At 44.7% G+C, this 72,089-nt stretch overlaps 1 protein-coding gene and 2 pseudogenes across 2 annotated transcripts; all 3 read left to right on the plus strand.

Moving 5' to 3' along the window:
* The first annotated feature begins 1,043 nt into the window (after positions 1-1,043).
* Positions 1,044-6,633, plus strand: LOC122541994 (immunoglobulin lambda-1 light chain-like; annotated as a pseudogene).
* Positions 6,634-23,461: 16,828 nt separating this feature from the next.
* LOC122542377 (immunoglobulin lambda-1 light chain-like) lies at positions 23,462-29,022 on the plus strand. Of its 2 annotated transcripts, XM_087985168.1 has the most exons (4): positions 23,468-23,589; positions 23,694-24,027; positions 24,424-24,458; positions 28,386-29,022. In XM_087985168.1, the coding sequence occupies exons 1-4, from the start codon at positions 23,541-23,543 to the stop codon at positions 28,706-28,708; spliced, it is 741 nt and encodes a 246-aa protein (XP_087841294.1). In that variant the 5' UTR covers positions 23,468-23,540; the 3' UTR covers positions 28,709-29,022. The 2 variants fall into 2 exon arrangements, 1 of the variants encoding a protein (XP_087841294.1); XR_015755393.1 differs by lacking the exon at positions 23,694-24,027 and having other exon boundaries at positions 23,462-23,589; positions 24,371-24,458; positions 28,386-28,524.
* Positions 29,023-49,102: 20,080 nt separating this feature from the next.
* On the plus strand, positions 49,103-54,580 carry LOC122542060 (immunoglobulin lambda-1 light chain-like; annotated as a pseudogene).
* The last annotated feature ends 17,509 nt before the right edge of the window (positions 54,581-72,089 follow it).

Consider the following 72,089-nt stretch of genomic DNA (forward strand, 5'->3'; position numbering starts at 1 on the left):
TGCAAATTCGTCACATATCTGGAAACTTTGCTTTCTTGTCACTCCCTCTCCCTTTCTGTTTCTGTCACCCTTTCTCTTTCTAACAACACTCTCTCGTCCTGTCTCTTTCCAAACCTCTTTCCTCCCATCATCCAACGTCCCTCTGTATTCTTTCCTTTCACCACCTTTATCATGGCCCTCAACCTCTCAGCCCTCGCTCTCTGCTGCTGTATTCCTGCCCTTACTGCCACCCACTCTGAATCCCGTCTCTGACTCTCTCCCTCACTTTTTTAACACTCTGTCAAAACTTTCCCTCCTTACTCTCTGCCTCCATATCCCTTGATATATCCGACTTGCCATCTCTCTCCAACTGAATCTCTCAATCGAATTCCTCTTTTACTCTCCGACTCAGTCTCCTCTCTACTTCTGTCCCTCTCTGTTACTCCCTTTATTTATAACAACACTCACTCTCATCCTGTTTCTCTCTAATCCTACTCCCCCTTACTTCTCGCTCCCTCTGTAACTTCTCCCTTACCCATGCTCTCGCTCCCATCCTGTCTTTATCTCTCTCTTTCTCTCTCACTCTCTCTCGCCCTCTCCTTCTCACACTCTCTCTCGCATTTTAACTGTTTTACCCTCACACTGCACTTTTTCCAGTACCTGTGTCTTCCTTTCTGTTTCGCACCCCTCCCTGAATCACTTCCTCTCTCACTCTCACTCACAGTTTAACACCCTCCCCATCTCATTTCCTTTCCCTACCTTTTCTTTCTCGCTACGTCTCCCTGTCTTGACGCTATGAAATTGTACTCACTCAGGACCGCATTGGTTTGATTAATTAATACATTCATCAGTAAATGTGGAATCTATTCTGATTCAGAGTGACGGTGACAGCTATCATCGAGTGTCATTAAAAAAAAACTCACCATCGTATTTTCACTAATGGGGGAAGTAATCCAGCATTTGTTACTCTGGTCTGGGCCTCCATGTGACTCCACGCCCACACACCGATGAGAGGGTGGGGCGGCATAAAGCTGCCCTCTGAGAGTTCCGAGGATCAATTAAGGATGGATGGTGGGTGCTGGGCTCAGCGAGACAAAGTCATGTGAAATGGGAGCGGGAATAAATTCTGTCAGCGGGACCTTCCTGCGTTTCTGCCTTCCCTGAGCTCCTTCTGTTTTAGGTGGCCTTGATATACACCCCCTCTCTGTCACATCCTCTCCTGGCCAGTGAATAGGCAGATTTCTTTTAGATACTGAAGGGAACAAGTGAGAAAGAGGACATCTGACGTTGAGGCCATGGTCAGATTTACTAGTGTAGCAGATTGGAGGGTTGAATGGCCTCCTTCTGCTCCTAGCTTCTGAGTCGCCCTCACCCTCGTTTCTCTGCCTCAGAGATGTCGGAGGGGCCTCACAAATAAAAGTTGAATGAAATGCTGTTGGCTTGTGTTTCCCCAGGCAGAACTTCCACTGTTGTGGCAAGAACAGCGTACTATGTCAATTAATTGTGGACCGAAGATGTGAATAAGCCTAAGGAATACTTCAACTGGCTTGTCCCAGAAGATTTTTACCTGGTGGGGGCTGTATGTTACCATTACAGTGATAGCTCTATCAAACTCTCCTGCCACCACATCCCCATTGCAATCCTTTTGACTCAAATGTGCATGTACGCTTCCCCTTAGCATTTCTTTGCCTTCCAAGCACATACATTTTCTCGTTTCCTCACATCCATGACCACACCCTGGACAGAAATGCTATTCAGCTGTGGGCACCATGTCAACGCGACCTGAAGTGGCTCTCTCCCTGCCAGATGTAGCTTAGTGCCATAATTAATGAAATGCCCTTTGTACCTGCGGATTCAAGATGCAATGAAATTAAATTTATGAAATATCCTCACAATTGACCCCCATTGAAACCTAAGTAGACGCTTTTCAATGCGAAGCTCAGACTTGATGAATAAACAATTTTGAACTCTAGTTCGTCTCTTAAACAAAAGATTTAGGAAATTGTCAACAATACACAAACTTCAGTAGAGCAAGATTGAGTACCAAAGGAATTCGACTCTACGTTAAATTTATGCATTCATTCCCATTCACAGAAAAGGCAGGCAGACAAATGAATACAGTTAAGGCATAAACAATAAAAACAAGTCTAGCCAGAAGCTTTCACTGACTTTCATGATATGATGTTCCACAGCTATAGGATAATGTTTTCTTGAATGATTTTCTGAAGGTGTCCATCAGGGTCACTGCTCCAGTTCACTCAGATAAAGGCAGAAGTATTTATAACCGAGTTTTATATTCTCAGAACTTCCAAAATCTGATAAGCGATGTTAGATAGGGAACCTTCAAGCTATCATACTGTAACGTCAAAAGCAAAAATTCATTTTGTTTATAGAACACAGCCTACAATACAATTGAAACTCTGATCACTCCCTGAAAGCATTACCGTCTCCTCCACGAGATGGAATTTGCAATTTGTTTGAAAAGAAGGTCTTTTCCAGACTGTCTGGAACTAGTTACCGAGTATTGACATCATTAATGGAAACTTTTGTCCTCTGTTTAAGCACAATGCTCTTCCCTGTTTATGAAGCAACTTCAGCATCCTCTGATCCGGAACTGGTCTATTCTTTTCAACACAAGCTGATATCCAGAGTCAAAAAGTCAACTTTAGCTCACAGTTCACAGCTCCAAAACAACATTGATAAGAGATTTTAAACAAAAATTATGAACAATCATTGAGGCTCGTAACAGATTGAGCTGACCGGCTCTGGATGCAGAGAGTGAGTTGGGGGAATGGGAAATGGAAGTAAGGGGTGGGCCAATCACCGCACTGTTATTGTTGGAAGATGGGCATTTAGAGAAAAAGTGGTGTGGGGGTGGTTCAAGAGTTATCAGACGTACTTGGTACCAAAATCCAAGAGTCTGCACTCAACAGTACATCCTTTACCTTCATCCAAAACACAGGATCCTGACCCAACTCATTAAACGTGTCCAAAACACATACCAGACCATCCAACGTCAGATGTATGAATTGCACAAGTAGTTACTTTAGGGTCATCAATGGAGCTTGGAATGTGTTTGACTTTTAGATACTTTGGCTGTTCTTGTCCTCAATCAGATACCGTGTCCGACCCAGTCTCCGCTGGTCAGACCGCCCGATTGAAGTGTGCGATGTAGAACGATAATGTGGGCAGCTATTATGTGCACTGGTACTGACAGAGTCCCGGAGGAGCCCCGGGGTGGGTAATCGTGCATTATATCAATGATACAATATCTGGGGTGACGGCTTCACTGATCGTTTCCAACCTTCTCGAGACTCCTCCAGTAGTAGTTTCATCCTAACCATCGGAGACCTGCTCTCTGATGACTCCACTGTCCATTGCTATCAGGTCTATAATAGCTCAGCTGGTTATCACAGTGACTCGGTCAATACAATAACTCAGGGCGCACAACCGCTCAAATTTACAATAGCGTCTGAAATATGATTGGCTGAGGAAATGTCATCACCTCCAACAACATCCTTCAGTGCAATTTCCTTCACAGCCCAGCTGAAATTTGAGGCATTTCCATCCGATCTCCAGGCTTGTTAGAGTCTGGATCAAACCCTGTGTAATGTTAACAGAGATGAGAGGGATTGCGAAATCTCTCTCCAGTCTGTGAATCGGTCCAACCCACACACCCTTCATTTCCACGAGAAAGGCTCAACGTGGAAAAGGACAGATTGCTAATATTTGTTTTCTTCTCCACCCCCCCCCCCCCCCCCCCGCCCTTCAGCCCTCGGTGTAGTTCATGATGAGCCACAGCATTGGAATGCCTCTCTGTGATTCATCTTCGGAGGTGGGACTGCCCTGACTGTTTGCAGTAAGTGATTCGGTTTTCTCTCTATTTTTCATTCAGCTTAGTTCAATTTTTATCCCTTCAGTGTCGATTCTGTTCTTGATATTTCGCCAATTCACCATTTAACACATTTAGCAACAAATTGAACTTTCACATAAAAGTCTGTATTATATAACAATTCACTCATTCACTTATTCACTCACTCATTCACTCACTCACTCAGAGAATCACAGAGGTTAAAGTATGGTTTATATCAATAAGTCTCTTCCATAATCGCACAGGTCAGAGCATGAATAATGTGCTCGCATTCACACACACACACACGTCTAATAGATTATATCAATACACGTAATTCTCTCACACACATAGAGTTCGGTGCTCTTTTCGTAATCACAGTAACACACATATCAGAATATGATTTACAGCAATAAATTCTCTTCCTCTCCCTCTCTGTGACACACACTTGTCAATGTTACATTGATCATTCTCTTTCTCACAGAAGTATGCAGCGATCAGAGTTACTAGTAATTATTATTAAAATTTCTATGTCACTCACACACAGATCAGAGATTATATCAGTCATTCTCACAGACATACTGGTCAGCGTTCCATGAATAATTCACTCCTATGCAGACAGCCACGGGTCAGAACATTATTTATATTAAGCTATCTCTGTCTCCCTCTCTGTCACCTCTCTCTCTTACACGTACAGATGAAGACACACATACACAAGTCAGTGTGTTATTTATATCAATCACTTCTTCTCACAAACACACACGGGTTAGAGATTATATCAGTAATTCGGTCTCACACACAGGTCAGTGATATGTTAATAATTCCTTCGCTCAAAAATGCATACAGGTCAGAGATTCTAACAATAATTCCCTCACACACACGGGTCAGAGATTCGAGCAATAATTCTCTGTCACATATACAACTCAGAGTTCCCCTAATACTTCTCTCTGTCGTTAACACGTTAAATACACACGGGTCAGAGATTATAACAATAAATCCCTCACACGAACACGTCTGGATGTTATCTATATTTTAGTAATTCTGTCTCTCTCATACGCACATAGGTCAAAGCGTTATTTGCATTAATATTTCTCGCACACACGAACTCCGATAGATCTGAGATTACACCAATGATCATCGCACACGTCCAGGTTAGTGTAATATTGATAATTCTATTTCTTACAAACACGGACAGTTCAGAGATTATATGAATAATTCTCTGTTACACACACACCGGTCAGAGTTACGTTAATAGTTGTCTCACATAGTTAAAAATCACACAACACCAGGTTATAGTCCAACAGGTTTCATTGGAAGCACTAGCTTTCGGAGCGCTGCTCCTTCATCAGGTGGTTGTCTGATGAAGGAGCGTCGCTCCGAAAGCTGGTGTGTTTCCAATGAAACCTGTTGGACTATAACCTGGTGTTGTGTGATTTTAAACTTTGTATACCCCAGTCCAAAACTGGCATCTCCAAATCATGTCTCACATAGACACACAAAGGTCAGACTGTTACTTACATCAATCTTTCTCTCTCTTCCTCTCTCTCTCATACGTACAGGTCAAAGTTACACTAATGATCTGTCTCTTTCTCAGACACAGTCACACTGGTCAGGGTGTTTTATTTATGTTAATGATTGTCTCTCCCCATCTCTGTCTCTCGTCTTGCCTCTCTCCCACCTATCCCTACCCATCCAGCCACCACCACAACAGCAGAATGCTCAATGTGGTGATTCTCCCTCTCGCTCATACAAAACGCAGGCACAGCTCCGAGATTTAATCAAGAATTCTCTCTCACGCAAAGAGATCAGCGTGCGATTTGTATTAATAATTCTTTTGCTGTCTCTCTCGATATCCTCTCTGTCTCTCTCTCTCTCACACACACACACACTCACAGAGGACGGCGTGTAATATATATATATATCAATCATTTTCTCAGTCATCCTTCAGAACGTAAAACATAGAAATAAATCTGTCTCCCGTTCTGTGTTTCTCAAATAAACACAGGTAAGAGTCTCAGACATTAATAATGCTGTCTCTCACGAATATGCACACATGAAGTCAAAGTAATATATATTAATAATTTGAAGTCTCAGTCCCTCGCACACATGGTTCACAGTCTTGCGTAATTTTCTCTCTCTCGGTCAGAGCGTTTTTATTAATACACTGAATCGTCTTTTGCTCTCTTTCCCCACACAGGCAGTGATGATCAGAAACCAATGTCCTTCCACTCCCTCCTCCGCCAGAACAAATAGACACGGGGTCAGCCACTCTGTCCTGTCTGGTGAGTCACTTTAAGCCGGGCTTTGCACAGGTCCTCTGGGGCATGGATGGGAAAGAGACAGGCAGCAAGGTGGCCACAAGTGCTGTGCCCCCGGACAGCGATCAAAGCTACAGCCTGAGCAGTTACCTGACAGTACTGGCCACTGACTGGAAGAAAGGCTCAAGATATTCCTGCAGTGTGAGGCACGGTTCACTGAACTCCCCTCTCCTCAACACCATCAGCTCCAGGGACTGTTAGCTCTAAGGTGTACAATGACCCAAATCAGTCACTATGCACGATGTGGCGTTTTGTTGTTTTAGTTTTGCAATGTAATTTCTACAACAATATCATTATTTTGTGAATATTGAAGGGTATCAGGAGTGGGTGAAATGATTATTCCATTTGGTGAGTGGAGATTTCCTGCTCCAATTGTCACCAGCATTTTGTGTGCAAACTCTCGTTCTGGGTAGAATGGGGAGTGATCTCCACTTTTAGACAATGAGCATGCTGTATTTGTGAATTTTGGAAACACAGCTATGAATAAATATGAAATGGTACCACGAAATGACTGTTCCTCATTATTAAACATTAAAAGAGTCACTGAGGAGTTTGGCATTGGATACTGTACACTTGTGACAATATTACACGGCATTATATCAGGTAATGGCATGGAATCGCACATCGATAATTTTAACCTTAACTACTCCATAATGGCGCGAGTCCCCCAATCTCTCCCTACTCCCTGTGAGAGTGATTCCCTATTCTTCCCCACTCCCTGTGGTAGCTAGTCTCTCAATCCTCCTGGCTGTAGGAGTTCCTCTTGGATTTCTGACTGAATTTATTGGGACTGGCCAACTTCGGTATTGTTTGCTGAAGAAACATAACATTCAACTCTACTGGCCCTTAGGAGTTTTAAAGCCTCAATCATGCAATGTTGCTCAACTCTTTATTTTCTAGAGATAAGTGCCCCTGGCTTGTCACTCTGTCCTGTATCTTGGCCTCTATATCTGAGGGCAGTCTAACTAACAAACATAATTCGGGATTGCATTGTGTAAAACACATGTAAAACACATGTAAAACACATGTATCAGGGACAGCACGCTGTTGGGCAGAAACGAGAAACCTGCAGAAAAGTCTGTGTTGCCAGCCTGTTTCCCAGTACAGCTCTGTATGTGTTCACACTCATACTACACACACAAAGAACACACACACGCACACACACACATAAATGCACTGGTCTCTTCACACCGACAACAGTGAGATTTGACCCAATCTCAACGTCTGTAGGATGGATAATGAGATTTCTCTGAGAGTGTGGGGTCTTTGTCCTGTCCCATATCTTCCAAAGTGAACTATCCTTACTTAATCAGGGAAACGTTTGTAAGAGATAGGCTAAGGTAGTCGGGGGAGACTTTCCCCCCAAAAAGAGGGTTGCGAATCGAATTTAGAAGGGGAGGGTAGTTGGAAATGGAGGGTTTTTTGACCCAGTGATGCATTGTAATCACGGATTCAACAGGAACTTTTAACAAGTGGGTGGAGCATAGAGTAGGGCTTTGGCAGAACGAAAGATGGGGGCATGCGGATTGTGGGTGAGCTAAGTTGCGACTTCAGTCATAGTCCCAGCTAACAGCAGGATGAAGATAAGAAATTCTGGCCGGGAATGTTGACACTTACTAAAACATTTAAAAAGGCTTGAAACATTCAAAAGCTTGAAGCTTCATTCCAAGCACAAACCACATCTACATATACATCCATAAATATATATATATATATATATGTGTGTGTGTGCATGAGCACACTTCATCTTTTTGAACACATAAATCTCTCTTTCTCTCTCGCACACACATTCCTTCTGTTAGGCACACTCACTCTCTCACTTGCACAGACATTCACAAACACTCCACCTGTCACACACAGTCACACATTCTCTCACACCTACATGCAGTCTCTCTAATAACCACTCTCGCTCACACACACGCTGTCCTCTTACACAAACCCTCTTTAACTCTTCTTGTCACACGCACACTTTCCCTTTTTAACACACTCACTTACGCATGCATTCGCAATTTCTGCCCCTTTAACACTCTCTCTCTAAATCTCCTTCTCTATCTTTCTCTGGAACTCCGTCACATAGTCTCTCACACACACTCTGCCTGTTTCACATGCTTACTCTCACTCCTCACACAGTCGCACGTTCTATGTTTTACACACTCTCCCTAATTTCCACCCTCAACCTCTCTTACACTCGTCTTTTCTAACTCTCATGCACCCCATCTCTGTCTCACACACACACTTGCAATTTTTCACACGCTCTCATTCTTTCGTATACTCTCACTCCCACACATACACACATTTCTCTGTCTTTTGCTGGAACTCTCTCGAACTCTTCCTCACTCACAAACAGTCATTGACTTTTATGCACTCCTTTTCTCTCAGATTTACAGTCACGCATACGTTCCCTTGCTCGAACACATTTTATCTTTTCACACGGTCTCTTTCACACAAACATAGACATAGAGTAGTACAATTGAAGCTGAGATGAGGGGAAATTTCTTCACTAGGCGGATGGTGATCCTGTGGAATTTTCCACCACAAAACGCTGTGAGGACCAAGTCATTAATCTCTATGTTAGAAAAAAAACGTGTTTTCTAAAGGCTAAAGCTGTTGAGGGATATTGGAAATAACGGCAGAAAACACTGAGATCGAGGTTGAGCTATAATGGCATTGAATGGCAGGTGGTCAAATGGGCTCTATATTTGGCAGGTGGACTGTTCCTGCTCTCTATATTTGGCACAGACAACGGCCTACACATGTAGAGAGGAACATACAAAAACACACACAAATTAATATCTTCTATGTAGATCCAGAGTGGAAAACACATTTAAACATAGTTAGAGATCACTCCACAATTATCCAGGCATTTGTCTCACTCACACATATGCTTGATAAACCTGAAACTAAGTGATGAGGAAGGGAACCCACTGGTGAGAGCTGACATTTGTCTGCTGGGGACAGATTGAGCAGCTTTGGCCTGTACTCACAGGTGTACACAAGAATGAGACCAGAACTAATTGAGGTGGATATCAATGCTAAAACAGATTGACAAAGGAAACGTGGAAAGGATACTTCCTTACGAGGAATAATCTAGCCCGAGAATTTTCGAACCAGTGGTCGTACATTTAAGACAGAGTTGAGAAGGAATTATTTCTCTCAAAGGGTTGTGAATTTGTGAAGTGTGATGGATGCTGTATTACTTAGTAATTTTGAGGAAAAGATAGAGTTTTAATTAAGAATAGATTAAGGGGACCGAGGGCAGAAACGTGGAGTGCAGGACATGACGGAATTGTATGGTGAGACATGACGAATGGTCTATTTCTGTCCTAGATCATGTCTTCTTTTGAGACTCTCTGCAGAGACTGAACAACGGTACAAAGATTGAGTGTCTGCAGCCAGAACAGAAACTGCTGAGATAACATGGTGTATCTGTCACCTCGGCATGAATCCACTAGACTTTAACTAGCCTTATCTGAATGCGGATGACAGTACAGTGTCTGTAGCCTTTGCAAAGGGAAGAAAAATAATGATTACAAACAACAGGTTCCCCGTATAACAAAGCAAGGAAATTGCGGTTGAGGATAATTAAATCAGGCAGGATGTGATTAAATGGTGGAGCTGACTCGATGGGCTGAATAATTTACTTCTCTTCCAACAAGTGAAAGATCCTCCCAGTCAAAACTGTATGAGTCTAATCCAATATAATTCTGTTCATCTGCGATTGGGGGATTGAAGCTGTTCAGTTGAATCAAATTCAATCATGAGACAGCGTGAATTATAGGTGAAAAAAAAAATTACCTGAAGCATTGGAGTCAGTGTTGGTGGCGAGCTGGACTTCAGTCTGTATCAGAAAGTTGCAGAGAAAAGAAGAAGGGATATCTAGATAGTAAAACAACACACTGACTGTGACTGGCCGCGTCATTTCTGCTGGGCTGTGGGAAATTGTGGAAATCGCTTGCTGAGATTCTGACCAACGTGTGTTGGAGGGGCAGATGGGGGTGGTGGGTATTGAGGGGCTCGTCAGTTCACAATATTTTTTTTCTATTAATTTTTGTGGATATTACCAAGGTCGAGTTTCGAAGACGCTGGACTCTCTGGAAAAATGAGAGCAGTGCACATATTCAGGAGAAAGTTTCTTGTTGGTAGACTCGGAGCCCACTTTCAAGTTGGACAGCATCCTCATCCCTGCTGCTGCGACTCATGTATGTCCTCAACAAACCGCTGCGTGGTGCTGTGCCTCATAGGTGTCTTTTTCAGCTATGTGGTGCCGTAGCAGAAATATACCTAACACACACACACAAACACATCCCTACAGCTAGTGAGGGCAATGTGCATTTTTTTTTCCCTCGGATCTCAATACTCCCCTTATATTCCCAACACTTCTGTATACCTTCAGTGATCAGAGCAGTGAATCGTGCAGCACTTCCTTGCAATGTCTTATCTGAGGTAAAAGGCGTGTTCTGAGAACCTGAAACCTTAACTTTGCTGCTCGGCGTGCTGAGATTTTCCAGTAACTTCTGTTTTTGTTCTTTCAGCGTTTTTTGTTATTTTGGGTATTTGAGTTATTCATTTATAAGTCACATGAGATTTGTTTTATTTTGATCTTTTTATTGTCACATGTACTGAGTTACATGGAAAAGGTTTGTTTTACATGCAGTACAGGTAGATCATATCATACCAAGTATACTAGGGTAATAGAACAGAGTGAGGGATGTAATGTTTTAGCTGCAGAAAAGGTGCATAACGAACAATATCATCATTAGATTTGCAATTTGAGAGGTTAATTCAGATGTCTGATAACAGCCGGGAATAAGCTGTTCTTAAATCTGTGTGTAGATACGTGTCAGCTTTTGTATCATCTGCCTGATAGAAGAGATTATAACTGAGGTGGGAAGGTTCTTTAATTATGTTGGCTGCCTTCCCGAGGCTGAGACAAGTATAGATGGAGTCAATGCATGAATGAGAATCCTGATGAATGAAGCCTTCCTGATGAATAGCTTATACCCTAAACATTGCTTATCCTGCTACTCGAATGCTGCCTGTTTTTATTTTTCCATCACCACACTCTAGATTCTGATCTCCAGCATCTGCAGTCCTCACTTTCTCCTCCTCAACGCGTGGAAGGTTGGCTTATGTGATGTACGAGACTGTGTTTGCAACCCTTTGGAGTTGCTTTCGGGTTCTGGGCAGAGCAGTTGACATACCAAGACATGTTGCATGTGGAAAAATTACTTTCCATTTTGACTCTGTAAAAATTGGTAAAAATATTTATGCTCATGCCAAATTTTCTGAGCTTCGTTGTGAAGCAGAGGTGTTGTTATGCTTTCTCTATTTTACCGACAACATTGGTGGACAGGACAGATTGTTGATGATCATGAAGTTTTCAACTATCTCCATCGCAGAACCATTAATATAGAAAGATATATTGTAAAGTATTTTCTCACCACAATACAGCACCATTTTGTGTTGCAAAAAAGAATAAAAAGAAATTAGAGAAATAGTGTTCATCAACTGTACAAGCGTCCTTCGTATTAAAATTCTGGAAGGACCCTGCAAGGTGTGTCTGTCCTCGAGGTTCCTCATATCTGGGTACAGCAATGACAACATTACCAAGTGCCTCTATTCTGGGCATTATTGCCCCAGCAGCCGACGACATGCTATGCACCACCAGAGATGATAACCCACCTTTCCCAGTGTTTGCGTTTCAAATGGGGACCTGAATCCTTTCCCATATTCTCCACAGATCGGCAGGTTCTCGCCATTATAGCACAGTGAGTGATGAATATAGTCAACCTAATAACTGGAGGTGCTGTGACTCATATATGTCCTCATCGCTGCTGCTGACTGGTGCTGTAACTAATATACACTGCATACACACCATCCTCATCCTACGTCTGGGAGGCGTTATGAATGATGCGCAGCATCATTCCAGGTGCTAGGTGACGCTGCAACTGACGTTTCTTTCCCCCCAGACTCATCACTTCCCTCATCACCAGATATCCTAACCTATTCTAGTCTCGTTTACCGGCATTTGGCCCGTTCAAATCCTTCCTATTAAATTACCCATCCACATTAGTTGCAAGTGTTATGATTCTATCAGCCTTTACCACTCCCTCTGGCACCACCCACCCTTCCCTGAAAAATGTTGTGGCCTTTTAAGTCTTTGCCCTTTCATCATACACTTGCGCCCTCTAGCTTTGGACTTCCTATTTTGGTGATTAAAAAATCCTTTACGAGTCACTCTATCCATGTCCTTCATGATTTTCTACACCTCTCCAAATTCATCCCGAAGCCTCAACTATTTGGAGAGGGCCTTCATTTAACCTGGACTGTTACAAATCCAGAGCTGGAAAGTGACATGCTGCCAGGTACCTCTGTGTGGCACCATGCACTCTGCATGCCACCTATTCCCCTAAATCAGCTTTCCCATGGCTGTGTCACCTCAAATTGTAATTATTGCAACGTTTCTGCCACATCCAGACAGTTTAACAAGACCAACGAGCCAGTTTGGTTTATGGATGGTTACTTCAACACCTTTGATGAAGGCATCATTTTATCCTGCCCTTCCGAGTGACTGAATTCTGGGCTGGAAAACCTCCATGTTCCCACGCACAAGGATTAGAAGTAATAAATTTCTTCATCAGATTCCTCCTCCTCGGGACGCCAGGAAATTATTTGCATTCTGACACCCCTTATTTCTGGTCTATCTTACCACCAGCTGGCAATTTGGTACGGTATTTGCCCCTGCCAAACTGATGTGCCCGGATCTAACACTTGCAGTTGCAATCGACTAACATTAGATGGGGTTACTGAGTCTCCAAAACTTGCAGCTCCGTGAGCCTTTTCAAATAACAGCTGTCTCTCTCTCTCTCCCTCTCACCTTCACTAGCACTCGCCCTCCCCTCTTATACACGCCCTTTCCTCAAAATGTTTATTTCAACGTGCCTCCCTCTTTTCTCTCCCTCACTTTTCTATCCCATGCCACCCCCTTGCTCAATCACTACCTCTGTGTTCCACTCCTTCCTCGCTTACTGCTGCCCTCTCTGATTCATCTCTCTTTTGTTGCCTTTGTTATGCTCTGTCCATCCCCTCCCTCCCTTTCTCTCTCTGTCTCACTGTCTCTACATATCTCTGTCTTGTCATCTCACAGAGTCAGAGAGATGTGCGGAATGGAAACAAACCCTTCTGTCCAATTCGTCTATGCAGACCACATATCCTAAAATAATCAACTCCCATTTTCCAGCACTCGATCATATCCCTCTCAACGCTTCCTATTCATATACACATCCAAATGCATTTTAAATGTTGCAATTGCACCAGTCTCCAACACGTCCTCTTGCAATAGAAGTGCAAAGAGACTTGCAAAGCGTCCAGGATTCTCTCAAGCGTCTATAAACACCCCTCAGTCTTCAACATCCAGCGAAAACATACTCAGACTATTTAACCCACCCCCTTCCCTTTCTCCCTTTATCTGTCTCTCACTCTCTCCCAGTCTGTCATTCTAACACTCTCTCACACATTTTCTCTCTCTTACTATTTCACTCCGTTCCCTGTTTTCCTGCATCTGGGCCTTCATTTCTGTCTCTCAGTCTCCTCCCCGAATCACTCCCTCTCTCACTCTCACTCAGTTTAGCACCCTCCTCATCTCACTATCTCTCCCTCACACTTTCTCTCCCGCTATGCCTCCCTGGCTTGATCATACTAAGAAGCTGCTGCCCGATACCACCTTCCTCTCTCTTTTTTTTCCCATGTGTCGAAACTGAGGTACATTGCGCCTAAATTCAACATCAGACTCAGTCACTGCCCTCATGGCATGATCTCTAAAATTGTAGTTGGCAGATCCATGTGGGCCTGACTGAGTGTAGCACGATCAGAGGTGTCATCTGGCTGTTCCCGGCAGTGAAGTTTAAACCCAGGCACTGTCAGTTGGGTGCAAGATTAAAGCGTGAAGCTGAGGGTAGGGGTGTATCTCCAGCAGTGCATTGCATTTCTGAAAATTAGTATCCCTGATTTGACAATGGGGGCTGGAGTTGGCCTCCTGATAATATCACTGGACTAGCAAAGCCGAGGTCAAGGAGTTTTGAACATGCCCTTACTGGTTTAAATCCCACCACAGTTTTAATCAATATATTCATCATTAATTCTAGAATCTCATCTGATTCAGAGTGACAGCTATCGTTGAGTGTCATCATTGGGTTTTTTTTCACTAATGGGGGAATAACTTCGCCTTTTTTACTCTGGTCTGGGCCTTCTTGTGACTGCAAACCCGCACAATTATGGGTAGGAGGGGCGGCTCAGCGCTGTCCTCTGAAATTTCCGATTGGCGATTAGGGATGGATGGTGACTGCTGAGCTCAGCTGGATAAAGTTCTCTGAAAATATGAACTGGGATCGGGAACGCATTCCATCAGTTGGATCTTCCTGCGTTTCTTCCTTCCCTCAGTCCCTGCTGTTTTAGTTGGCCTTGGTATACACCCTCCCTCTCTGTCTTATCCTCCCTCAGCCACTGAAAATGCATTTTTAAAAAAATATAATGAAGGCATCAAGGGAGAAAGAGGGGATCTGACGTTGAGGCCATGGTCAGATTAAATAGGTGCAGTCTCGAATGGTCAAATAGCCTCCTCCTGCTCCCAACTTCTGAAGCCCTCAACCTCGCTCTTTGGCTGTTCCTCTGCCATAGGGACATCGAGGGGGGCCTGACAAATGGGGCTCAATGAAGTGCAGTTGGTTTGAGTTTAATCCCCAGGTAGAACTTCCACTGCTGTGGCAAGTACACTATACTACATCAACTACTTGTGGACCGACGTTGTGAATAAAATGAAGGAATATTTCATTTGGCTTCTCCCCGGAGGGATTTTACCTGGTGTGGCCTGTACGTTACCATTACAATGATAGCTCTCTCAAGCTCTACTCCCACCACATCCTCATTGCGATCCTTTTGACTCAAATGTGCACGTACATCTCCCCTCAGCATCACTTTTCCTTCCAGGTACACGCACTCTCTCATTTCCCACACCCATGACCAAACACGGGACAGTAATGTTATTCAACTGTGGGCGCCATGACAACGCAACCTGAAGTGATTCTCTCCCTGCCATGACGTGTTACATCATGGGGACAGAACCAATTACCCTTAGTACATGCGGATTCAAAAACAATGAAATTAACATCATGCAATGTCCTCAAAATTGACCCCAATGTATCCTAACCAGCCGTTTTTCAATGCGAATCTCAGACGCGAGGAATAAGCAATTTTCAATTGTAGTTCGTATCTTAAACAAAAGATCCGGGAAATTATTAACAATGCATAAGCTTCAGTAGATCAAAATTGAATACCAAAGGAATTGGTCTAGGTGATAAAGCTTATGCTTTCATACCCATTTCCAGAAGAGACAGACAGACAAAGGAAAACAGTTCAGGCTCATACCCATTTCCAGAAGAGACAGACAGACAAAGGAAAACAGTTCAGACTCATACCCATTTCCAGAAGAGACAGACAGACAAAGGAAAACAGTTCAGGCTCATACCCATTTCCAGAAGAGACAGACAGACAAAGGAAAACAGTTCAGGCTCATACCCATTTCCAGAAGAGACAGACAGACAAAGGAAAACAGTTCAGGCATAATGAATAAAAACAAATCGAGCCAGAAGACTTCACTGGCTTTCATGACGTTATATTCCACAGACATAGGATAATTTTCTGAAGATTCTGAAGATTTTCTGAAGATTCCATCAGGGTCACTTTTCTCGTTCACTCTGATAAATGCAGGAGTATTTATGACTTAGTTTTAAATTCTCTGAATTTCCAAAATCTGATAAAAGAGGTAAGACAAGGAACCTGCAAACCCTTTTGCTGTAACATCAAAAGCAAAATTCCTTTTGTTCATAGAAAACACAGTCTAAAATTGAAACTCTTACCACTCTCTGAAAGCATGAGCATCTCCTCCACGAGGTCCCAACATAATACCATCTGCTTGAGCAGAAGGTCTTTTCCAGACTTGCTGGAACCAATTACCAGGTATGAACATCGTTAATGGGAAATCTCTGCCCTCTATTTAAGCACAATGCTCTTCCCTGTTTATGAAGCAACTTCAGAATCATTTGATCAGGAACCTGGCTTCACAAATGAACAAAAGCTTGCTTGGTCTTTTTTACTTTCAACACAAGATGGTACTCAGAGTCTAAAAGTTAACTTTAGCTCACAGTCCACAGTTCCAAAACGACATTGATAAGAGATTTTAAATAAAAATGATTAAAAATGATTAAGATTTGGTGGATGGGTGATGGACGTAAGGGTGAGGATAGGCCGATTGGGGCGCTGTATTGGTGGAAGATGGGCAATCAGAGAACTGTGCATCTGAACTCCCAGGTCCCCTGTTTATTTGATTCCTTAAGGCCTTACCATTCATCATGATCGAATCCATCTGGATAGGAGGCGTCTGTTCATCCCCTCAAACCTCTTCGCCCCTACAACCAAAGAGTGAGGCTGAGTTGCGTCGAAACACCCTCAAACCACATCTATATTTCCTGAAGTATTTAATCTTCAAACCCAACACAATCATTGCAATGAGTTGGGTTGGGGTAGATTGTGGGGAGATCATGTTGCTCAGATACTAAACAGGATCAGCCACATAATTAGTGCATTTCAAGAGAAGGGCAGAAGCTGTGAACTCTTCAGCGAGTAACTCACCTCACAGCTCGCCAAAGACTTACCAAATTCAACAAGGCACAAGTCAGGAATATGATGGAATATTCCCTAGTTGCCTCGCTGGGTGCAGTCCAAATGCACGTCAGTTCAGGATCATCCAGGATAAAGCAGACGGCTTGATTGTCACTGCATCTGCAAGTATCCATTCCCTCCACCACTGACGCACAGTAGCAGCAGTCAGTCCCATCCTCATGACAAACCTCAGCAACTTTTCAAGGCTCCCGAGACAGCATCTTCTAAACCTACAGCCTCTCCACACCAAGACGACATGTGAGCAACACTACTCACTACTTGCAAGTTCCCCTCCAAGCCACGCATTCTAACTTGGAAGTCTATCCGCCATTCCTTCAGTGTATCTGTGTCAAAATCCTGGAAGTATATCGCTAACTGCACTGTGAGTGTCCCTGCACCAACCAGGGGCTGTGGCATTTCAAGAGGTTGGCTCACAACCGTGGTCTCAAGGGGGAGATAACATTAGATAATAACATGTTGCCCTGAGAGCAGCGTCCACATCTCCTGAAAAAATAATGCGAAAAAAGTATTGAGCTTATGAAAGCTTGGTGTGCACAAATAAGGGGCCATTTTAGCGACATCACAAAGTGAGCACATTACTAAAAGTAATTACTTGATTGTAAAATACGCTGGGACATGCCGAGGTCGTGAAAGGTGCTATATGAACGCAACTATCTCACTTGTTTTGAGTGAGCAGCCTGCAACTCATCAGGCATTACTTCTTTAAGGACTGCAAGTGGAACTGAAAATCAGAGGGAGACAAAGGAAGTGCAGCTGACAGCTTCCGACCAACACTGATTTTAGAAGTTTTTTTTCTTTCAGTCACAAGAGTAATTGGGGTCTAATAAGTATAGCCCCTGTCAAGGGCACGGAGGGTGATTGACTAGACTGGGACCAGGGATGAGGGGCTTCAGTTTAAATTTCGCCTTTACCCTCTTCGCTCACAAACCCATCACGAAACTAACGTTGCACGTTTCAATCTCCTTCAACAGACGCAGATGCTTTAGCAAGAGGTCATTAGTTCCAGAAGCGAAAACAAACATGATTTCTCCTGAGCTTTTCAAGGGTTCTTCAAAAACACTTTACATCAAGTCATGACGTCTTCAAGACTGGAGTAGAGTGCATCAATGGGGAAGGGTGTATGGTCTTGGGGAGGTGAAAGAGGTATTGAGGGACGAAGGGACGAGAGGAGGTAAAAGATATAGAGAGTCTGCAAGAGGTTGCAGGCAAATAGAGCAGTGTAGGAGCTACAAAAGCTCACAGAGATATGGAGCGATGTCGGAACTGGAGAAAGGGTTCAGAGATCAGAAAGACTGTTGGTGCTGGAGGATGGTACGAATAAGCAGAGTGCGCAGATGTTGGAGGAAGCTATCTATAAAGAGAGGATGTAGGGGCTGGGAAAGGTTTTAGAGACAGTGAAGAGTTTTGAGTCTGGAGGGGGTACAGAGATAGACTCATGGAGTTATGCAAACCGGATACAGACCGTTTCGTCCAAATCATGCAGATTTGCTGATTTAATCTAGTCCTATTTGCCAGAATTTGGCCCATATCCCTCTAAACCATTCTTATTCATTGAAATTCCTTGTAAGTATTGTAATTGTACCCACCTCTGCAACTTGTTCTGACAGTTTATTGCATACGCACACTACCCTCTGTGTGAAAATGTTGCTCCTCAGTTCACTTTTAAATCTTCTCCTTCCACCATAAAGCTATGCCCCCGAGGTTTGGACTACCCTCTCCGGGGAAAAACGTCTTAGCTATTCACTTGACCCATACTTTTCATGATTTTCTAAAACTCAACAAGCTGCCAGAAGAAGTGGTGGAGGCTGGTACAATTACGGCGTTTAAAAGGCATCTGGATGGGTATATGAATAGGAAGGGTTTGGAGGGATATGGGCCGGGTGCTGGCAGGTGGGACTAGATTGGGTTGGGATATCTGGTCGCCATGGACGGGTTGGACCGAAGGGTCTGTTTCTGTACTGTACATCTCTATGACTGTATGACCTCTCTGCCTCCCATGCTGTAGTTTCAATTGTCCCAGTCTATTCAGCCTCTCCATCCAGCTCAAAGCCTCCACCCCGGCAACATACTTGTGATTTTTTTCTGAACTCTTTCAAATTTAACATCATTCATGTGGCAGACTTCAACATATTATTCCACAAGTGGTCCAATCAATGTCCTGTATAGCTGCAACGTGAGCTCCCAACTCCTATAGTCAATCCACTAATCATGAAAGCAGGCATGCCGGAGGCCTTCTTCACCACCATGTCTACATGTGACTCCACTTTCAAGGATCTGTGCACCTGTACCCTCAGGTCTCTTTATTTAACAGCACTCCCCAGGGTTTCCCACAAACTGTAAATCCTGTCCTGATTTGCCTGACCAAAATGTAATGCCTTAGTCGATGTAGTGGCTGGAGGAGTTTATACATTTAGGGAAGGTGTTGTGACTAGAGGTGTTGAGAGAGAGAGTTAGTCTGTATGAGCTAGAGCAGGTTACAGTGGTAGGGAGGCGTGTAGGGCTTTAAAGATGTTTCAGTGTTAGGGAGGGGGTGACAGGACTGCAGGAGGGCTTAGAGATAGAGTGATAATAAGGCCCTGGAGAAGACTACAGTAATAGGTAGATGTTTTTGCTGCTGGAAGGGTTTACAGAGAGAGGAAAATTTGTTGGGGCTGGAGGAGTTAGATATGGATAGGCGCAAGGGCTCGATGAAAAGTGGTGTAGGGGTTGGAGGAGGTAAGAGAGATGATGTAGCGACAATGAGGAAGAGACGTGCGGAGGATGGAGAATATGAAATAGGTAGGGGGTATAGGAGTTGGAGGAGGTTACACGGGTGGGGAGGTATTCAGAGTTGGAGTTAGTTCCAGAGGTAGGGAGAGGCATTGAGTTTGGAAAGTGTGACGGAGATAGGGAGGGATAAAGGATCTGGATTTGATTCAAGAAATAAGGAGTGGTGTTAGGTCAGTGGGAGTTGGACGAGGTAGGGAGTGGCGTAGTGTCTAAAGGATTTTATAGCGATGGGCAGGAGTGTTGTGCAGAGATGCAGAGGTTATACGGGCTAGTAGAGATAACAAGGGACGATTATGAAAACCTGAGGCACTCAACGTGATTGGGAGGTGTGTAAGTGCTGGAGTGATTGACAGAAATATGAAGGAATCTCGGGGCTGGAGGAGATGTCAGATATAGAGAAGGGCATACAAAGTCGAGGAGTGTATGGAGGTATGGTAGGATATCAAAGCTGAAGGAGGTGACAGAGATGAGAAGGTATGTAGGAACTAGAGGTCTGCCAGTAGATAGAGATGGGTGCAGCAACTGGGGGAGGTGACAGAGATTGAGAATGGTGATGCAGTTGGAATTATTAACAGAGCTAGGGAGGTGTATGGGGGCGATTGGAGATATCTAGGGAACCGTATTGGGGACGGAGGTGGGTACAAAGATAGGGATGGGGGCAGGCACTGGAGATTTTGTTTAAAATAACGAAGAACTCAAGGTCTGGATGAAGTCGCAGAGATATTGAGGCACGTAGGGTCTGGAGAAGGTAACAGAGCTAAAGAGTGGTATAGAGACTTCGGGATCTAATAGGGATATGGAGGAATGTAGGGACTCCTGTACGTTGCAGAGATATGGAGAGATGTATGAGCTTGAGAAGGTCACAGGGAGAAGAACGGTTACAGGTGCTTCAGGAGGTGACAGCGATAGGGAGGGATTTAGCGACTGGAGGAGTTTACAGAAATATACAAGGGACTAGGGTCTGCAGCAGGTGGCAGAGATAAGGGAGGGTGTAGTGACACTGGCTGGTTACTGAAATAAGGACAGTATTGAATCTGTATGAGATAACAGAGATAGGAAGTGGTATAGTGTCCAGAGGATGTTAGAGAGACGGAGGAGTGTTGTGCGTGGAGTGGATTGTACAGATATGGAGGGTTGTAGGGGCTAATGCAAAAAGAAGGGAGGCGTTTAGGGACGTGAGGTGGTCACTGCTAAAGGCAAGGGTCTGGGCAGTGATATAATTAGTGAGGAATCGAGGGTCTGGAAGAAGTGGAAGAGACTGGGAAAGGAATGGAAAACTGAAGGAGAGTATGGAGATAGGGTGACACTGAAGGGCTGGATGAGGTAAAAGAGATAGAAAGCGGTTCAGGTGCTGAAGAATATTACTGAGATAGGAATGATTGGAGGACCACATCGTGAAAGAGTGAGATGTATAGCCTGGAAATATTACAGACATAGGAAGTGGTGTAGGGTCTGGAGTAATTTACAGGGACGGGGAGGGGTTCAGGGGAGAGAGGTGTTTCTGGAGTTAGGGAGACACAAAGGGCCTGACGAAGGTTTTAGAGATATTCAGGCATGTAGGGCCTGGAGGAGGTAACAGAGGTGGGGATGAGCACAGGAACTTGAGGAGGCGATAGGGATAAAGAAGAATTTAGTGGTTGGAGGTGTTTATAGAGATAGCGAGGTGTGCCAGGGCTTGAGGTGGCTACAGAAAGCCGAATGTGTAGAGGTGCTTGTGAGGTGACAGAGAGAGGAAAATGTGTATTGGCTGATAAGGCAACAGATATAGGGAGGCGTGCAGGAGTTGGAGAATGTTACAGAGATAAGGAGGTGTGCAGAAGATGGAAGGTGTTAAAGGGATAGGGAGAGGTATACGTGCTGATTGAGTGAAAGCTGGTGTGAGATCAGGTGCATGAGTCATACAGAAGTGAACTGGAGACTGTGAGACCCCAGAGGGTGAAAAGCGGGGGTCCACTTTGATTATTTCGAGTGACCCGGTCTATCATAGTCTGGTTTGTGCAAATGTGTGACATTTCTGAGAAGGTGAGGGTCTGATAGAGTCTCTGCATTTGCCCTCCAACTCGTGGGTGAAGCGACGGCCGCCTTTCTGATGTTTTAGGACTAACGGGTGCTGCTGCTGCTAATCGCTCAGTGATCAGAGTGGTTTCAGTTCCTCCACCGACATGACCCACCCCTTCCCCTTCCCCTCCATCTGGAGCAAGTGACCACGCCACCTGCAGCCCCTCCACAAAACAGGCCAAAAACAACAGAGCTTTGCCTCTCGGGAGCTAAATTGAGGCACTTGAAATACCATCCAGGTCACCCCAGATCGAGGTTTGTGCACTGCATTGAACTCAGATGCAGAGGCAGCCTTGAAATCGGCTGTTCAACTCTGTGAAGCATCATTGAGATGGCTTTAACCAGACTGCTAAAGGGTTGATGCTGTATAGCATCATTCAAAGCAACAAGTCTTAAAATAAAACCGAAAACACAATTTAAGAAACAGGAGGCCATTCGGCCCTTCGGCCGTTCCCTGCCATCATTACAATGAAGGATGATTATTTCACAACTGCACTTTCCTATCCCATATCCCTCAAAGTACTTAGAGTACTAATTTCTGCCCATTAGAGTATCCCATAGGCATGGAGAATGCAATAGATTTCCCAGGCTCTGAGCGAAAGAATGTTTCTTCATCTCAGTCCAAATTAGCTGCTCGCTATCCCAGCCCTTCAGAAATATCCTATGTTTCTATTCCGCCAACCTAAGCATATAATTCCACATTTTCCCACATCAAAGTACATTTACCAATTCCTTCCCTAATTCCTTACGCAGACTGTATCCCGTTTCAGACTTTCTATTCGCCTCAACATTACTCCCCCGTAGAGTTTCGTAGTTTCAGTTCCTCACTCTGTGAGTTCTCGTCCCTGATGGTTGCAACATCCCAGATTAAAAATCATTGTAATACAAATGCCAGCAGTGCATCTCCTCTACCAAGGATGCTGACTCAAAGCTGTTCTGTGAATACGTTTTTTGAAAGGGGTATAATTAATATTTTGAAAACAATTGGAAAGGTCAGTCAAAACGTAGTGGCTCAGTCATAAAGGTCTCCAACGCAGAAAAATGTCGTTCAGCTCGTCATGTCTGCCCTGGTCAAAAATGATCCCTTAGCTACTCCTATCACATTTTCCAGCACTTGTGTAGTTAAATACCTCTTCAATGCTATGGGGGGCTTCACCCTCTACCACCCTTACAGGCAGTGTTTTCCTCACACCCAACACCCTGTGGCTGAAACAGCTTTTCTCAATGTTCCTGAAACGTCCTGCTCCTTAACTTAAATCTATGAGCCCTGCCGGCATGAATGGATGGGGCCAAATGGCTTATTTCTGTGCGATAGCTTATGCGACTCTGTGACTTTGTGACACCGTGGAAGCTCAGAGAAAGAAAGGCGAAATGTAAGCTTTCTTTTAGAAGTCCATGTTTTCAGAAGGAGAGGATATAGCTGTTCAGGCTAAAGGGATCCAAGGTATTGAGGGACAAAATGAACATTTGAATGTTCGAACATGATCTTACTCAATGGCAGAGTAGGCTCGATGAGTTGAATAACCTACATCTGCCCTTGTTTACTATGTGAACTAAATCCAATCGCATGTTAAACACCATAAACCCTAAAGTTCGGATGATGGACAATGATGTGAGAAGCCAGAAATAGATGGGTGAAAACCCCGAAATGTCGATTTGCCTGGTCTCTGTCTCTTCATTTGCATTGCACTGAATAAATAGAGGTGGGAGAAGCCGACTCCGATTTACTGACACTGGGTGCGAAGGGTCTCCGGGGAGTTCAGAACAAACACCTCGATTAAAGGGACCAGCCACGACAGCTGACTGTTTCCGCCCATTCTCCAGCAGGAATGTTTCCCATGCTGCGACTGCTGTGTGTGCTGCTGCTCCATGTAACAGGTCAGAACTTGCTCTGGATTAATGTCTGACCGTTAAATGCCACTTCGTTTTGTTTCACACCCGCTGGCAACGTCTCTCAATGTATTCTGTTCCTTTAATTGTAGGTACTTTGGCTGTCCCTGTCCTCAATCAGAGTCCAGTGTCTGACCCACTCTCTGCCGGTCAGACTGCCCAATTGAAGTGTGTGATGCAGAACGGTAAAATAGGCAGCTACGATGTGCTCTGGTACCGACAGAGTCCCGGAGAAGCCCCGGTCTGGGTGATCAGGCATGAGAACGATAATGACATTTTCAGGGGCACTGGTTTCACTAACCGTTTCAAACCTTCTCGAGACTCCCCCAGTAACACTTCCATCCTAACCATCGGAAATCTGGTCTCCGGTGACTCTGCCGTCTATTACTGTGCTGTGTGGGATAGCTCAGCCGGTTATCACAGTGAGACAAGCCAATACAATAATCCAGTTTGCAGAACCGCTCAAATTTTCAACAGCGCCTGAAACATCACTACCTGAAGACAAATCACTACCTCCAGCAATATCTTTCTGTGTAGTTGCGTGTAGAGCCCAGCTGAAATTTGAGGGGTTTCTGTCAGATCTCCAGAGATGTTGGTCTCTGGATCAAACCCTGCACTGCCAGGGTCCTCTGGGTGATAGGGATTACTGAAACGCTCTCTCATCTGTGAATCAGTCTGACCCACATGCCCCTCATCTCGCCGAGAAAGGCGCAATGTGGAAAAGCACAAATTACTAATACTTTTTTTTTTCCTGTTCACCCCACACCAGCTCTTATTTTGGTTTCTGGGTGAGCCACAGCATTGGAATGCCTCTCTGTGATTCATCTTCGGAGGTGGGACCACCCTGTATGTTCGCAGTAAGTGATTCTGTTTTCTCTCTCTTTATCATTCTGATTAATTTCATTTTTATTCCTTCAGTGTCGATTCAGTTCTCCAAATTTCGCCAAATCATGATTTAACATATTTCGCAATAAATCGAGCTTACACAACAAGTCAGTATTGTATAACAATTCTCTCACTCGCTCAATCACGAAGGTTAAAGTATGGTTTATATCAATAATTCTCTCACATAATCGGACAGGTCAGGACATTTTACATGTATTAGTATTTTGATCGCATTCACACACACGGGGCAGATAGAGTATAATGCTCTCTCACACATGCAGCTTGGTGTTCTTGCCATAATTCTGTCTGTCTCACAGGCACACACAGATCGGAATGTCATTTACGTCAATGATTCTGTCTTCCTCTCCCCCTCTGTGTGACACACTCATCAATGTTAAATTAATAATTCATTCTCTCACCAGAATACCCAGCATCCGAGTGCTATGTATTTATTACTAATTATTAGTGCTCTTTAAAACTCTCTGTCATTCACACACACAGGTCAGGGATTATATCAGTAATTCTCTCACACTTACCGGTCAGTGTTATATTAATGATTCCCTCTCATGCAGACAGACACAGGTCAGTGCGTTATTTTCTAAATCTATCTCTTTGTCTCTCCCTCTCTCTCTCTCTCACAGATGAACATGCACATATGCGTGCGCACGTGCAAATGTCCACACACAACTCAGTGTGTTATTTATATTAATCATTCTTATTCTCACATACACATGCAGGTTAGACATTATATAAGAAATTCAGTCTCATACACTCACAGGTCAGCGATATATTAATATTTCTAACGCCCTACATATGTAGGTCAGAGATTCTACCAAAAATTCTCTGTCGCATTCACAAGTTAGAGTTCATTTAATAATTTTCTCTCTCCCTCTCTCTCTCACTCACACATAAAACACACACGGGTGAGAGATTATATCAAGAATCTACCTTCATACAAACAAGTTATCTATATTTTAGTAATTCTGTCTCTCTCAGACACACATAGGTCAAAGTGTTACTTCCATTACTAATTCTCTCTCACACACAAAAATAGATAGATCTGAGATTATATCAATAATCATCCCAAACATTCCAGTAAGTGTTCTCTTTCTCGCAACACAGGCAGTTCAGAGATTGTATCAATAATTCTCTCTTACACACACCAGTCAGAGTTTCGTTCATAGTTGTCTCACTCACGGACGCACCCAGGTCATAAGGTTATTTACATCAATCTTTCTCTCTCTTCCTCTCTGTCTCTCATACACACAGGTCAATGTAACTAAAGTTCTGTCTCTCGCATAAAACACAGTCACACAGGGGTTTTATGTATGTGATAAATTCGCTCTCTCCATCTCTCTCACTCCCTCTTGCCCTTCTCCCACCTTCCCCTCTGCACCCCTCCCCATCCCAACGCGTAGAATGCTCAGCGTGATATTAATATTAGTAATTCTCTCTCACGCAAATTTACATACATCAGAGATTATATCAATAATTCTCTCTCGGACACACAGATCATGATCGTGTTCCCAAACTCTTTCTCAAACAAAGATATAGCAATCATACTTCTCTCTCTCTCTCTCTTTCTTTCTCTCTCTCTTTCTGTCTGACACACATATACACACCAAGGCTGGTTTGCTATATCTGTGTATAATTCTCTATCTCTCACAAACACGCAGTTCAGAGGTTGTAACAATATTTCTACCAAGAGTTGTCTCTCACACACAGGGCATTGTTACAATGTAATACTTGTTCACTAATACATACAGGTCAGATAGTTTTTCTCAATAACACTGACATAGGTCAGTGTTATGCTTGTAATTCTCTCTGTCTCTCTATCACACACACACACACACACACACACAAACACAAACACACACGCACACACACACACACACACACACCACACACACACACACCACACACACACACACACCCCACACACACACACACACATACACACACCACACACACACACACACACACACACACACACACACACACACACACACACACACACACACACACCAACACACCAACACACCCACCAGTCAGAGTGTTATATATCTTCGTAATTCTTTCTTTCTCTCTTCCTTTGTCCCTCGATCATATCAGATGTGTATACACAGATGAGAGTATGCATTATTAATTCTCTCTCTCACGTACGTCAGAAAGTTCATCGTTATATTTCTCTTGCACACAGGTCAGAGTATTGTTTATATATATATTATTATTTATCTCTCACATGCAGGTCAGACAGTTATATTACTAACTCTTAGCCTTTTCCTCTCTCATACGCAGGTCAGTGTTACATTAATAGTTAACTCTCACACAAACATTTCGTAGTCAATGTTATTTATATCAACAATTCTCTCTCCCTGTCTGTCTCCAACACACATGAACGTGCACTGCTTTATATATGTTAATAATTTGCTCTCACAGCCAAGCACAAACAAGTCAGACGTTCTAACAACATTTCTTTCTTCCTTAATAGTTCTCCCTTTCACAAAAAAAATCCACGGCAGAATGTTAAGTATTTTCCCTCTTGCTTACACACAACTCACACATTGCCTCAAGATTTAATCAAGAATTCTCTTACACACAAATAGATCAGCGTGCAATTGACGTTAATAATTCTCTCTCTCTCTCCGCCCCCCCATCTCTCTCTCTCCCTTTCTCTCACGTACCCACAAGGAGACAGATCAGGGATTGCATCAATAATTCTATCTCAACTACGCAAGTCAGTGTTACAGTAATAATTCTCTCTCACAGATACACAGGCCAGTGAGTTATTTGTATTTACATTTCTCTCTCTCGCTCTCTTTCTCTTTCTCTCTCTCCCCCCGCATTCTATCTCGCCTCCCCGCCCCCCCCCCCCCCCCCACACACACACGCACACTCAGACGTCAGTTTAACAGTTCTATCTCATAGCGAGCTAATTATATTAATAATTCTCTCCTTTACAAAAGCACAAGTCAGTGACTTATTTCTGTTAATAGTTGGCCGTCTCCCTCTCTCTCACGCGCACACAAAAACACATTAGAATTTGCAACAGCAATAATTCTTTGTCGGCACATACAGATCAGATAGTGTAAATTCAATAATTGACTTAGGCAAACTGGTCAGAGTTATATTAATATTTCTCTGTCTCACTCAATCACAACGATCAGAGTGTTATTTACATAAGTAATTCTCTGTCTCTCATATTCACGCAAATAACACACAGATCAGAGTTTACATCAATAATTATCTGCCTCACACACAGGTCAAATTGTTCATGTTAATCAAAAACATAAATTGCGAGGAAGTGTCAGCAGGTCTAACAGCATCTGTGGAGAGAAATCAGAGATAATGTTTTGGGTCCAGTGACCCTTCTGCAGAATCCATTATAATAGGTCTGTCACACCCTGGTCAGAATGTTATATATATTAATAACCATTTCTCACGCGCCGTTTAGATGGCTATATTAATCACTCTTGTCCTATCTGTCTCCCTAACACACACAAATACACAGAGGTCAGAATGACATTTTAATCATTCTCTCTCACACACACTCACACATACAGGACAGCCTGTAACATGCCAATAATTCTCTCTGTCCTCTCTCTCTCTCATTCATAAAAACAAGCACAGAAGTCAGAGCCTTATACACAGGAATAAATCTGTCTCCCGCTCTGCATTTCTCGAACACACACAGGTCAGACTGCCGGATATTAATTATACTGTTTCTGAGGCATACTCACACATGAAGTCAGAGTCTTATATACTAATAATTTAAAGTTTCTGTCCCTTCACACGGAGTTCAGACTCTTACATATTTCCTAACTTTCCTTTCACGCATCGGTGAGTATTTTTTTATTTCATACATTTAAACATCTTTTATTCTCTTTCCCCACACACAGGTAGTGATGATCGGAAACCATCTGTCCTTTTGCTCCCTCCTTCGCCAGATCAAATAGACATGGGGTCAGCGACGCTGTCCTGTCTGGTGAGTCACTTTAAGCCGGGCTTTGTGCAGGTCCTATGGAGCGTGGATGGGAAGGAAACAGACAGTGGGGTGACAACAAGTGCTGTATCCCTGGACAGTGATCAAAGCTACAGCCTGAGCAGTTACCTGACAGTCTCAGCCACCGACTGGAAGAAAGGGTCCAGGTATTCCTGCAGTGTGAGGCACGGTTCACTTAACTCGCCTCTCCTCAACACCATCAGTTCTAGTGACTGTTAGTCTGAGGAAAATAATGATTCAGATCAGTCGCTGTGAGACATTCCGCATTTTGTTGTTTGTTTTAGTTTTGCCATGTAATTTCTGCAGCAATGTCATTATTTAGTGAATAATCTGACTATTGAAGGGTATCAGGAGCGGGTGAAATGATTATTCCATTTGGTGTGTGGAGATTTCCTGTTGCAATTGTCCCCAGAAGTTTGTGTGTAAACTTTAATTCTGGGTAGAATAGGGAGTACTCTCCCCTCTTTCGACATTTACCATTTTGCATTTGTGAACGTTGTAACCACAGCTCTGAATAAATATGAAATGATACCAGGAAATGAGTGTGCCTCATTATTGAACATTGAAAGAGGCACTGAGAGGGTTGGCAGTGGATAGTTTACACGTGTGACAATATTATACTGAACTATATCAATGTGATCGTACATCCACAATTTTCATCTCAACCACTCCTCAAGGAACACACGCACACTTTCCTTCTCTGACACACACTCTCTTTAACTCTTTCTGTCACATGCACACTTTCCCTTTTCAACACAATCACATATGCATTCACAATTTCTACCACTTTAACAATCTCTCTCACTCTCCCTCTCTGTCTTGCACATTCTCTCTGAGAATCTGTTATATACTCACACACACGCTGCCTGTTTCACATGCCCACTTTCACTCCCTCACACACTCATACTTTCTATCTTTTGCACACACTCCCTCACTTCTTCCCACCATCTCTCTCACACTTCTCCTCTCTAAGCCTCTCATTCACACCGTTTCTGTCTCACACACACACTTGCAATTTTTCACACGCTCTCATTCTTTTATATAGTCTCACTCCCAAACATACACATACTTTCTCTGTCTTGCATGCACTCTCACATACACCCATTTGCTCTTTTACGCAATCATTCGCTTGAACATTTCTTCTCTCACATGTACAGTCACACACACTTTCCCTTGCTGAAAGACATTTTCCCTTTTCACACGCTCTCCTTCAAACACGTAGATACTGAGTAGCACATTTGAGGCTGAGATGAGGAGAACGTAGATACTGAGTAGCACATTTGAGGCTGAGATGAGGAGAAATTTCTTCACTCAGGGGATGGTGAACCTTTGGAATTTTCCAGCACAGAACCGATCAAGTCATTGGTGTCGATATTAGAAAAAAATCGTTTCCTCAAGACTAAAGCTGTTAAGGGGTTTGAGAGATAACGACAGAATACATTGAGTCGTGGTTGAGCCATAATGGCATTGAAAAGCAGGGCAGACTGGATGGGCCAAATGGTCTCAGACTGTTCCTATACTCTGTGTTTTTGGCACAGACAATGGGCATACACATGGAGAGAAGGACACACAAAAAAACCCCCATAAATTAATATCTTATATGTCGATCTAGAGTGGGAAATAAAATTCAACATAGTGAGAGATCACTCCACAATTATCCAGGTATTTGTCTCACTTATACAGGTGCTTAATAATCCTGAAACTAAGTGATGAGCATGGGGAACTGGTGAGAGTTGACATTTGCCTTCTCAGGAGAGATTCAGCAGTTTTAGCCTGCATTCACTCGTGTTCAGATGAATGAGACGAGAACTAATTGAGTTGGATATCATGCTGAAGCGGGTTGACAAAGTAAACGTAGAGTGGATCTTTCCTCACGAGGGGTATTCTAACCGAGAGTTTTCGAATCAGTGGTAGATGATTTGAAACAGAGATGAGGAGGAATGATTTTCCAGCACTACTCTAATCTCACCTTCAGAAAATGGCAAGCCTGGGCTCCAAATTCACCAACAAGAAGCGTTTCCCTGAATATTTGCAATGCTCTGTTTTTTTTCCAGAGAGTCCAGTGTCTTTTAAACTTGAGTTAGGTAATATCCACAAAAAAAAATAGAGCAAGCATTCTGAAACGACTCACACCCCTACCATCTGCCCTCCAACACACGCATTGAGTCTGCACCACCATTTAATGAGATCATGCCTGATTTAATTATCCTCACCAATAATTTCCTTGCTTTGTTATACGGGGCATTTTTTATTTGTAATCATCAATTTTGCTCCCTTACTAAAGGATGCAGGCACTGTTCTGTCAAACGCATTTAGAAAATGCGAGGTAAACCCTTGTGGGCTCAGGCCGTGGTGACACATATATGTCCGCCATGTTACCTCGAGAGGTTCTGTTGTCATTGCAGAGACTCAGCATTTATGCGGTTGTTCAGTCTCTGCAGACAAGATCGAGGACAGAAGTTGCTGCATTTGTTGTACCCGGTGTGGTCTCCTCTACATCGGGGAGACAGGACACTTTCTGGTGGATCGTTTCAGAGAACATCTCTGGGTCATCTGCACCCACCAACCCCACTGCCCCGTGGCTGAACACTTCAACTCCCCCTCACACTCCATCAAGGATGTGCAGGTCCTGGACCTTCTTCATCACTAAACTATTACCACCCGATACCTGGAGGAGGAATCCTTCATTTGGGACCCTGCAACCACACGGGATAAATGTGGATTTCAACAGCTTCCTCATTTCCCCTCCCCCCACATTACCCCAGTCCCAAACCTCCAACTTGGCACCGCCCTCTGGAACCGTCCATCACTGCCTCCTCTGACCTATCACCTTCTCCCTCACTGTCATCCACCTACTGCTTCCCAGCAACCTCTCTCAACTTCAACCCCTCCAACTTATCTCTCAGCCCCAATCCACACGCCTCACTCCTGATGAAGGGGTTATGCCCGAAACGTCAATGCTCCCTGCTCCTCGGATGCTGCCTGACCTGCTGTGCTTTTCCAGCACCACACTCTCGAAAAGGACAGAAGTATACCATTCATCCTGTTCCACCATACAATGCCATCATGTCATTAACTCCACTTTCCTGCCCATTAGCCACTTAACCCATTCTTTATTAAGTTTCTACATTTTCCTCAAAGTTACTTAGTAATACAGCATCCATCCAGACAATTTAATGACAATACTAACGAGCAAGTCTGGGACTTTCCCTGTAAGACCAACATTAGAGAGATCATCAACTGCAGTTGGACGGATTACAGCAACACCTTTGATTAAAGCATCATCTTCTCCTGCCCTTCGTGTTTCCACGCACATGGACCTTAAGTGATATCCGTCTACATTATATCCCTCTCCCTTGCTTTGCCAAGAAATCATTTCCATTCTGCCACTCCTTATTGCTGGTCATTCGTACCACTAGGTGGCACTTTGGTACGGTATTTTCCCGGCGCAAGCTGATCTGCCTGGCTCTAACACTTGCAGCTGCATTCGACTGCCATTAAATGGAGTTGCTGGGTCCTCAAAGCTTGTGAATCCTTGAACCTTTTCAAATAACAGCTCGGGTCTCTGTTCTGCTGCGATAGCATCGGCGACAACCTTCAGTCTGTCTCTCTCTCTCGTTGTCACTCACGCTCGTCCCCCCTCACCCACGCTGTCTCCTCAAACTCTGTATTTGAGCATGCCACCTTCTGTACTCGCTGTCACTCACTCTTCCGACGCACACCCCCCGTGTTCAATCACAGTCCCTCTGCTCCACTGCTCCCTCCCTTACTGCTGCCCTCACTGATTCCACTCTCTTTCATTGTCTTTGTTGTACTCTGTCAATTCCCTCCCCCTTGCTCTCTCTCTCTCTCTCTCCCCTCACCCCCCACATCCCCTCCCCCACGACCCCCGTCTCTATATATCACTGCCTTGCCATGTCATTGAGTCAGGAAGATGTATGGAATGAAAACAAACCCTTTAGCCAACTCGTCTATGCAGAGCAGATATCTTAAACGAGTCTAGTCCCATTTGCTTGCACCTGACCCATATCCCTCTCAGTTGAAACTTTATTGCTGGAACAGCACAGCAGGTCAGGCAGCATCCAGGGAACAGGAGACTCAATGTTTCGGGCACAGGCCCTTCTTCAGGAATGAGCAGAGAGTGTTCAGCAGGAGAAGATAAAAGGTAGGGAGGAGGGATTTGGAGGAGGGGCGTTGGAAATGTGATAGGTGGAAAGAGGTCAAGGTGAGGGTGATAGGTCGGAGTAGGATGGAGGCGGAGAGGTCAAGAAGAAGACTGCAGGTCAGGAAGGCGGTGCCGGGCTGGAGGGATTCGGCTGAGACAAGGTGGGGGGAGGGGGGATGAAGAAACTGGTGAAGTCCAAGTTCATCCCCTGTGGTTGGAGGGTTCCCAGTCGGAAGATAAGACGCTCCTCCTCCGACCGTCGCGTTGTTGTGGTTTGGCGGTGGATGAGTCCAATGACCTGCATATCCTCGGTGGAGTGGGAGGGGGAGTTGAAATGCTGTGCTACAGGGTGGTTGGGTTGGTTCGTCCGGGTGGCCCAGAGGTGCTCTCTGAATCGCTCCGCAAGTAGGCGGCCTGTCTCCCCAATATAGAGGAGGCCACACTGGCTGCAGCGGATGCAGTAGATGATGTGGGTGGAGGTGCAGGTGAATCTGTGGCGGATATGGAGGTTTCCTTTGGGGCCTTGGAGAGAAGTGAGGGGGGAGGTGTGGGCGCAAGTGTTGCACCTCCTGCGGTTGCAAGGGAAGGTGCCGGGAGTGGAGGTTGGGTCGGTGGGGGGTGTGGATCTGACAAGGGAGTCGCGGAGGGAGTGGTCTCTACGGAAAGCTGATAGGGGAGGGGAGGGAAATATATCCTTGGTGCTGGGGTCTGTTTGGAGGTGGCGGAAGTGACGGCGGATGATGCGCTGTACATGGAGATTGGTGGGGTGGTAGGTGAGGACCAGTGGGGTTCTGTCCTGGTGGCGGTTGGAGGGGCGGGGCTCAAGGGTGGAGGAGCGGGAAGTGGAGGAGATGCAGTGGAGGGCACTGTCGACCACGTCGGGGGGGAAATTGCGGTCCTTGAAGAAGGAGGCCATCTGTGTTGTACGTAATTTGAACTGGTCCTCCTGGGAGCAGATGCGGCGGAGACGAAGGAATTGGGAGAATGGGATGGCATTTTTACAGGGGGCAGGATGGGAGGAGGTGTAGTCCAGGTAGCTGTGGGAGTTGGTTGGTTTGTAGTAGATGTCCGTGTTGATTCGGTCGCCTGAGATAGAAACAGAAAGGTCTAGGAAGGGGAGGGAGGAGTCCGAGACTGTCCAGGTGAATTTGAGGTCGGGGTGGAAGGTGTTAGTGTAGTGGATGAACTGTTCAACCTCCTCGTGGGAGCACGAGGTAGCACCGATACAGTCATCAATGTAGCGAAGGAAAAGATAGGGGGTGGGGCCAGTGTAGGTGCGGAAGATGGATTGTTCCACATACCCTACGAAGAGGCAGGCATAGCTGGGGCCCATAAAGGTGCCCATGGCTACTCCTTTTGTTTGGAGAAAGTGGGAGGATTGGAAAGAAAAGTTGTTCAGGGTGAGGACCAGTTCGGTCAGTCGAAGGAGGGTGTCGGTGGAAGGGTACTGGGTGGTACGGCGGGAAAGGAAGAAGCGGAGTGCTTTGAGTCCTTCGTGATGGGGGATGGAGGTGTACAGGGACTGGATGTCCATGGTGAAGATGAGGCATTGGGGACCGGGGAAGCGGAAATCCTGGAGGAGGTGGAGGGCGTGGGTGGTGTCACGAACGTAGGTGGGGAGTTCTTGGACTAATGGGGACAGGACCGTGTCGAGGTATGCTGAGATGAGTTCGGTTGGGCACGAGCAGGCTGAGACGATGGGTCGTCCGGGGCAGTCAGGTTTGTCGATTTTGGGCAGGAGGTAGAAACGGGCGGTGCGGGGTTGTGGGACTATGAGGTTGGAGGCGGTGGATGGGAGGTCCCCTGAGGTGATGAGGTTATGGATGGTCTGGGAGATGATGGTTTGGTGGTGGGGGGTGGGGTCATGGTCAAGGGGACGGTAGGAGGAGGCATCTGCGAGCTGGCGTTTGGCCTCAGCGGTGTAAAGGTCAGTGCGCCAAACTACTACTGCGCCTCCCTTGTCAGCTGGTTTGATGGTGAGGTTGGGGTTGGAACGGAGGGAGTGGAGGGCTGCGCGTTCCGAGGGTGAGAGGTTGGAGTGGGTGGGAGGGGTGGGGGAGTTCAGGTAGCGGTTAATATCGCGGCGGCAGTTTGCTATGAAGAGGTCGAGGGCAGGTAGGAGGCCAGCACGGGGTGTCCAGGTGGACGGGGTGTGTTGGAGGTGGGAGAAGGGGTCGTCAGAGGGTGGGCGGGAGTCTTGATTGAAGAAGAAGGCACGGAGGCGAAGCTTGATTGAAGAAGAAGGCACGGTGCTGGCTTCCTACCTGCCCTCGACCTCTTCATAGCAAACTGCCGCCGCGATATTAACCGCTACCTGAACTCCCACACCCCTCCCACCCACTCCAACCTCTCACCCTCGGAACGCGCAGCCCTCCACTCCCTCCGTTCCAACCCCAACCTCACCATCAAACCAGCTGACAAGGGAGGCGCAGTAGTAGTTTGGCGCACCGACCTTTACACCGCTGAGGCCAAACGCCAGCTCGCAGATACCTCCTCCTACCGTCCCCTTGACCATGACCCCACCCCCCACCACCAAACCATCATCTCCCAGACCATCCATAATCTCATCACCTCAGGGGACCTCCCATCCACCGCCTCCAACCTCATAGTCCCACAACCCCGCACCTCCCGCTTCTACCTCCTGCCCAAAATCCACAAACCTGACTGCCCCGGACGACCCATCGTCTCAGCCTGCTCGTGCCCAACCGAACTCATCTCGGCATACCTCGACACGGTCCTGTCCCCATTAGTCCAAGAACTCCCCACCTACGTTCGTGACACCACCCACGCCCTCCACCTCCTCCAGGATTTCCGCTTCCCCGGTCCCCAACACCTCATCTTCACCATGGACATCCAGTCCCTGTACACCTCCATCCCCCATCACGAAGGACTCAAAGCACTCCGCTTCTTCCTTTCCCGCCATACCACCCAGTACCCTTCCACCGACACCCTCCTTCGACTGACCGAACTGGTCCTCACCCTGAACAACTTTTCTTTCCAATCCTCCCACTTTCTCCAAACAAAAGGAGTAGCCATGGGCACCCGCAAGGGCCCCAGCTATGCCTGCCTCTTCGTAGGGTATGTGGAACAATCCATCTTCCGCACCTACACTGGCCCCACCCCCCATCTTTTCCTTCGCTACATTGATGACTGTATCGGCGCTACCTCGTGCTCCCACGAGGAGGTTGAACAGTTCATCCACTACACTAACACCTTCCACCCCGACCTCAAATTCACCTGGACAGTCTTGTACTCCTCCCTCCCCTTCCTAGACCTTTCTGTTTCTATCTCAGACGACCGAATCAACACGGACATCTACTACAAACCAACCAACTCCCACAGCTACCTGGACTACACCTCCTCCCATCCTGCCCCCTGTAAAAACGCCATCCCATTCTCCCAATTCCTTCGTCTCCGCCGCATCTGCTCCCAGGAGGACCAGTTCAAAATACGTACAACACAGATGGCCTCCTTCTTCAAGGACCGCAATTTCCCCCCCGACGTGGTCGACGGTGCCCTCCACCGCATCTCCTCCACTTCCCGCTCCTCCGCCCTTGAGCCCCGCCCCTCCAACCGCCACCAGGACAGAACCCCACTGGTCCTCACCTACCACCCCACCAATCTCCATGTACAGCGCATCATCCGCCGTCACTTCCGCCACCTCCAAACAGACCCCAGCACCAAGGATATATTTCCCTCCCCTCCCCTATCAGCTTTCCGTAGAGACCACTCCCTCCGCGACTCCCTTGTCAGATCCACACCCCCCACCGACCCAACCTCCACTCCCGGCACCTTCCCTTGCAACTGCAGGAGGTGCAACACTTGCGCCCACACCTCCCCCCTCACTTCTCTCCAAGGCCCCAAAGGAAACTTCCATATCCGCCACAGATTCACCTGCACCTCCACCCACATCATCTACTGCATCCGCTGCAGCCGGTGTGGTCTCCTCTATATTGGGGAGACAGGCCGCCTACTTGCGGAGCGATTCAGAGAGCACCTCTGGGCCACCCGGACGAACCAACCCAACCACCCTGTAGCACAGCATTTCAACTCCCCCTCCCACTTCACCGAGGATATGCAGGTCATTGGACTCATCCACCGCCAAACCACAACAACGCGACGGTCGGAGGAGGAGCGTCTTATCTTCCGACTGGGAACCTTCCAACCACAGGGGATGAACTTGGACTTCACCAGTTTCTTCATTCCCCCTCCCCCCACCTTGTCTCAGCTGGATCCCTCCAGCCCGGCACCGCCTTCCTGACCTGCAGTCTTCTTCTTGACCTCTCCGCCTCCATCCTACTCCGACCTATCACCCTCACCTTGACCTCTTTCCACCTATCACATTTCCAACGCCCCTCCTCCAAATCCCTCCTCCCTACCTTTTATCTTCTCCTGCTGAACACTCTCTGCTCATTCCTGAAGAAGGGCATGTGCCCGAAACGTCGAGTCTCCTGTTCCCTGGATGCTGCCTGACCTGCTGTGCTGTTCCAGCAATAAAGTTTCAACTTTGATCTCCAGCATCTGCAGACCTCACTTTCTCCCCATATCCCTCTCAACCTTCCTATTCATATACCTATTCAAATGCCTTTTAAATGTTGTAATTGCGCCAGCCTCCAACACTTCATCTTGAATCAAAAGTGCAAAGAGACTTGTGAAGAGTCCAGGATTCTCTCAAGAGTCTCGAAGGCACCCCTCAGCCTCCAACACTCCAGAGATAACAGCCTCAGTCTACTAAGTCTTTCCCACAATCTCAAACCCTCCAACCCAGGCAACATCCATTACAAAACCTTTCAAAACTATTTCAAGTTTCACTATCTCTCTCTTATTGTCTCGCTCAATGCCCTTCCAGTCTTTTTTTCTCCCACTCACTCTTGTCTGAATTTCCCTCCCTCCTCTGTCTCTGTCACCCTCTCTCTTTCTAACCACACTCTGTCTCATCCTGTCTCATTTTATGCCTCTTGCCCACAACTTTGTCACTCCCTCCATATCTTTCCCTTCTCCACTTTTTCAAAGCCCTCACTCTCCCACCTCCTTCCTGGCCCCTCGCTCTCCGCTGCACTCCTCTCGCCCTTACTGCTGCCCACTATGACTCCCGTCTCTTGCTCTCTCCCTCACTCTTTGTTACACTCTGTCAAACCCATCCCTCCCTTACTCTTGCTGTCCTTCTCTGTCGACATATCTCTGACTTGCAATCTCTCTCTTACTGTATCTCTCAATCCAATTCCTCTTTCACTCTTCGACTGAATCTCCTTTCCCTCTCCTCTTCTGTACATGTCACGCCCTTTGTTTATAACAACACTCACTCTCATCCTGTTTCTCTTTAATCCTATTTCCACTACCTTCTCGCTCCCTCCATCACCTCTCCCTTATCCATCATTTTACAGCCCTCCCCCTCTCTCTCTCCCCCTTTCTATCTTTATCTCTCTCTTTCTCTCTCTCAATCTCTCCCACCCCCTCCTTCTCCTATTCTCTCTCATTCTCTCACTTCACTCCCTGATTTGCAGTGGATTGAGGGTAGTGTTGTATCTCCAGCACGGGCAAGGTATTTCCGAAAACCATTGACCCTGATTTGACATTCTGGTCTGGGGTTGCCCTCCTGGTAATATCACTGGACCAGCAAAGCCGAGGTCAAGGAATTTTGAACATGCCCAGATTGGTTTAATCCCACCACAGGATTACTCACTTCACTCCCTGTGTCTTCCTTTCTATCTCTCGCTCTCCTCCCTGAATCCCTCTCTCTCCCCCATCTCTCTCTCTCCTCTCTCTCTCTCTCACAGTTTAATAACGTCCCAATCACACTTTTTCTCTCGCCACGTCTCCCTGGCTTGATCTTACTAAGAAGCTGTTGCCCGATGTCACCTTCCTCCTCTCTTTCTTCCCCATATGTCGAAACTGAAGCACATTGCACCCAGTCTCACCTTCAAATTCAGTCACTGCCTTCATGTTTTGAGCTCTGAAATTTTAGCTAGCAGACCCATGTGGCCCTGAGTGAGTGCAGCACGACCAGATGTGTCATCCAGCTGCGCCCACCAGTGAAGTTTAAACAAAGTCACTGCCACTTGGGTGCAAGATGAAAACGTGGAGTTGAGGGTAGTGTTGTATCTCCAGCGTGGGCAAGGTATTTCCGAAAACCTATGATCCTGATTTGACATTCTGGTCTGGGGTTGCCCTCCTGGTAATATCACTGGACTCGCAAAGCCGAGGTCAAGGAATTTTGAACATGCCCAGATTGGTTTTAATCCCATCACAGGATTACTCAATATATTCGTCAGTAAATCTAGAACCTAATCTGATTCAGAGTGATGGTGACAGCTATTGTCGAGTGTCATTTGTTTAAAAAGTCCTCACCATTGGGTTTTAACTAATTAGGGAGACAATTCCATATTTCTTACTCCAGTCTGCCGGGCTCAGCTCGACAAAGTCCTGTGAAAGAATGAAGTGGGAGTGGGAATACATTCCGTCAGTTGGATCTCCCTGAGCCTCGATTAACTGAGCTCTTTCTGTTTAAGTTGGCCTCCCTCCCTGTCCTTTCCTCGCTCGGCCCGTGAAAAGACAGATTTTTATTAGATAATGAAGTCATCAAGGGAGAAAAGGGTTATTAGACCTTGAGGCCATGATCAGATTGAATAGCAGAGCAGGGTCAAAGGGCTGAATGGTCTCCTCCTGCTCCTAGCTTCTGAGTCGCCCTTACCCTCGCTCTGTGGCTGTTCGTCTGCCTCAGGAATGTCGAAGGGGCCTGACAAATGAGGCTCAATGAAATATTGTTGGCTTGTGTAGCAAATACAATGTGCACTACATCAACGCCCAAGGAGTACTGCACTTGGCTTGTCAAGAAGGGTTTTTACCTGGTGGAGGCTGTACGTTATCATTACAGTGATAGCTCTAATAAACTCTACTCCCCCCACATCCCCCAATGGAGTCCTTTTGACTCAAATGTGCAAGTATGCCTCTCCTTAACATCTTGTTTTCTTCCAAACACACACACTTTCACTTTTCCTCACACCCATGACGGTACACTAGATAGAAAAGGTATTCAACTGTGGGCACCATGGCAACGTGACCTGAAATGGCTCTATCCCTGCTGGATGTATCTTGGTGGCATAGCGTGTTACAGCATGGGGGCAGAACCAATTAGCCTTTGTACCTGCGGATTCAAAATGCAATGAAATTAATCTCATTAAAGATCGTCAAAATTGACCCCAATGAATTCTAACCAGAAGTTTTTCAATGCGAATCTCAGACTTGATGAATAAGCAATTTTCAACACTAGTTCATTTCTTAAACAAAAGATTTAGGAAATTATTTGAAATGTCCAAAATTCAGTCGGACAAGACTGAGTAGTAAAGAGATTGGTCTATGCGATAGCACTTATGTTTTCATTCCCATTCACAGAAGAGAAGGCAGACAAATGAATACAGTTAAGGCATAAACAATTAAAAAATCCAGCCAGAAGACTTCACTGGCTTTCATGATGTAATGTTCCACAAGCATAGGATAATGTTTTCTTGACTTATATGTTGACTGTGTCGATCAGGGTCACCTCTCCAACTCACTCAGATAAAGGCACAAGTATTTATGACTTAGTTTTACTTTTTCTGTACTTCCAAAATCTGATAAACGATGTTAGACGGAGAACCTCCAAACCCTCATATTGTAACAGTAAAAGCAAACATTCCTTTTTTCTCATAGAAGACACTGTCTAAAACACAAATGAAACTCTGAGCACTCCTTGAAAGCATGACCATCTGCTTCACGAAGTCCCAACATATGCCATCTGCTTGAGCAGGTCTTTTCCAGAATTGCTCGAATCAATGACCAGGTATTCACGTCATTAATGGAAAACTTCTGATCTCTGTTTAAGCTCTCCCCTGTTTATGAAGCAACTTCAGAACCTTCTGTTCAGGAACCTGGCCTCACAAATAAACAAAAGCATGTATCGTCTGTTTTCCTTTCAACACAAACTGGCATCCAGAGACGAAAAATCAACTTTAGTTCAGAGTTCACGCTCGAAACCAACATTGAGAAGAGATTTTACATTAAAATGATGAAAAAAATCATTGTAGTTTGTTCCAGATGGAGCTGACGGGATCTGGATGCAGCATGTGAGGTAGTGTGTGACTGTGTTGGGCAATGGGGACGGAAGTCAGGGTGAGGATAGGCCGATCGGGGCATTGTTATTGATGGGAGATGGACAATTAGAGAAAAAGTAATGTGGCGACGGTTCAGGAATTATCAGACGTACTTGGTATAAAAATTCAAGAGTCTGCACCCAACAGGACATCCCTTTGCCTTTAATCAAGACACAGGATACTGGCCCAACTCAATAAACGCATGCAAAACACAGAAAAGAATACCTAACGTCAGATGTCATTTCACAGTTTGACAGAATTTACTCAGTAATCGCACGTGATCTACGAATTGCACAAGCAGCTAATTTAGGTTACTTATTGGAGCTTGGAATGTGGTTGACTTATGCATGCTAGCTCCACACATGTAGATAGGAAGGGATATGTCCTCTCCAGCCAAAATGAACACCTCCGACTACTCTTGGACCAGCATCCACTGCCTCCTTTTCGCTCCCTACAGAAAGGCAGCTCGAGATGATTGTATCAATATCAGCGCACTGGACCTTGTTGTAATCCAAATAGCCTCATTTTCTCTTGTGATATACATTATTGCTCCCTTTGAAATGTTGTATCCTTGTGTCTTGTCCTGATGAATTCAAACTATCTTTGACACCTTTGGTAAGACAAAATACAAGGTTGATACAAGGCAGAGAAAGAGGCCATTCAGCCCATACCAGATCATACCAGTGCTGATGCACCATTCCTGCCTCCTTGCATCTTCTCACATATTTCTCATTATGAGCCTTTATCCCCTCTTCCCTTCCACTTCTCCAGATTCCCCAGAAGTGCATCGATTTAATGCACTTCGCTACAGTTCACTCTCTGGAAGAGCAAGCTCAACTTCTCAAATTCCTTGCCTGACCTAATCATAGAATCGTGAAGAGTCATGGAGTCCCACAGCATGAAGACAGGCCCTTTGGCACAATCTGGCCCATGCGAATAAAATGTCCACGCTGACCCCCATTGCCCTGCACTTGGCCCGTATCCTTCTCAACCTTTTCTATCCATGTATTTGTCAAAATGTCTTTGAAATTTTGTTAATGTGCCCTCCTCAACCACTGACACCAGCTGCTCATTCAACGTGTGTACTGCTCATTGTCTAAAAACGTTTTTGCTCGAGTTCCCTTTTATTCCTTCCCCTCTCGTCCTAAACGGATGCCCTCTAGTGCTCAATTCCCATACCCTGAGAAAAACTCTGACAGCATTCACCCTATCCAGGCCTCTCATAACCTTATGCACTTCGATAAGTTCCCTCCTCAGTCTCTTATGCTCTAAAGGAAAAAAAAACCCCAGCTTTTCCACCTTCTACCTATAACTCAGACCGTTGAGTTCTGGCAACATTCTTGTCAATTTGTTCTGCACCGTTTCCAGTTTAATAGCATTCTTCTGATAGCAAGGTGGAGAGAACTGAACACAATACTCCAAGCTAGCGTGACCAACGTCCTGTGCAAATGCAAAATAGTTTCCCAATTTCTATACTCAGTGCCGTGACAAACAAAGGCCAATGTGCCAAAGGCCTTCTTTACTGACCTGTGTCACTGCAACACATCTTTCGGAGAAGCGTCCATTTGAACTCCAAGGTTCCTCTGAACCACGAGATCCCTAAGGACCTCCCATTCATCATAATCGAATCCATTGGGCCAGGAGGAGACAGTTCATCCCCTTCAATCAAGACGTGAGACTGAGTTGCATCTCAACTCCCTTAAAGCACATGTATAATTACTGAAGTATTTAATCTCCTTTACCAACGCAATCATTACAATGAGTCGGGTTGGAGTGAGGTGTGTGGAAATCGTGTTGCTGGGAAACAAAACAGGATCAGCCACATAAATAGTCTAGCTTCAAAAGATGGGCAGAATCTGCGAACTCTGGGGTGGGCAACGTACCTCTTAACTTGCCAAACACTTTCCAACTTCAACAAGGTACAAGTCAGGAATGTGATGGAATATTCCCTGGTTGCCTCTCTGGGTGCAGTCCAACTGCACTCGAGAAGCTTGACATCATCCAGAATAAAGAAGCCGGCTTGATTGGCACTGCATCCACAACTGTCCATTCCCTTCATCACCGACACTCAGAAGCAGTAGAGTACCAACTACAAGACAAATTGCAGCAACTCTTCGAGGCTCCTGAAACAGCATCCTCAAATCCTACAGCCTCGACCCGCTAAGATGACAAGGGTAGCTTATACATGTGAGCACTACCACTTGCAAGTTCCCCTGAAGCCACACATTCTAACTTGGACATCTCTCCTCCATTCCTCCAGTGTGGCCGTGTCAAGATGCTGGAATTATATCGCTAACTGCACTGTGGGTTTCTCTGTACCACCCAGGAACTGTGGCAGTTCAAGAAGGTGGCTCACCACTGCGGTCGCAAGTTGGAGCCAGGATTCGATAATAAAAGGTTGGCCAAAGATCAGTGCTCACATCCCCTGAAAGAATGAAAATAATAAAAAGTGTTGACGTTGTGGAAGCTTGGTGTGCACAAAAAGGCTGCCGTGTCAGCGTCATCACAAAATGACCACCGTACAAAAATTAATTGCAAAACACGCAGGAACACGCTGAGGATGTGAACGGTGCTATATGAATGCAACTTTCTCGCTTATTCTGAGTGAGCAGCCTGCAACTAATCAGGCATGGCATGTTGAAGGACTGCGAGTGGAGCTCAAAGTCAGAGGAAGATAAAAAAAAAGTGCTGCAGGCATTTCCTGGCCAACATTGATTTGGAAATTCTATTTCTTAAAAACAAAAGTAATTCGGTTCTGTTAAATGCAGCCCCTGGCTAGGTCGCAGAGGGCGAATGGAACCATAGATGAGGGGTTTCAGTTTAAATTTCGCCCTCCCCCTCCTCGCTCATGATCCTCTTGCGGAAGTAACGTTTCAATATCCATCAACAAACACCGATACTGAGCAAGAGGCTATTAGTTCTATAAGTGAAAATAAACATGATTTCTCCGAAGCATTTCAAGGATTTCTTAAAAACGCTTTACATCAAGTCAAGATTTCTTCAAGACTGGAGGAGAGTACATAAATGGGGAGGGGCGAATGGGCTTGAAGAGGTGAAAGAGGTAGTGAGGGACGAAGGGACTAGAGCAGGTAAAAGATTGGGAGAGTCTATAAGAGGTTGCATACATAGGGAGCAGCGTCGCAGCTACAGACAGGGAGGTATGTCGAATGTGGCCAAGGCTTCAGAGATAGGGAACACAGTAGGTGCTGGAGGATGTGCCAGATATGGAGAGGCGTACAGATCCTGGAGGAGGTTACATACAAAGGGAGGATGTTGGAGCTGGAGGAGGTAACAGAGACAGTGATGGGTTTTGAGTCTGGAAGGGGGTACAGAGATAGACTCATGGAGTTATGCAAACCGGATATAGATCCTTTTGTCCAAATCATACAGATATGTTGATTTTATGTCGTCCCATTTGCCAGAATTTGACCCTTATCCTTCTAAACCCTTCTTATTCAAGTACCCATTTAAATGCCTTCTAAGCATTGTAATTGTACACACTTCTGCCATTTGTTCTGGCAGCTTATTGCATACACACACTATCCTGTGTCTGAAAACGCTGCCCCTCAGGGCCCTTTTAAATCTCCTCCTCCCACCATAAAGCTATGCCCTCGAGGTTTTAACTACCCTTTCCTGGGAAAAAGACCTTGGCTACTCACCCTATCCATACTTCTCATGAATTTATGAAGCTCTATAGTGTTTATAAGCCTCTCAGCCTCTTACGCTCTAGTTTCAATTGCCTCAACCTATTCAGCCTCTTCATTCAGCTCAAAGCTGCCAAACCTGGCAAATGATTGCGAATCTTTTCTGAACCCTTTCAAATTTAACAACATCATTCATGTAGCAGAATTCAACGCAGTAGTCTAAAAGTGGCCAACCAAAATTCTGTACGCCTGCAACATGAGCTCCCAACTTCTATACTCAACGTACTGATTAATGACGGCAGGCATGCCAGAGGCTTTCTTCACCACCCTGTCACATGCGACTGGACATTGAAGAATCTGTGCACCTCTACGCCAGGTCTCTTTATTTGGCAACAATCCACACGGCTTCCCAGAAACCCGAAGTCCCATCTTGATTTGCATAGCCAAAATAAAAGATCTTATTGGAATGTAGGGGCGAGGGACGTTCATACAATTAGGGAAAGATTTGTAACTGGCGGAAGTGAGAGAAAGAGGCCGACTGTTGGAGATAGAGGAGATTACGGTGATAGGGAATCCCATAAGGTTTCAAAGACGTTTCAGTGTTAGAGACGGGGTGTCAGGGCTGCAGGAGGCCTTTGAGATAAAGTGATAATAAGACCCTGGAGGAGATTGCAGCGATATGTAGATGATTTCGCGCTGGAGAGGTTTGCAGAAAGAGGGAGATTTGTCGGAGCGGGTGGAGGTTAGAGAGATAAGGATAGGTGCAAAGGCTGGAGAAGGTTACAGAGAGGAGAAGGGGGTAAGAGAGTTTGTCAGAATGTAGTGACAATGAAGCAGAGACGTGCAGAGGATGAAGGAGGTGAAACATTTAGGTAGGGGTTGTAGGAGGTGGGGGAGGTTACGAAGATGGGGAGAGGTGAGGAGTTTGGAAGATGTGGCAGAGATAGGGAGGGATATCGGGTCTGGAATCGCTCCCAGAAATAAGGGGAAGTGTGGGGTTGGTAGGATTTAAACGAGGTACAGTATGATGTAGTATCTAAAGGATTTTATAGAGATAGGGAGGAATTTTGTGGAGGGGATTGCAGAGATATAGAGGGTTGTAGGGCTGGTGGAGATAACAAGGGAATATTATAAGTACTTGAGGTGCTCAACGTCATGGGGATGTGTGTCGGCACTGGATGTGTTGACACATCAAGGAGGAATCTAAGGGATGGATGAAATATCAGAGATAGAGAAGTGTGTCAGAACGGGATGGGGAGGGGGTGTAGGAACTGGAGGGCTGCCAGAAGATAGAGACAGGGGCAGCAGCGGGTGGAGGTGACAGAGATTGGTAATAGTGCTAGTGTTGGAAGTAGATGCAGAGGTAAGTAAGGGTGTAGGGGCGATTGGAGATATATGGTGAATCGTATTGGGACCTGAGGTGTTTACAAAGATAGGGATGGGTGTAGGCACTGGAAGGTTTGTTTGAAATAGCGATGAACCAAAGTTTGGATGAAGTCATGGAGATAAATAGACATGTATGATCGGGAGCAGATAACAGAGCTAAGGAGTGATGTAGGGACTTGGTGAGCTGACAGGGATAGGGAGGAACATAGGGATGGTCGTAAGTAACACAGGTGGGGAGAGATGTATGAGCTTAAGAAGGACACAGAGATAAGAACGTGTCTCGGTGCATTAGGAGGTGACAGTGATAGAGAGGGGTGTAGGGCCTGGAGGAGTTTACAGAAATGGGGAGGGGACTAGGGGCTAGAGCACGTGGCAGAGATAAGGACGAGTGTAGTGACAATAGTTGGTTACAGAAATAAAAACAATGTTGAGTCCGGATGAGATAACAGAGATAGGAAGAGTTTTAGTGTACAGAGGATCTTATAGAGATAGGGAGGAATGTTGTGAGTGGAGGGGATTGCACAGATATGGAGGGTAGTAGGGGCTGGTGGAAGTAAGAGTGAAAGAGCATAGGGATCTGACATGATTACTACAAAAGTCAAGGGTGTGGGCAGAGATAGAAATAATGAGGAATCGAGGATCGGGGGAAAGTGGTGAAGACAGGAAAAGGAATGGAAAATTGAAGGAGAGTATGGAGATAGTGCAGCATTTCAGTGCTGAGGGAGGTAAAAGAAATTGGAAGCGGTTCAGGCGCTGAAGAAGATTACTGAGATAGGAGAAATTGGAGGAGCACATAGTGATAGAGTGATGCATAGACTGGAGAATGTTACAGAGATATAAAGTGGTGTAGGGTCTGGAGTAATTTACAGAGAAATGGAGGGGTTCAAGGGCTGGAGGTGTTTTCAGAGTTCCAGAGGCAAAGGGCCTGAATAAGGCTTTAGAGATGTTGAGGTGGGTAGGTTTTGAGGAGGTAACAGAGATAGGGAATAACAGAGGAACTTGAGGAGGTAATAGGGATAAAGAAGGATTTAGTGGCTGGAAGTGTTCAAAGAGATAGAGAGACGGGTAAAGGCTTGAGGTGGTTACAGAAAGACGAATAGGTATAGGTCTTTGTTGAGTTGGCAGAGAGGAAAACGTGTGTTGATTGATAAGGCAGCAGATATGGGGAGGCGTGTAGGAGCGGGGGAATGTTACAGAAATAAGAAGGTGTGCAGGGAGAGGTATTGGTGCTGGATAAGTGAAAGCTGGTGTGAGATCTGGGGATTGAGTGATGGGAACAGGAGTAAACTGGAGACTATGAGAGTCCAGAGGGTGAAAAGCTCATCTCCACTTTGATTACTCAGAGTGACCGGTCTATCGTGGCCCCATTTGTGTAAATGTGTGACATGTCTAAGAAGGTAAGGGTTTGATGGAGCCTCTGCATTTTCCCTCCAGCTCGTGGGCGAAGCCACAGCCGCTTGTGTGATGTTTTGGGGCCGACGACTGATGGTGCCACGAGTGTTGCTGCTGCTAATTGCTCAGCGATCAGAGAGATTTCAATTCCTCCAACGACATAACCCTTCCTTTCCCCTCCATCTGGAGCGAGGGACCAAACCACCTGCAGCCCCTCCACAAACAGGTCAAAAACAGCATCGTTTTGCCTCTTGGGAGCTAGATTGAGGCACGTGAAACGCCTTCCAGGTGCCCCGAGGTCGAGTCGTGTACTGCATTGAACGCAGATGCAGAGTCAACCTTGAAACCCCCTATTCGACTCTGTGAAGCATCATTCAGATGGCTTTAATCAGATTGCTAAAAGGGTGATGTTGTACAGCAGCTTTGAAAGCAAAAAGCCTTAAAATCAAACTGAGGACTCCATTTAAGAAACAGGAGGCCATTCAGCACTTTGACCTTTCTCTTCCATTCACTACAATGAAAGATAATTATTTCACAACTGCACTTTCCTATCCCATATCCATCAATTCACTTAGTGCACAAATTTCTGCCCATTAGAATCTCTGACAGGCATCGAGAATGCCATAGATTCACCGGGCTCTGAGCGAAAGAATTTCTCTTCATCTCAGTCCAAATTAACTACTCGCTATCCCAGCCCTTTCAGAAATATCCTGTATTCCATTCCGGCAACCTCAGCATATAACTCCACATTCTCCCACATCAAAGTGCATTTACCACTTCCTTCCCCAATTGTTGACTCAGTCTACATCCCGTTTCAGACTTTCTATTCCTCCTCAAAGTCAACTCTACCAAAGAGGTTCATTTCCTCCTTCTGCGAGTTCACGTCACTGATGGTTGCACCATTCCAGATTAAAAATTATTGTGAGACAAATGCTAGCAGTGCATCTCCTCTGCCAAGGGTGCTGACTCAGAGCAGCTTTGCGAATATGTTTTTGAAAGTGATATGATTAATATTTCGAAAATATTTGAAGAGATCAGTCAAAACTTGTGTCTCAGAGTCCTAAAGGTCTTCAACACAGGAAAAGGCCATTCAGCCCAACATGTCTGCGCTGATGTAAGATGATCGCCTAACTAATCCAATCCCATTTTCTAGCACTTGCGTAACTAAATACATCTTCAATGTTATGGGGAATTCTCCGTTTACCACCCTTACAGGCAGTGCGTTCCACATACCCACCACACTGTGGATGAAAACAGTTTTCCTCAAATGTTTTCGAAACGTCCTGCTCCTTACTTTAAATCTATGAAACAGGTCAGCATGAATGCATTGAGCTGAACGGCTTATTTCTGTGTGATAGCTTGTATGACTCTGTGGCTTTGTGATACCGTGGAAGTTCAGAGAACGAAAAAGGGAAGTGTGAACCATTTTTAGAAGTCCATGTGTTCAGAAGGAAATGGACATAGGGTTCGGGCTAAAGGGATCAAAAGGTATTGGGGGACAAAGTGAAACAGGGGACTGATTTTTATGTTTAACCATGATCCTACTGAATGGCAGAGGCAGGTCTGATGGGCCGAATAGCCTATGTTTGCACTTACAAACTGTACTCCTATGAGAACCAAATCCAATCACATGTTAAGCACCACAAACATGGAAGCTCAGATTATGGACGTTGACTGAAAAGCCAGAAGGAGATCGGTGAAAACTTCTAGTGTCCAGTTGCCTGGTCGCTGGGCCTTCACTTACATTCCACTGAATCAATAGAGGCGGGAAAGCCCTCTCCGATTTACTGACACTAGGTGCAGAGGGGCTGTTGGGAGTTCACAACAAATGTTTCGATTAAAGGCAACACTCAGTCAGCTGACCGTTTCCGTGTATTCGCCAGCAGAAATGCTTACGATGCTGTATCTGCTGCTCGGCTCGGCTGCTCCATGTAACAGGTCAGAAATTGCTCTGGATTAATGTCTGACCGTTAAATACCCACGCCGTACTGTTTCACACCTGCTGGCAAAATCTCTCAATCTGCGTGTTTTACTACTGCAGTTGTAGGCACTTTGGCTGTTCCTGTCCTCAATCCGAGGCCATCACCTGACCCAGTCTCTGCCGGTCAGACCACCCGATTGAAGTGTGCGATGCAGAACGGTTTTGTTGGCAGCTGCGATTTGCTCTGGTACCGACAGAGTCCCGGAGAAGCCCCGGTCTGGGTGATCAGGTATGAGCACGATAATGACATTTTCAGAGGCTTCACTGACAATTTCCAACCTTCTCGAGACACCTCCAGTAACATTTACATCCTCACCATCGGAAACCTGGTCTCCGGTGACTTTTCCATCAATTACTGTCCTGTGTGGGATAGCTCAGTTGGTTATCACAGTGAGACAGACCAATACAATAACTCAGGGTTCAGAACCGTTCAAATTGACAGCAGCGTCTGAAACATCACTACATGAGGACATAGCGCTATCTTCAGCAATCCTCACTGTGCAATTTTCTGCAGAGCCCAGCTGAAATGTGAGGGCTTTCAGTCAGATCTCCAGAGATGTTAGTGTCTGGATTAAACCCTGCGCTGTCAGGGTCCTCAGAGGTGAGAGGGATTACTGAATCGCTATCTAGTCTGCGCATACGTCTTACCCACATACCTCTCATTTCCCCGAGAAAGGTGCAATGTGGAAAAAGACAAATTATTAATACTTTTCCTCTTCGCCGCCTGCAGTTCTTGGTTGGGTCCTTGGTGGGACACAGCATTGGAACGCTCCTCTGTGGTTCATCCTCGGAGGTGGGACCGCTCTGTCTGTTCACAGTAAATGATTCTGCTTTGTCTCTCTTTATCATTCAGATTAAATCAATTTTTATCCCTTCAGTGTCGATTCAGTTCTCCAAATTTCGCTAATTCACAATTTGACACATTTCACAACAAATTGAACTTGCACACACAATTCAGTATTGTAAAACAATTCTCTCACTCTCTCATTCAATCACAGAGGTAAAAGTACGGTATATATCAATAATTCTCTCACACATACAGTTCGGCATTCTTTTCATAATTCTGTGCGTCTCACAGACACACGTAGATCGGAGTATTATTTACATCAATTATCCTCTCTCTTCCTCTCCTGTGTGTGACACACTGGTCAGTTTTACATTAACAATTCGCTCTCTCACAGGAATACCCAGCATCATATTATATTTATTACTAATTGTTGTTATTTTTATTTTAAAATTCTCTGTCGTGCACACACATGAGTCAGAGATTATATCAGTAATTGTCTCACACGTACCGGTCAGTGTTGCATGAATAATTCACTCTCATGCAGACAGTCGCAGGGTCAGAATGTTATTTATATTAATCTATCTGTTAGTCTCTCTCTCTGTCCCCTTCTCCCTCACACACACTGATGGACATGCACATGTGCGTGCACGCGTGTACACACACACACACGCACACACAAGTCAATGTGTTATTTATATTAATCATTCTTATTATCACAAACACACAGATTAGAAATTATATCAGTAATTCGGCCTCGCACACTCACAGGTCAGTGATATATTTATATTCCCATCTCTCAAAAATGCATCCAGGTCAGTGATTACAACAATAATCCCCTCTCACACGCACATCTCAGAGATTCTAATAATAATTCTGTCACATTTACAAGTCAGGGCTTCTAATAATTCTCTCTCTCCCTATCTGTCGTTCAAATGTAAAACACACGCGGGTCTGAGATTATAACAAAAATCCCCTCTCACACAAGCGGGTCAGGATATTATCTATATTTTAGTAATTCTGTCTCTCTCAGACACACATAGGTCAAAGCGTTATTCACATTACCATTAATATAGTCTCTGATGTTTGCATTTGCGTGAGAGATAATTACTGATGGCTCACTGGCCTGGATGTGGGAGAAAATTATTGATAAGCTCTGATGTGTGTATATTTGCATGACAGAATTATTAATATAAATGTCACACTGAACATTCTATGCATTGGGGTGGGGAGGGGACCAGACAGAGAGGTGGGAGAGAGGTAAGAGGGAGAGAGAGAGATGGAGAGAGCGAAGTATTAACATCCATGAAACACTTGTGAGACTGTATGCGTGTGAGAGACAGAACATTCGTGTAACGCTGACCTTTGTATGAGAGACGGAGAGGCACAGAGAGAAAGATTGAAGCAATTAAAAGTCTGACCTGTGCGTGTTTCTAAGTGAGACAACTATTAACGTAACTCTGAGTGGTGTGTGTAAGAGAGAATTACTGATACAGTCTCTGAACTGCTTTTGTTTGTGAGAAAGAGAATTATCAATGTAACACTTACTGGATACAATCTCAGACCTATCTATTTACATTACCACTCTGAATGGTCCCCTCCCCACCCCAATGCATAGAATGTTCAGTGTGACATTTATATTAATAATTCTGTCATGCAAATATACACACATCAGAGTTTATCAATAATTCTCTCCCACATCCAGGTCGGTGAGCCATTAGTAATTATCTCTCACGCAAATGCAAACATCAGAGACTATATTAATAACTCTCTCTCACACAAACACAGGTCAAGATTATATCAATAACTCTCTCTTAGACACGCAGATCAGTATTGTATACCCAATCTCTCTCTCAAACAAAGACATAACGATCATACTTTCTCCCCCTCTCTCTCTCTCTGACGTACATACACACACAAAGGTCAGTGTGTTATATATGTGAATAATTCCCAATCTCTAACAAACACGCAGTTCAGAGGTTGTAAAACATTTCTCTCACACACAATGCAGGTCACAGTTACATTAATAATTCCCTCTCACACGCAAACTCATAGATATTTTAGTTCTCTTTACATTAATAACTCTCCTACTCTCTCTGAAAAACTCACACATACATATGCATAAAGACAGGTCAGATACTCTACCAAAAATTCTCTCACACACAATCATAATACTCTCACTCACAAATGCACACAGGTCAAATGGTTCATATCAATAATTCTCCCCCCCCCCCCCCCCCAACACACACACACATAGACAATGTTATACTTGTAATTGGCTGTCTCATATGCGCGCACACACCAGTCAGAATGCTACATATCTTCGTAATTCATTCTCTTTCTCTCTTCCTCTCTCTTTCTCATACTGACATATGCACACAGAACAAAGCGTACATCATTAATTCTCTCTGTCACGCACGTCAGATAGATCATCTTAATATTTGTCACACATAGGTCAGAGTATACATAACACTGTTTATTCTCACAGCAGATCATATAGCTATATTACTAACTCTTGCCCTCTTTCTCATACACAGGTCAGTGTTACATTAATCATTAGAACATAGAACACAGAACATAGAAAAGTACAGCACAGAACAGGCCCTTTGACCCTCGATGTTGTGCCGAGATTTAGTCCTAATGTAAAAAAAGTTACAACCTACGCACCCTTCAAGTCATTGCTATCCGTGTGCATGTCCAGCAGTCGCCTAAATGTTCTCTCTCACATAAATATTTAGCAGCCAGTGTTATTTATATCAACAATTCTCTCTCTCTATCTCTCCCCCCCACCCCCAACACAGATGAACACGCTCACACGCAAGGACAAACACGTCAGACATTGTTAGATTTCTCTCTGACAAGCAGGTCAGTGATATATTAATAGTTCTTCCTTTCACAAAAACACCCAGGTCAGTGTGTTAAGCAGATTAACAATTCTCCCTCTCACTCATACACATCTCACACGTAGCTCCGAGATTTAATCAAAAATTCTCTCACACTCAAATAGACCAGCGTGCAATTTATATTCTCTCTCTCTCCCTGTCTCCCTAGCTCTCTCTCACTCTCTCTCTATCACGCACACACAAGGACACAGATCAGCACTAACGTCAAAATTCTCTTTAAACTACACAGGTCAATCTTACATTAATACTTCTCTCACACAGACGCACACGCCAGTGTGCTAATTGTCCTTATGATTCTCTCTCTCTCTCTCTTTCTCTCTCTCTCTCTATCTCTATTTCACCTCACTCCCTTCATACATGCACACACAGAGGTCTCCTTTATATTAATAGTTCTCCCTCATAAAAAGGCACAGGTTAGAGTCATACTTATATTAATAATTCTCTGTTTTACAAAAACACAGAGGTCAGTGTGTTATTTAGGTTCGTAACTGTTTGTCTCCCTCTCTCTGACATATACACTAATACTCATTAGAAATTACGACAACAATAATTCATTGTCACAATACAGGTCAGATGGATTATATCAAGTATTTACTCACAGAGAGAGGTCGGAGTTATATTAATATTTCACTGTCTCACTCAATCACACTGATTAGAGTGTTATGGATATAAGTAATTCTCTGTCTCTCATATTCACACACATAACACCTAGATCAGATTTTACATCAATAATTATATCTCTCACACGCAAGTCTTATCGTATGTCTTAATAAAAAACATAAATTGCTAGAAAGGCTCAGCAGATCTAGCAGCATCTGTGTAGAGAAATCAGAGTTAAAGCTTCGGGTCCAGTGGCCCTTCTGCGGGAACCATTATAAGATTTCTGTCACATACTAGTCAAAGTGTTTTATATATACTAATAATCATTTCTCACACGCAGATCAGATAGTTATGTTAATAACTCTCATCCTCTCCCTGTCTCTCTAACACACGCAAATACACAGAGATCAGATTTTCCTATTAAGTATTCTCTCTCAAACACACACTCACACATACAGGACAGCGTGTAATATGCCACTAATTCTCTCTTGCCTCGTTCTCATACACAAACCTAAGCACATATGTCAGAGCGTTATAGATAGGAATAAACCCGTCTCCTGTTCTGTGTCTCTCAAACACACATAGGTCAGAATGTCAGGCATTAAGTATGCTGTCTTTCATGCGTACTAATACATGAAGTCAGAGTATTATATATTAATAATTTAGAGTTTCTATCCCGATGCACACAGTTCAGACTCTTACATGTTTCGTAATTTTCCCTCTCATGCATTGGTCAAAGTGTTTTTTTTGTTCGTACATTTAATCATCTTTTGCTCTCTTTCCCCACACGTCGGTAGTAATGATCAGAAACCTTCTGTCCTTCTGCTTCCTCCTTCGCCAGATCAAATACACACGGGGTCAGCGAATCTATCCTGTCTGGTGAGTCATTTTAAGCCAGATCCTCTGGAACGTAGGAGGGAAAAAAAGACAGACGGCGGGGTGACCACAAGTCCCGTGTCCCCGGACAGCGATCAAAGCTACAGGCTGAGCAGTTACCTGACAGACCCGGTCACTGACTGGAGGAAAGGCTACAGGTATTCCTACACTGTGAGACATAGTTGACTGAACTCGCCTCTTCTCAACACCATCAGCGCCAGCGACTGTTAGCTCTGAGGCAAACGATGACCCGGATCAGTCGCTGTCAGTCATGCGGCATTTTGTTGTTTGTTTTAGTTTTGCAATGTAATTTCTGCAGCAAAACAGTATTTAGAAACAACATGAATATTAAAGGGCATCAGGAGCGAGTGAAATGCTTGTTCAGTTTGGTGAGTGGGGGGTTTCTGCTGCAATTGGCCCCAGTATTTTGTGTGTAAACTCGAGATCTGGGTAGAATGTGGACCAACATCCCTTTTAGACAATGACCATGTTGCATTTGTGAACTATATAACGCAGTTCTGAATAAACATGAAATGGCATCATGAAATGACTGTCCTCATTATTGAACATTGAAAAGGGAGTCTTAGCAGTGGATAGTTTTCACCTGTGAAAGAATCACAAAGAATTACATTAAATGATGGCGTGGGATCGCACATCAATAACATTCACCTCAACCAATGCCGATACGAGCGTGAGCCTATTCACCCCCTACTCCCTATGGGTGTGTGGCTCATTCGCCCCACTCCCAGTGGTAGCGATTATCTTAATTTCCCTGCCTGAGGAAGTTCATTTTAGATTACTGCCTGAATTTATTATGACTGGGTGATGCTGATCAACTTTGACATTGTTTTATTTTCAAGAAATAAAACATTCCACTCCATCATATCCTTAGCACTTTAAGAGTCTCAAACAAGTTAGACACTCTCTCCTGATTCTTCTAACCCCCCAGTTCTAGAATAAACCTTTCAACGAAACCCACTTTCCGAGTGCCTCTGTAATTTTTTTAAAGAATAGATTCTCTACAGTATAGAAACAGGCTATTTTGCCCAACAAGTCTACACCGAGCCTCTGAAGAGTAACCCACCCAGACCCATTCCCTTACCCTGCATTTACCCCTAACTAATGCACCTAAAACTATGGGCAATCTGCCATGGTCAATTCATGTAACCTGCACATCTTTGAACTGTAGGAGGAAACTCACGCAGACACGGGGAGAAGATGCAGACTCCACACAGACAGTTGCCTGAGGCAAGAATCAAATCCGGGTCACTGGTGCTGTGAGACATCATTGCCAACCACTGAGGCAGCATGCTGTCCCAGAATTTGAGCTTCAATTAAGCACAGTAAGCTGACGTGATTCTGTAATAGAACTAGGTGACTTGGACTCTATACCTTAGTGTAGTCTAACTGACAAATATAATTAGTGGCTGCACTGTGTAAGACACATGCTGTGCCGGGGAAAGCATACTTTTGTTCACAAACAGGAAACTTGCAGAGAGGTGTCCATCACTGCCCTGTTTCCCAGTACAGGTCTCTCGCTCTCTCTCACTCTGTGCCTCTGTCTCTGTCTCTGTCTGTCTCTCTCTCTTTCCCTCTCTCTGTCTTTGTCTCTCCCTCTCTCTCACACACGAAACTCATGCCATCCAGCTTACAACATTCCTAATATCGACAAGTTTTCAGTCAGCCTTGACTACCCCGTCTCCAAATCTCAACGTCTGCCTGATGGACAGTCAGCTTATTCTGAGAATGTGGAGTCTTTGTCCTTTCCCATGTCATCCAAAATGAACTATCTCTACTTCCTCAAGGAAACGTTTGTAAGATACCAGCAGAGGCAGTCAGGGGAGCCTTTGGCAGAAAGAACGGTGAGTGCATGTGGGCTGTGGGTGAGCATAGTCACTACTTAAGTTCACGGTCCCAGCTAACAGCAGGCTGAGGTGAGAAAGTCTCGCCAGCATTGGTGGCACTTACTAATATATTTGAAAAGGCTTTTCCAATCTAAAGCTGCAGGCTTTATTTGAGGCACAACCCTTATCTACACATACATTCACGTACACATATATACTTACATACACACATGCACACTTTGTCTTTATGCACACCTAACTCTCTCTCTTGCACACGCACTTTCCATCTTTTAGGAACACACCCTCATTATACCTACATACATTAACAAACTTTTCATCTGTCTCACACACACGTTAATGCACACACGCATACTTTCTTGCACGTACTCTTGCTAATCCCCCCTCACACACATGCACACTCTCGCTCATATGCACACTCTTTCTCTCTTTTTCACGGAGCCTCTTTAATTCTTTGTCTCATACACACAATTTCCCTTTTCACATACTCTCACTCATGCACGCATTCACAATCCCTTTAACATTCTCTTTAACTCGCCCTCAGCTTCTGGCGCATTCTCTCTGTAACTATCTCACATACTCTCTCACTCAGCCACTTACACTCTTTCACACACACCTTGTTTCTCTCATACACAGACATTTTCACTTTTTCACACACTCATTCTTTACATTCTGTCACTCTCTCTCACACACGCACAAACACACATATACATGCACATTTTCTCTCTCTTACATGCACCCTCTGCATCTCCTTCCGTATCACGTACACATTTCTCTTTTAGACATGAATTCACTCCCACACGTTTTCTCCCACACACATGCCCTTGCTCTTACACAATTTCTCTTTTCACACATTCTCTGTCATGCGCCCATAGATACAGAGTAGCACATTTGGGACTGAGATTAAGAGAAATTCTTACTTTTGGCGGATGGAAGGCTGTGCACGCCAGGTCAAAGATGTCTTTTTTTTAGAAAGAAATCGCTTTTTTTTTTAGGAATAAACATGATGAGGGGTATGGAGAGAAGAGTAGCAAAATGGCATTAAGATCGAGTTTGAGCAAGACTGGAATTTAATGACAGAGCTGACCTGATGGGCCAAATCTTCTCAAACTGCTCTTCTGCCTTGTGTTTTTTGACACAGACATTGGACTCACACATGGAGAGAGGGAATCACAAATGCACAAATTAATATCTTCTACCACGATCTAGAGTGGGAACCAAATCTCAACATACTTAGCATTCACTCTGCGATTATCCAGATATTTTTCTCTCTTATTTCATGTGCTTCATAATCCTGAAGCTAAGTAATTAACAAGGGAAACCCACTGGGGAGACCTCAGAATTATCTTATGCAGAGAAATTGGGTAGACTCGACCTATACTCCCTAGTGTTTTAAAAATGAGAGGAGAACAAATCGAGGTGGATAATATGCTAAATGGGATTCACAAAGTAGACGTGGAGAGTATGTTTCCTTGTGTGAATTATCTAATCCGAGAGGTCCTGGTTTTCGGATATGTGGTAGTCATTTAAAATTTAGATGAGGATGAATGATTTCTCTTAGAGAGAGTTGTGAATTTATGGAATTTATGGAATGCTGGATCACTGAGTAACGTGGAGGAAAAGATAGATGTTATTTGAAAATGGGTTCAGGGGCTCATGGGGCATGAGCAGGCAAGTTAAGGCTGTGACGAGATCAATCACGATCGTATTATATCATGTAACAGGCTGAATGGCCTCCTTCCGTCCAAGATCTTATCTTCTGATGAGACTCTCCCTGCAGAGACGAGACAATAGAGCAAACCCTGACTGTCTGTAACCAGAACAGAAACTGCTGAGATAACATGGTGGAGAACCAAATGCCACCAAGGTATGAGCCTACAATACTTTAACTAGACCTTTCTGAATGTGGATGACAGTACAGCATTTGCGTCCTTTGGAGTGGAAGAAAAGTAGTGACAACAACTACAACTGCCTCTATAACAAGACAAGGAAAGTTCGGTTGAGAATGATCAAATCAGTCAGGATCTCATTAAATTGTGGAGCAAACTGAAAGGGATGAGTGGCTCACTCCTCTTCCTTCGTCTGAAAATCCTTCCAAGTCAGAATTGTATGAGTCCAAACCGAAAAAGTCCTGGTAAACAATGAATGGACATCACAATTGGTCAGTTCAGTCAGAATCAATCCTGACACCCGCATGAATGATAGATTGAAGAAGAAATAGAAATAATGAACTGCAGCATTGGACTCTGTTCAGATGAACTGGATTTCACTCTGTGTCAGGACGCTGCAGAGAAAAGAGGAAGCGATATCTACACAACAAAACAGCGCATTGACTGTGACGTTAGCTGTCTCATTTTGGCTCGGTGTTGGGGAAATGGTGGATCTCGCTGGTTGAGATTGTGACCAGCATGACCAGTGTCTGGGAAGGCCAGTCAGAGCATCTGAGCGGTTTTGCATCGTTTGGTTCCCACTGAAACTGTTCGTACAAGATGATTTGTTACTCAGATGGGGGTGTGGTGGAGGAAAGATAGTGCAGGAGTCGGTTCATAGAAGCATAATATCCCTACAGTGTTGAAACAGACCATTCCACGCAAGAAGTTCACATTGACCGTTCAAAGAGCAACTCAATCAGACACATTATCTTTCCCTAATAGCTTACATTTACCGTTGACTAATGCACCTAACCTACATATCGCTGAATATTATGGGCAATTTAGCATAGCCAGTTCACCTGACCTCCACGTCTTTGTAGTGTGACAGGATACCAGAAAACTTGGAAGAAACCCGAGCAGACACGGGGTAAATATGCAAAAATCCAGACAGGCAGTCTCCTGAGGTGGGAATCTAACACTGATCCCTGGCACTGTGAGGCAACGGTGATAACCACTGAGTCACTGTGTTGCCCAGAATGGTTCAGAACGCTTGTTCTACCTATTCTTGTGAATATTACCTGGCCCGAGTTTGAAAGGCAGTACACTGTCTGGAAGCCATCAGCACAGAACAAAAATTTAGGAGAAAGTTTCCTGCTCATGGATTAGAAGTCTCGCCTTGGCATTTTTCTGGAGGTGGACAGCACCCTTATTCATGCCGCAGGGTGGCGCTGTGACTAATGTGTGCCCTCAACAAAACTGCTGTGTGGTGCTTGACTGATTGTTTCTTTTTTTTCTTTATTCTTGAACAGAATGAGAGCGTCACTGGCTAGGCAGTGACACACATACACACACACGCACACACGAACACTCATCCCTGCTGCTAGGTGGTGCTCCAACTGCAGGTGATGCTCGAACATCAACACGTACTCATCCCAGCTGTTAGCTCCTGTTCTAGCTACTGTATATACAGAGGAACCTGGATTAGCTGAACGTGACGGACGGACAGTATTTCGTTTGAATACATAATTATGCAGATAATCAATTTGACCTAAAACAAAGGAAACCATACTAATCTGATGCTTTACTCTACCGGAGAGTTTAATTAAATGCAGTACGTTGATGAGGCTGCTATTCAAATGAACAAATTTTTGCATTCTGCAAATTGCAGGTTAAACTGAGAAGGACTGAACCCTTACTGCCACGTAAGTATATGAAATCTCAGCATTAAGCAATGTCCTCAAAAACTTCTAAATTCCGGTATGAAGATGTGGGTGTACTTTAAGAGAGTTAAAAGCAGTAGAACAACTGGACACAGCACCAAGTGTTCTTATTAAGACAACAATGTCACATTTGCTTGAACAACTCGATTAGCTCGTTGCCTGGAGACAAAATCAAATTCGAATTCTGCTAATCAGTTTAAAATATATCTAAAAAAATTCAAACTGCCATCCTGCTTGAATTGAGTACGTTGACAATCTAAAAAGCCAATGATACAATCCGATGTGTTAAGACCCAGGAAAGTTGAACAGTTGACAGGAGAACTGACAAGCAAAGCATGTAAACAGATTGCCTGAAAATAGCTCTCTTAAACGTACCTTTTCGATCAGTAACTTGTGACGCAGAAATTCCTAAGACGAAGGAAAGAAGACACAGAAAGATCCAAATAGATGAACGAAAGCTGCCTGGTTTTGAGATAAGGTGGTTTTGTAAATCTTAATTGGGAGTTTTATCAGACGAATATTATAAAAGGGAAAGTAACAGATAGGTTAGAGTAAGGAATTGCAAGTAATTGTTACTTAATTATTCTCTGTTATACTTGAAGAAATAAAGTTGTTAATGTTTACTTTGAATAGTTCTTGGCCACTTGAATGTTTACAGACTACTGCACGGGGTAAATCGTTTCTGTGTTGCTGGTTTTAAATTAAGCAGAGGTGTTTACCCCATGTCATAACAATTCTCAAGAGCATTTATTAGTTTCTGCTGAACTCAGTGTCACAACAGAATGGCAGAAGCACTGCCTCACACATGTGTTTACTTTCTCTGCCATTCTTTCCATGAATGGCCGATAAAGTGACGGGAATAAAGCACTTCCTTTTGTAAAGGGCTGTGTAACTAACCCTTACATTAAAAAGCACTACAAATGTATGGTACTCACATACACAAAAGTTGCATCACCATCGCTAGGTGGCGCTCTACCTGGACTATACGCTTGGTAACCACGTGCATGCAGAAGCACGTGCATATACACATACACACATTCTCTACCCTGCCGCTGAATTGTGTAGTAACTGAAACACACATATAGGGCATGCTCACGCACACACAATCGCATCCCTGCCGCTGTTTGCACTCTAACATGAAATACATTTATGATGCACATGCAAACGCACACATAAACATCCCTGCCATTGTGTCGTGTGGTAACTGAAGTACATGCATGGTATACCTATACAAACATACACACGCACACACACACACACACACACACGTGTGCATGCACTGTTATGGATTAAGCCATACCACTCAAAACATTCTTAAGAAGGCAGCGCAGGCCATACATTTGCAATTAGTTTCGGTGAGTGAACAGTGCAAATTACCCAGAATAAGATAACTGAGTTGACGACTAGGTTTTAAAACAGAGAAAACATTTATTCAAAAAATTACACGATGAAACACAAAGACCAGAATAAATAATCCACACAGAACTCAGTCTATCCAACTAGACTTAATAATGCTGTTCCAAATATACACAACAATGCCAATAAGCAAACTCCCTTTGAAAAACCAATATAAATGGAACACATGCTTACAGATTAAAGTGGGAGGGCAGAAAAAGAGGGAGAGAGTTTCCACAGAGGACCCCGTTGAACTCCTGGCTAGTTCAGACTGAACTAAACTGCTCAGCTCAGCTGGAGAGCTGACCGTTCCCCTTTCTTTATACAGGTGACTTCTGAAACGTGACCACTTTGGCCTGAAGTCTCATCTGTTTGCTAATAAACAAAAGACCTCTCAAAATCATTTTCATCTCAAGCCAAACCAGACTGATTGGAGCCCAACCCGGTTTATTGCCATCTGAAAAAACATCAAGGATAGAGTATCCTTGAGCTTTGAGTACAAAACAGGAGTAGCTTTATGACACATACACGTGTACACACACACACACACACACATACACACAGATCCCTGAGGCTAGGTGGCGATATGTTATACTTTTCCCCAAAATTCTTACATTCTCAGTAGTTCTGTATACCTAAAATGATCGAAACAATTGATCGTGCGGTACTTGCTTGAAATGAGTTATATGAGATAAAATGCATGGTCTGAGGAAGGCTCCAACATGGACCCAAAACATTAAGTTTGATTTCTCTTCTCAGAAGCTGCAAGATCTGCTCATATTTTCCAACAAATTATGTTGCTGTTTCTGTTTTACAGCAGTCACAGTTGTTTCGGTTTTAATTTGTTATTTGGGGTATTTGAGTTCATAATTTGTTGTCACATTAGACATTTTAAAATTACCTTTGTTATTGGCACATGTATCGAAGTACACTGAAACCTTTTGTATTGCGTGCAAAACTGGTCGAATGCATCATTTAAAGTGCGCTCGGGTAATAGAACAGAGCGAGTAATATAATGTTATGGATGAAGAGAAGCTGCACAAGGAGTAAAATCATTATTATATTTATTATTGGAGTGATTCATTCAGAAGTCTGATAACAACACGGAAGAAGTCATTCTTAAATCTGTTCTTGCGAATGTGCAAGCCTTTGTATCTGCTGCCCGATAGAATAGATTAAAATCGGGATGGGAGGGTTGTTTGATTATGTTGGCTTTCCTTCCGAGGCTGCGAGAAGTATCGATGGAGTCAATACATGGAAGGTTGTCTTGTGTGCTGGACTGGACTGTGTTCACAACTGACCATATTTTCTTACAGTCCTGGGCAGAGCGGTTGACACACAGTGGTTGGATGGGGTTTGTGGGTGGGGCGGTTTTGGGGGGCGGGGTGGGGACGGGGTTGGATGGGGTTGGGGGCGGTCCGTGCGCTGTGTGCTGCTGCAGTCTCCTGAATGGGGAGCAGACTTTAAAAACTCCGAGCCCCAGAGGAAAGGCATTTAATCAATTAATCGAATAGTCGATTATCCAAACGAAAGAGTGCCCACCCATCTCGTTCGGATAATTGAGGTTCCCTGTACTGCATATTATACACACTGCCCTAATCCCTGTCGGTAGGTGACGGTGTGAGACATAGATATCCCTTAGTGTCTGTGTACACATAGACATCTGATATATACCCCAAGTCCATCGCTAAAGGCTGCAGATACATAACGCCATTCCTGACAATAGGAGGCGCTATGAATGATGTACATCTTCATCTGAGATGCTGGGTGATGCTCCGACTGACGATTTCATTTTCCCCATACTCATCACTGCCCTTATATTCTTAACAGTTTTGCATAGTGTTAGGACACGGGTAAACCCTCCTGCTTAATTTAAACCAGCAACACAGAAAAGATATACCCCGTGCAGTAATCTGTGAAAATCGAGAGGCCAGGAACTAAAAGAAGTAAAAATTAATAACTTTCTTTCTTAAAGTATAACACAGAATAATTGACAAACAACCATTAGCAACTCTTTTCTCTGACTTATCTTTTACTTTCCCTTCTATAAAACTAATCCAATACAACCCCCCGATTCAGATTTATTGAAAAATTCAAATTTCAAAACCAACCAGCTGTCGAATTTTCTCCTTTCAGATTCTGTCTCCAGGTCAGTGTCGATTTCTTTTCTCTCTGTGCAAACTCCATCTCCAGACAGGTACCTTTCAGACAGTTCTGACTAGCAGTCTACACCTGTTGGTGTCGTGGCAGTTGTCCTCCCAACAGTTCAATCTTCCCCGGTCTTATACCCCAAAGCATCGGCTTTTAAGATTGTCAATATACTAAATTCAAACTTGATTGGAATTTGGTATTGTTCGGGATATAATTTAAACTGATTGGCCTAATTCGAAACTGTTTTATCGTTTCCAGGCAACCCAGATAATATAACTTTCGACTAAGTGTTATGTTGTTGCCTTATTGTGAACACTTGGTGCAGATAATATAACTTCCGACTAAGTGTTATGTTGTTGCCTTATTGTGAACACTTGATGCTGTCAGGTAGTCCTGCTAGCTTCTAACTCTCTTAAAGGTGCAGTGTACCCACATCTTCATAACAATAGCTTCAGCGATCGAAATAATTGATCATGCAGCACTTGCTGTCCTGTTGCAAATTCTTCAAAAGTCCTGAAACTTTTCTTTCTTGTCATTGCAACTTTTAATGCATACGTTTCAGGGACAAATTCATGGAGTCAGGAAGTGAAAAAGCTGGACAGGACAGAAACAGATCGTTCGATAAAAGTTGTCCATGCCAACCAGATGTCCGAATATGGTCCAGTCCCATTTGGACCATTCAAAATCCTTCCTATTTATGGGCCCGTCCACTTGAATGTATCATACTTAACTACACCCTTCGCCATCTCATTCCACACACCTACCAGCCCTTGTATGAAAATGTTGTACCCTTGTATATCTTTCCTCTCCCACTATAAACCTGTGCACTCTTGTTTTGGACCGCCTACACTGGTTAAAAAAAAAGACATTGAATATTCACACTATCCATGTTCCTCATCATGTTATATATCTCTACAACGTCACCACTTAGCCTCAACGATTTACAGAGGCACTTCCTTTCATCTGCAGTGTTACAGACCCAGAGCTGGGACGTGAGATGAGGCCAGCTACATCTGTTTGTCACTATGGACATTATATACCACATGTTTTCTTCAGTCAACTTTCCATGTCTGTGTCACCTCAAATCGAAATTGGTGCAGCATTTCTTCCACATCCAGGCAGTCTAACAATATGTCAAATGAGCGAGTCTGGGTCTTTGACTGGACGGCCAATTTCACAGATATCATCAACTACAGTTGAACTGATTACGTCAACGGTTTTGATGAAGGCATCAACTTCTCCAGCTATTCCGAGTCACTGAATTGCAGCATGAAACATTTCTGTGTTTGCACGAACAAGGAACACAAGTAAAACCCTTCTTTCCCAGATTTGTCCCCCTTGGATTAGCAGGAAAATTGTTTGCGTCCTGATTCTTCTTATTTTAGGCCTTTTGTACCACTCGGTGGCACTTTGGTATGTATTTGCCTGCCAAGCTGACCTGTCTGACTCCAATCGACTGCCATTAGATGGAGTTACTGCGTCTCCCGAACGTGCAAATTCGTGAAACTTTTCAAGTAACAGAACCGGTCCCGGTTCTGCTGTGACAGCATCATTAGTAAACTTCAATCTGGCTCTCTCCTTCTGTCCATTACTTGCGCTCGCCACCTTCTCTCATCCAATTTCTCTCCTCAAACGTTTTCTTTTACCATGCCTCCATCTGTACCCCCTCTCACTCTGTTGTCACTGGCTGCTTTGCTCAATCAGTGGCACTCTGTTCCACTCCTCCCTCCCTTACTGCCACCATCTCTGACTCCCCTCTTTTTCTCTCCCCCTCACTGCTTTTATTACACTCTCTGAATCCCCTTCTCTCCACCTGACTCTATATCTCGGCCTTGCCATCTCTACCTTACTGTCTCCCTCAATTCCCTTTCTCTCCCATGCACTGTCCTCCCATTTTCCCTCCCTTCTCCGTCACCTGTCTTTCTAAAAACTCTCTCTCTCTCATCCTATCTGTTCCTAAGCCTCTCTCCCCCTTTCTCATCACTCCCACTGCATCCTCTCCCTTTTTCACAGCACTCCCCTCTCGCTCCTTCCCCGTCTTTATCTCTCCCTTTCTCTCACTCTCTCTTTCTAACACTCTCACACATTTTCTTTCTCTTACTCAGTCGTATCTCTACATGTCTTCCAGTCCCTATGTCTTTCTCTCTCACCCTCCCCTCTCACGTTTGGTTCCTCTCACGCTCACATTCACCATTTATCACCCGCCTCACGTCAGTTTCTCTCCCTCTCCTTTTCTCTGTCGCCACATCTCCCGTGCCTGTACCTATTAAGAAGCCGTAGCCCGGTGCCAATCTCCTCCTCACTTTCTTCCCCATATGTCGAAACTGAGGCACGTTGCACCCACTCTCGCCATCAGTTTCAGTCACTGTCCTCATGACTTGAGCTCTGAAATTGGAGCTGGCAGACCTATTTGGGCCTGAGTGAGGGTAGAACTATCAGTGGTGTCATCCAGCTGTCCCCGACTGTGAAGTTTAAACCCAGAAACTATCATTTATGTGCGCGATGATAAAGTGAAGTTGATGATGGGGATGGGGGTGAGGGAACAGGGAATACCTTTAGTACAACCCAATGCATTTCCAAAAACCTGTGCCCCTGTTTTGACATTAATGCCTGCAATTGGCTTCCTGGTGATATCACGGAACTAGCAAAACAGAGTTCAATGAGCTTTGTACATGCCTACACATGTTTAAATACCACCACAGGATTAATCAATATATTCATCAGTTAATCTGGAATCTAATCTGATTCATGGTTATGGAGACAGTTATCTTTGAGTGTCATTAGGAACAAATCTTACCATTCTGTGTTCATTAATTGGGGAAATAAATTCGCCTTGTCCAGACAAGCTCAATGATGGGAGGGAGGGACGACACAGTGCTACCCAGTGAGAAAGTCGAGGGGTAGTTAGGGATGGGTGATGGGTGATCAGCTCAGCTGGTGAAAGTCCTGAGAAACAGTGAAGTGGAGGCGGGAATACATTCTAGCAGTGGGATATTCCTGTGTTTCGGCCTTCTGTGTGGAGTTTGCACATTCTCCCCCCGTGTCTGCGTGGGTTTCCTCCGGGTGCTCCGGTTTCCTCCCACAGCCCCAAAAAAAGTGTGCAGGTTAGGTGAATTGGCCATGCTAAATTGCCCATAGTGTTAGGTGAAGGGGTAAATGTAGGGGAATGGGTCTGGGTGGGTTGCTCTTCGGAGGGTCGGTGTGGACTTGTTGCGCCGAAGGGCCTGTTTCCGCACTGTAAGTGATCTAATCTAAGTAATCAAGGTGGGAGAGTGAAGGAGATGGTGCTCTGAAATAGAGGTGATGGCTGGGCGGCACGGTGGCTCAGTGGTTAGCACTGCTTCCTCACAGCGCCAGAGACCTGGGTTCAATTCTCTCCCTCAGGCGACTCTCGGTGAGGGGTTTGCACATTCGCCCCGTGACTGTGTGGGTTTCCTTCAAAGATGTGCTGGTTAGGTGAATTGGCCATGCTAAATTGCCCGCAGTGTTAGGTATAGGGGAGTAGACCTGGGTGGCGGGTCGGTGTGGACTTGTTGGGCCTGTTTCCACACTGTAAGTAATCTAATTCCCCGAGTTCCTTCTGCTTTTGTTGGCATTGGTACGCACCCTCCCTAACTCTCTTGTCCTTCCTTGAGCAGTAAAAATATGTTTGTTTTTTTGTTTAGATAATGAAGGCACAAATGGAGAAAGAAGGAATGTGACGTTGAGGTCATGGTAAGATTGAATGGCTAAGCAGACTAGAAGGGCCAAATGGCCTCCTCCTACTCCTCGCTTCTGCGTCGCCCTCATTGTCGCCCTCTGGCTGTTCCCTGCCTCAGGGATGTGAAGAGGGCCTGAGAAATGAGGCTCAATGATGTGCTGTTGGTTTGTGTTCATCCCTGAGCAAAAGTTTCACCGCTGTGGCAAGTACACTGTGTGCCACGCCAACTATGTGTGGTCCGAATATGTGAATCAATGCAAGGAGTGCTTCAGCTGGCTTGTCCCGTAAGGTTTTTACCTGGTTGGAGTGTACATTACGATTACAGTGACAGCTGTATCAACCTCTATCCCCTCCCCCCATTGCAATCCTTTTGACTCAACTGTACACGTACTCCTCCATTGGCATCGCTTTTCTTCCAAACACACGCAAGTTCTCTCGTCTCCATACCCATCACCACACATTGGACAGAAAAGCTATTCAACTGTGGGCACCATCACAATACGACCTGAAGTGGTTCTCTCTCTCTCGCTCCCTCTCGAGCTTATTGCTATGTCGTGTTCCAGCATGAGGGCAGAACCAAATAGCCTCTGAACCTGCGGATTCAAAATATAGTGAATTAAAATCTTGGATGATCATCAAAATTGACCCCAATGAAACCTAAGCAGACATATTCGAATATGAGTCTCAGACTTGATGAATAAGCAATTCTCAACACTCTTTTCTATCTTAAACAAAAGGCTCAGGAGCTCATTAAAAATCCACAAACTTCAGTAGAGCAAGATTGAATAACAAAGTAATTGGTCTATGTGATAAACCTGATGTTTTCATTCCCATTTACCGAAATGACAGGCCGACAATGGAATACTTGTAAGGCATAACAAAACTTTGAAAAATAAAACGAATCAGATTGCATCACTGGTTTTCATGATGTGCTGTTCCACAATCATAGGATTATGTTTTCTTGGTTGATGTCTGAAGCTGTGCAGCAAGGCCACTTCTCCATTTCACTCCGGTAAAGGTAATTAGAACGATGACAGAATTCTCTACTCTCTGAACTTCAAAAATTTGATGAAGGAGGTTAGACAGGGAACCTTCAAACCTTCATGTTGTAGCATCAACTGCAAAAAATCCTCTTGTTCTCAGAAGACACAGTCTAAAACACAATTGGAATTCCGACCGCTCCTTGAAAGTATGACCATCTCATCCTCGAGGTCCCAGTTAACATTCAACAAAAAACATCTGGTCGAGCAGGAGGTCTTTTCCAGACTTGTAGGAAGAAATTACCAGCTATTGACGTCATTAATGGCCAAGTTCTGCCCTCTGTTTAAGCATAATGCTCTCCCTGTTTATGAATCAACTTCGGCAACATTTGATTAGGAACCAAACCGCAAGGAACTTCCAGACTTGGCCTCAGAAATTGTCCAAACCTTTTTTGGTCTGTTCTCCTTTCAATACAAGATGTTACCCAGAGTCGGACTGTCATCTTTGCCTCAGAGATCACAGTTCCAAACCAACTTTGATAAAAGATTTACAATAAAAGTGATGAAATATCATGGAGGGTTCTAAGAGTTGGAGAATTCTTTAATGTTCCTCCAGTGAAGTAAGTGTCCTTCTCATGTTTTTGATTTCGCTTACAGCAAACGCCATACTGATTTTATGCGATGTTCCCCAATGTCCTGCCTACACATTTATTGCTTTACGAGGCTAAAGTCGTGAGAAGAATAGTGATGAGTCCACTGTAGCTGGGATTCCCATATTGATTCATTACGATGTCTGCTTAGAATGGCGCCTGGCTGGCGTGGTCGAGCTCTGTATGGATCTGGAGAGGTAGCGCTTGACAGTATTGGTGGTTGGGTGAGTGGGGGAAGAGTGACGATAGGCAGTTCGGGGAGCTGTTATTAGTGGGAGATGTGCAGTTAGAGATAGTTGATGTGGGGAAGGGCCAAGAATTATCAGGTATACCTTTTATCAAAATGCAACAGACTGCACCTAACGATTGGTGGATTGCATCCAACAGTACATCTCTTTGCCTTAATCAATACACAGGATATTGACATAACTCAATAAACGTAAGTAAAACATAGAATAGAATATCTAATTTCAAATGTCATTGCACAGTTGGACAAAACTGGCTCAGTGATCACAAGTGAACAATGAATTACGCATGCAGCCAATTTAAGGTCAGCAGTGGAGCGTGGAAAGTGGTACAGACATGCATACTAGCTCCACACATGTACATAGGTAGAGACCTATCCTCTGCAGCCAGATCGAACTTTTGCTGTCTACTCTTGTAACAGCTACTGCCGTTTTGCACTCCTCACAGAAGGGCAGTTAGAGATGATTGGACCAACGTCTATGACTTGGATATTGTTGGAAATTAAACGTAAGTATGGGATGGACTTGGGGGCGTGAAGTGTTGTGTGGTGGGAGTAAGTTCCTGGGGAATTCTCTATGGCAATGCGTTTGCCAAAAGGAGCTGGCAGGAATCCAGTTGTACCCTGCTTCTCTTATGGTCTAAAGTATTGCTCCCTTTGAAATGTGATTTGCATCTTGTCTTGCTGAATGCATGATGAAAGTTTTTGACAGCTTCAGTAAGACAATGTATTATATCGGATATGTGACACAAAGAGGCCATTCAGTTGATAACAGACCACGTCAGTGCTGATGCTCCAAGTGAACCTTTTTGCATCATTTCTCATTTCTATTTACTATTGGGACCCTTTCTTTGCATGTCTATCCCACTCGTCTATATTCCTCACAAATGCTTCGATACCCCTCACTTTGGGACCAATTTCTACATTCTCACTACTCTTTGACCAGATTGACTCAAAAGGTGTAGAAGGAGACCGTTCAGCCCCGTGAACCTCTTCTGCCCTTTAATACAGGATTGAGGCTGAGTTGTGTCTCAACTCCCTCAAACGACATGTATGATTCCTGAAATGTTGAATCACTTTACCCAACACAATCAGTGCAATGAGCTGGAAAATAGTGATGCTTGAAAAGTCGCAAAATACAGAGCTTCCAAGACCAGGTCAGCAACTGGAAATTGTGCAAGGAGTGACTCACCTCCTGACTTTCCAAAACCTGTCCACCATCAACAAGGCACAAGTCAGGAGTGTGATGGAATATACCCTAACCTGTTTCACTGCGTGCTCGACACCATCTAAGGTAAAGCAGCCCACTTTAGTGGCGCCACAATTCCAAATATCAATTCCCTCCACCACCGACGGTCAGTGGCAGCAGTATGTAAAATCTACAAGGCAAACTGCAGCAGTTCATCAAGGATAGTTAGCGCCTTTCAAACCTACAAGCTCTAACCTCGAAAAGGACAAGGGCAGCAGATGCACGGGGGGCACCACCACCGCCTGTAAACCACACACTCTAAATGGGAAATCTAGCCGTCAATCCTACAGTGTGACTGCGTCAAAGTAGTGGAGTTATCTCGCTAAGTGCACTATACCACCTCGTGACATTTCAAGAAGGTGTCACCACCACTGTCTCAAGGGTGAGATAGCATTAGATAATAAAAGGTACCCAGACAGCAACGCCTACAACCCCTGAAAGAATCATACAAACTAAAAAGGGCTGAGTCTGTGGAAGATTACTGTGCACAGATGGGCTACCACGTTGAGCGTGCAGTGTTCAGCTGCAACATTATATCCAAACTCCTACGCTCAATGCACTAATTAATGAAGGCAGACATGCCAGTGGCCTTCTTCACCACCCTGTCAAACTACGTCTCCACGTTCCAGGATCTCTATACCTGTAGCCCTAGGACCCTTTGTTTGGCAAGAGTCCCCAGGTTTTCCCATTGACTTTCAGTCCTGTCCTGAATTGCCTGGCCAAAATGAATACCATTTTGGGATGTAAGGGCTGGAGGAGTTTATAGACTTAGGGACAGTTTGCGACTGGAAGAGGTGAGAGAGAGGAGTAAGCTGTCGGAGCTTGAGGAGATTGCAGTGATAGGGAGGCGTGTAGGGCTTCAAAAAAGCTTCACTATTTGGGACAGAATGTCTCAGCTGTAGGAGGGCTTAGAGATAAAGTGATAGTAAGGTCCTGGAGGAGATTGAAGTGATAAGTAGATGTTTCGGTGCTGGAGGGGTTTGTCGGGGTTGAACGAGATTAGAGATATAGGGGGAAGGCGCAAGGGCTCGAGGAGGTTACAGAGACGAGGAGGTAAGAGATTATGAGGCCAAAGTGAAGAGTGACGCTGCAGAACATGGAAGGTTTAGGCAGTGGTATATGTGCTGCAGGAAGTTGCAGAGGTGAGGAGGGATGTAGGGCTGGAGTTATGTCCAAAGTTAGGGAGAGGTATAGGGATTGGAGGGTGAGACAAAGATCATGAGCGGTGTAGGAACTGGGGGGCAGCCAGAAGGTAGAGACACGGGTAGCCATTGGAGGAGGTGACAGAGATTGGGAATAGTGTTGATGCTAGAAACAGTTACAGAGCGATGTAGGTGCGATTGGATATATCTGTGGAGCAGTATTCGGATCTGAGGTGGCTACAGAGATTGGGATTGGTGCAGGCAATGGAGAGTTTTTTCTGAAATAATGAGGAACCTTCGGGTCTGGAGGGAAAGTCAGAGATATTAAGGCATGTAGGGTCTGGAGCAGATAACAGAGCGAAGGAGTGGTATATGGACCTGGAAAGGTGATAGGATAGGGAGGGATGTAGGGGCTGCCATAGGTTACAGAAATAAGGAGAGATGTATGAGCTTGAGAAGTTTGCAGGGAGAAGAAAGGGAATATGTGCTGCAGGAGGTGACAGTCATAGGGAGGGATGTAGGGACTGGAGGTTTTACAGAAATACAGAGGGGAGTAGGGGCTGGAGGTGTTGGCAGAGGTAAGGAAATGTGTAGTAACAGGAGATGGTTAAATAAGTAGGGACGAGTGTTGACTCTATCAGATAAAACAGGTAGGGAGTGATGTAATGTCCAGAGGATGTTGTAAAGATAGGGAGGGGTCTTGTGCGTGGAGAGAATGGCACATATATGGAGTGGTGTAGGGACTGGTGGAGATATCTGAGGAGGGTTATCGGGA

The sequence above is a fragment of the Chiloscyllium plagiosum genome, unplaced genomic scaffold, assembly GCF_037043375.1.
Source record: "Chiloscyllium plagiosum isolate Xiang-an unplaced genomic scaffold, Cpla_swu_hap1 HiC_scaffold_50, whole genome shotgun sequence".
In the NCBI taxonomy this organism is placed as follows: domain Eukaryota; kingdom Metazoa; phylum Chordata; class Chondrichthyes; order Orectolobiformes; family Hemiscylliidae; genus Chiloscyllium; species Chiloscyllium plagiosum.

What these genes read in the sequence shown, in the direction of transcription:
- LOC122542377 (XM_087985168.1), top strand. Translation starts at nt 23,541, where the DNA reads ATGTTTCCCATGCTGCGACTGCTGTGTGTGCTGCTGCTCCATGTAACA. An exon ending in GCTGCTGCTCCATGTAACAG is followed by an intron (nt 23,590 to 23,693) that starts GTCAGAACTTGC and finishes CTTTAATTGTAG; the next exon opens with GTACTTTGGCTGTCCCTGTC. An exon ending in GACCACCCTGTATGTTCGCA is followed by an intron (nt 24,459 to 28,385) that starts GTAAGTGATTCT and finishes CCCCACACACAG; the next exon opens with GTAGTGATGATCGGAAACCA.